The following is a 70,959-nucleotide window of genomic DNA, read 5'->3' on the forward strand; positions in this document are numbered from 1 at the left end:
TAGTAAAGAAGTTACCTCGATTCTCGACCTTCTGCCATGTTTGAACTTCAAGCTAAAGACTGCGAGCCTGATTCTTGACTCAAAGGTGAAATGGGGTTTAACGTCGCGTTCACGATTGTTGCACTTATATAGCGACGTGCATGCACGTTTGTGTGGCAGCTTGTACCAGTCGGCACTAATGCTCATTTTATAGTGCTAACCCATATACTGAGATAACATTTCGCAGTTTAACATGAATACTGACTCCGAGCCGACGCGTTCTTGATGTAGCCCTTTAATGCCGAGCGCCAGGCAGGGTAACGAAAAGTACCATGTTTTGACGTCTTTCAGTATGACGGGGCCGGGGGTCGAACCCCGGACCTTCCGCTCTCCGGGCAAACGCTCTACGGCAGACCACGGAGGCGATCCTGATTCCAAGGATAGTTAGTTGCAGTACAGTACATGTATTGAATTGTTCAGTCCTTACTCAGGCATATACCAAGTTAATCTGGACATTATCACCCATGCAGTTCGTCCACGTTGTCATGGTAACTGATTGACGTCGACGCGGTTGTAGAATTCTAATCGGTATAGTTACAGCTTTCAGCAGACAGAGGGTAAGGATTAATTCCTCAGTCAGGCGTTATCATCAGTCGTATGACTTGGTAGAGTACAGATACACTGTTGATACATGACGCGCTTCACTGCTATATCACACAGACGTCGGTTCCCATTAAAGTTATTAGCCACATATCAATATAAAGACACAGTTAATCTTTGCAGTGGTGATTTTATAATCATGAACATTATTACATATATGTGAATATTACCCATAAGAATAGAATGTGTATAACTTTCCGATATTTGCACATGTGCATTTTAACGATTCTCAATTCTGATAAAAAAAATTATATCAATATTTTATATCACTATTTTATACCTTGAGGCAAGTAACGCCTGATCTATACGCGTGACGTTATGTTTACACTGACAGCTGCATCAAGGAATAAAATAGTTCCCCAAAAAGAGAGGCGACATGGGCCTATGTATTCTCAAGTTGCTTTACGGTAACATCTGTTGTTTGTTTACAAGAGATGTATTCAAATAATATCATCATTGAGTGAGACAGGTTCGTTAAGAACTACCTTAGTGAGTCATTCACAATGACGGCGCGTCGTGATACATTTATATCAAGTACAAGACGTCAAAATCGCCGACACGATATACATGACGGGAGAGGTTTCCGAAGTTGTTAATGAATCTGTGACACATGTGCTAGTCATCATTGATCAGTTGGCCAATCATTGAAAGGTGTGTAATATATATATATATATATAATAAAATAATAAAGTCCACGTCATCTTCTTTATATCAGTTTCATACATAGTACTTTCGCTGTCTCATTATATATTACCATTATATAGTACCGAAATATATATATATATATACCGAGGTAAATTCATAGACTGTAAATGTCAGTCTAGACGCGGATCGAATCGAGACTATATTTAAGATTAGACTTTCACTGGCCAATCACTGAAAGGGGATTATAAAGATGTGTATTATAGTAATGTAAAAATAAGTAAATGTCAGTCTAGACGCGGATCGAGTCGAGACTATATTTAAGAATTGACTTTCACTTTGTGTGAGTTCATTGGAGTATGAACCTTCAGAGAGTGAGGGCCAAACTGTATGAACGTCGGAGCTTGCGAAGATTTTGAAAATGCGACGTCATCACAGTGTGGCACTGAGCGGTATTTGCAAAGCCACCTGACGGCCAGGCCCCTTGAGGGTTGCACTGTTAATTCACTCGGTACAGATGACCCGTAATTCCTCGTAGGTCGTTGGTTATATTCTAATTACCTACAGTACAGTACAATTGTTTGAAGAAGGAGCAAGGCAATACTAGTATACATATCAACGTTATGCTAAGTTCACGAAAAAGAGGGGAGGTCGGGTAGCCTAGTAGTTAAAGCGTTCGCTCGTCACGCCCAAGACCCGGGTTCGATTCCCGACATGTGTACAATGTGTGAAGCCCATTTCTGGTGTCCCCCGCCGTGATATTGCTGGAATATTGCTAAAAGCGGCGTAAAATCATACTCACTCACTCACGAAAAAGAAATTGTTTTAAATGTACAGGTTATAACATATTTTCAAACAGCAAATATCCAGTTGTTTCATCACGGACTCATAAGGCATGGTACCTCTTACAACTGTATTGTATAAATGCCAGACTGGTCGTATACATAGCGTACATCGTTTCCCGATCTTCTTTGTGTGCACGTGGTGTTGACTTGATCTATATAACACCTGCTTACTGTACTCATCGCCACAAAACAATGTGTTACAGACACGCTGACACGAATTAAAATCTGTACGGTCAGCACTGGTTTTTGGTTTGTCGTTTTATGCCGCACTCAGCAATATTCCAGCTATATGACGGCGGACCAGACAGTCCAGAGATTGATATGATGAGCATCGATCCCCGCAATTGGGATTGATGACCTGCATCAACCAAGTCAGCGAGCCTGACCACCCGATTACGTTTGTCGCCTTTTACGACAAGCGTAGTCGCCTTTTATGGCAAGCATGGGTTGATGAAGACCTATTCTACCCCGGATCTTCACGGGTCCGGTCAGCATTGGAAATATGCCCATGGTGCTGACACACGACTGTATTATTCAAGAGAGACGTGTGCACTACCAAAGAACATATCTATGATTTTCCAGCAATATTGGGGACACCAATGATTAGTTTCACTCGTTGTATTTATGTTGGAATCGAACCCTGATCATCGGCGTGACGAACGAACGTTCCACCTACTGGGTTTCCTCACCGCCCTTTATGAAGAAGCAGTAGATTAATCAGCCACCTGATTCGATGCATTATCCCATGAGTGAGTTTGGTGCAACACGTCTTCGAACACTACTTCATTTATAGCACATTGCTTTATTTGTTTGTTTGTTGTTTAACGCCCAATTCAGCAATATTCCAGTTATATGACAGTGGTCTGTAAATAATCGAGTCTGAACCAGACAATCCAGTGATTGACATCATGAGCATCGATCTACGCAGTTAGGATACAATGACATGCATTATCAGATCAGCGAGCCTGATCACCCAATCCAGTTAGTCGCCTCTTACGACAAGCATAGTCGCCTCTTACGACAAGCATGGGTTGCTGAAGACCTATTCTTACATGGATCTTCACGGGTCTCTGCTTAATCTAAGAAATGAAATTGTAATGAACGTTATCAGCTCTGTATTCTCTACCCGGATCCTCACGGGTCAGCAGCCTTGAGTGAAGCAGGCCTAAGTCGATTACCACTTTGATGAAACGCACAAGCGAGGGTATGGAACAGGCACATCAGGGTCCCGTTCCACAAAGCGATCGTAGCGCTAAGGTGGTCCTAACTCCAGTACTTAAAAACAGACTTGCGACAGTCGTAGCACTACGATCGCTTTATTCGAACAGGGCCCTGCAACATATTCGGTGAGAATCAGGGACACGAAGCCCCGGTTTCTGTCACGGCCAGGGGACGCAACTCTGCACAGCTAACTAGGCCACCATCACATGATGAAAGGGCATGCTGTAAACACCGACTTACAGAAACTTGGCATAAACACATTGGACGGCATCCACGTTTTCTGAATAGCAGACCAGAAAATGAGTTCCTGAATGTGGATGCAAACATGGCTTCACGCCAACATGAATGAACTTTATGTCCTCGTGGTAATATGATTTGGATGCAGTTATATACCGAGAAAATATCAACCCTACCCTAAGGGTTGTCATATTTTTGGATGACCCTCCCCATGTCCGTGTTTACCAATAGACGTTAAAAGAGGGGAGACCTGTTGCTACCCTGTCTGGCGCTCGACATTCAGGGGCTAACAAGGACTGGTCGGCTCGGAGTCAGTATACTGTGTGTATGGTATCTCAGTGGCATCAGTCCAGACTAGTACAAGCACACACACACACACACACACACACACACACACACACACACACACACACACACACACACACACACACACACACAAACACACACACACACGTCGCTATATAAGTGCAATAATCTTGGACGCGGCGTTAAACACCATTTCACCTCACCTCGCCCATGTCCATATTCATTTTTCATGACCCTCTCTGAAAAGACAAAATCCAATTTTTTTTAAAGTTTTATTGTAAAATTTCAAAAACATTCTGACCCTCCCCCAATTAACGTGTTATATTTTTTATGACCCTCCCCAGTGCCTATCATATTTTGGGGTGACCCTCCCCTCATTCCCTCTGACAAACCACCCGTATAATAAATGACCGGTCTTTTCATCTCATGTCTTGATGGAAGATAGTTCCCTCATCACGTCATCCGTCTAAACCGTTTTTCACCTACACGCTAACCGCAACACGTTCACAGGTATTTATATACAAGGACGTATCTACAAGTACACTACCTTCACCTCTCGAGTTTTATCACAAGAAAATATTACCAAGCGTCGGTCTTGAGGCTGCAAAGCTGACATGCACGTGGCAAGATAATTAGCACTCATCTTTCAGGAGAAACGATAACTAACTTCAATAAACATGTTCAGGGCCTGTATATATACATATAGCTGCCCTGATCGTGAATATTATAAGATTCCGGGCAGACGATAGAGAGAAATCAACATCCGGTGAGTATTTTTGGAGCGAATGATTGCTCGCTGACGTCACCGACAGGTTTGGAGCAGATGAAAGTGGTTATCATGGCGGCAGGGCTCTGTGATTCATGAAAACCAGACAAACCATACGACATGAGAGGTATTTGTTGTTGTTTAACGCCACACTTAGCAATATTGAACATATATGACGGCGGCCTGTACATAATAGAGTCTGGACCAGTGGCCTTGGTATCGGGCCCGATTACGTTCAAAATATGTAACCTTTTCAGCTAAAATAGTAAAAACGATAAAATACTCCTTTTCTACCTGAGTCAGTTTTGATGATCTTTTTGACATGCCTTATACAATGTTAAGAACTTTTGCCCGCATCCACAGTCCGTTTGACTCCAAATGAGAACGATGAATTGCAAAATAATTCGAAATCCAGAAAGTGTATGAAACATCAATACGGTACTTGACCATGAATACCCTGTACCCAACAAAATCTGAATTTTGTTTATTTTAAGACCCATGACGGATGAAGTTCTTTAAGAAACTATCATGTAATTTTGTATAGAAATGTGTACATGACACGAAGGGGGACAAACCGTGGAAGGAACAGCGCAAGCACGGTCTGCACGTGCTACACAGTGACCGTGTTCATGCAATGACAAGATGCGCTACTCACCAGATGTTAAACAGTTGATGTTGAATGTGTATGATTTCTTTAGAAGTGAAGCAGAAAGAGCAAAGCCTTTTTATGCAAATAATAAATTCTTGAAACGAGCTTCAAAAGCTCTTGGTATGTCCCCTCAGAAACTTAAAAATGTTGTTAGTCGACGAGATACAAATAGTCAGGCCAAGGAGGTAGGGAACATGTCAAAACCACGCAAGGTTGATATATTAGACAGTTTTCAGAGGGATCAAGTCAGACGTGCAATTGTTAAACTGCACTCGGAAAATAAGTACCTGTCCCTAAGAATTTTGAAGAAACACCTTGAAACTGACCATGATTTACGTGTTACAAAGTACAAACTATGGCAGCTGTTGCTTACATTGGGTTACAAATACAAAAAGATAACTGGAGAAAATAGGGCTGTGTTGTGTGAACGGTCTGACATTATTCGTCTCCGAAAGCATTACCTTCGTACCATCAAGCAGAAACGTGAAGGGGATATGAGCCCGTCTTCTTAGATGAGACATGGGTAAATGCGTCACACACAGCCAGCAGTCAGTGGGTACCCAGTGGTGACTGTAAGGAGTCTGGTAGAAACGTACCAATGGGAGAGGGTGAAAGACTCATAGTTCTCCATGCTGGTTCTGCTAGTCAGGGTTTTCTCCCAGACTGTGACCTCGTCTTTAGAGCCAAGGCCAAAGACAACAGGGACTACCACACAGAAATGAACGGCAATGTATTTCTGGAGTGGGTGAAAGATAAACTAGTCCCTGCTTTGCCTACCAAGTCTCTCATTGCCATAGACAATGCACCGTATCATAATGTGCAGGATCCAGAAAGCAAGACTCCAACCTCTAATAACCGTAAAGGAGACATGGTTACTTGGCTGCAACGGAGGAACATTACCTTTCCTTCTCGAGCGACGAAACCACAGCTCCATGAAATCATCAAAACTATGAAACCTGACCCCGTGTATAAAGTTGACAGTTACATCAAGGGTCAGGGTCACGCTGTCTTACGACTGCCACCTTATCACTGCGACCTGAATCCAATCGAGTTGGTATGGGGCATCGTCAAGGGTGACGTTGGACGATCGAACACAACGTTCAAATTACGAGACGTTGAACAACTCGTAAAGGAATCCCTTGGTCGGGTAACAGTAGAAACATCGAGGCGTTGTGTGGCCACAGTCGTTGACGAGATAGAGCCACGTTATTGGTCACGAGATGGACTAAGGCCAGCAACAGTCCAACCTATAATAGTGGCAGTCGGTTCAGGCACCAGCAGTTCCGACGACGAGATCTATGGCATGAGCAAGTCAGATTGCGACTGAAATTATCATGAGACGGCCCCTCTAACGCTCCGTCATTTCCCCTACCACAGAACGTGCAGTGCATGCGTGCTTCCGCTGTGCCTTCCACGGTTTGTCCCCCCTACGTGTCATGTACACAATTCTATACACAATTACAAGATAGTTTCTTAAAGAACGTCATCCGTCATGGGTCTTAAAATAAACAAAATTCAGATTTTGTTGGGTACAGGGTATTCATGGTCAAGTACCGTATTGATGTTTCATACACTTTTCTGGATTTCGAATTATTTTGCAATTCATCGGTCTCATTTGGAGTCAAACGGACTGTAGTCAATCAATAAACTTTTAGAAAACATAGAAATCATGTTATAACTAGACGCACGAACACATTTAGACCAATAACATCTCAGAAAGAAGAGATCTTCTATATCCCCTGTACAAATAACCCATTAGCCTGTCAGTTTTACATGGCATGCATAGATCTAGGTTTCAATTTTGTATTAAATCACTTGAAAAGCGGCAATATAAATGATATATATCATGTGATATTTTAATAGCATGTTCAAGAAATTGGACATTTAGAATAACAATCCACGGTGCTCTGGAGATCGATGTCGCGATCGGGTTCTGTAGAGATCAATACCATGACCCGGTCCCTTGAGTCAAGATAACCTCATCGCTTTTGACACTGCTTGAGTCTTCAATAAAAATACAACCATACACAATCACAGTGAGTGAGTGAGTTGGGTTTAACGCCGCTTTTAACAATATTCCAGTAATATCGCGGCGTATCAGCTTAATGCGGAAGGAAAGCCCGAAGTGATGCAGGCTGCAGACGTTTACCACTTCGGTGAAACCCACGAGCACGGGTGTGGTGCTGACAAACCTAGAAACATTCGATACGAACCGGGATTCGAACCCACAATCATAGGTTTCTGGCGTGCCCAAGGGACGCAACTCTGCACAGCGAATCGCAGGAGACTGGGCCAACTAAGAGTAATAATACCTTTGCTATTCTTCATCTTCCGACAGGGGGCAATGGTGTAGCTTAGTGGTTGAAGTGTTCGTTCCTCACACGAATGCCAGTGCGAATCCCAGCGTGGGAACAATGTGTGAAGCTCATTTCTGGACGGTCCCCCGTGGTTGCATTGCTGGACTGGTGCTAACAGCGGCATAAAATCATACTCACTAATTCTTTCGACCGCATTGAGACGTCAGCGTCTAAAGTTAGTTAAGTAGGATTTGTCGCCGCTTCGCACCTCGTGTCGTTTATATCACCTCAGCTTAATGTGTTAGGAATGGGTGAGTGAGTGAGTTTGGTTAAACGCCGCTTTTAACTGTATTCCAGTCTGTGAGTGAGTGAGTTGGGTTTGACGCCGCTTTTAACAGTATTGCAGTGTCAGCTTAATGTTGGAGGAAAGACCGAAATGATGGAAGTCTCAGACGTTTACCACTTCGGTGAAACCCACGAGCACGGGTATGGTGCTGACAAACCTAGAAACACAATAAGGGCGAACCGGGATTCGAACCCACGATAATTTGTTGATGGCTTGCCCAAGGGACGCAAGTCTGAACAGCGAATTGCGGCGCCTTAGCCGACTGGGCCACCCGTACCCAATAATGGGTCAAATAATCGCAGTTCGTTGACGTTATCCACGGCTGAAATTGATATACACGTATATGGTAATGACGGTCCAAGCATCGTTAACAGGGCGGACATAACCCTTTGGCCAGTGGGTTATGGTGTCTCCTAGAACCTGTAAACACCTGCTAACGTATACGTGTCGATTGATCTGGGTCTAGTATTCCGTAACCATGCCAACATGCACCGTGCACAGTGAGTGAGGTGGAATAAAAAATCTCATTAAAATCTCATTAAAATTCTCGCTACCGCCTTACAAAGATCTGACCGCTTCCGTGGTCTAGTGGAAGAGCGTCCGCCCGGAGAGCGGAAGGTCCGGGGTTCGATCCCCGACCGCGTCATACCAAAAGACATTAAAAGATGGTACTTGTTGTTACCCTGTCTGGCGCTCGGCATTAAGGGGCTAAAACAAGGACTGGTCGGCTCGGAGTCAGTACACTGTGTCTGAGTGCGGTATTCATGTTAAACTGTGGCATGGTATCTCAGTGAGCTAGCACTATAAATCGGCATCGGTCCGGACTAGTACAAGCAGCCACATGCACGACGCGACGTTAAACCCCATTTCACCTCACCTCACCTTAACAAAGATCTGAGGGCATCCCATTACCGGTCACGTCAGAACGACCTTTCATCTGAACAATCACAGTGAGTGAGTGAGTTGGGTTTAACGCCGCTTTTAACGGTATTCCGGTTATATCGCAGCGTGTCAGCTTAATGAGGGAGAAAAGTCCGAAGTGATGCAGGTCTCAGACGATAACCACTTCGGTGAAACCCACGAGCACTGACAAACCTAGAAACATAATCGGGGCGAACCGGAATTCGAACCCACAACCATGGGTTTCTGGCGTGCCCAAGGGACGCAGCGAATTGCGGCGCCTTAGACAATCAAAGCATCGCGTAGCAAGCGTCGTTGATTTTATATGACGTACATTGCTCTAAGTTTCAATTTTCAATTAAATCACTTGAAGAACGGAAATATACATGTAATAAATCATGTGGCAAAAAATTGAAACTAAAAAAGTGTCCTAAACATGGAATAAGGCCTGTCAAAATAATTTTTTTGAAATTGATATATGAACTGACTGTGCTAAAATAATAACCCATAGTGCTGTAGAGATCGATATCACGATCGGGTTGAAGATTTAAAGAAATAATACATATGTGCCAGGATCGGTCAGTCTTGCTGTCTTTGTATAGTTAGTATTGACAGCTGACAATGGATTTTCGGTGATTGGAGCGGGTGTGCGGATCCGATTCTTATGATGATTTGTGTTTATTATAAATTATAAATCATCAATAAAACTTATTAAAAAAACCATTTAATAAATGACAAACACGACTTAAGTTAAGATTTTAAATTAATGTAATTATTATTCCAATACGTTTTTTTCACATTATACATCGTGATGCTCACATACAAAAAGCCATTGTTCTTTGAGGTAAAAAAAAAATATTGCAAAAAAATAGTTTGCAAAGAACAAACACTGAGGTGTGAATGGCAACAGGCTGACTGTTGTACCTGTCTATCAACACGCCGGTGACTTAGATCATTGTATCACCTGTGTTTGTATTAACGAAACCTTGACACGATCAGGTGAAAACGTGTTGATACAACAGGTAGGACTTTGATGAATGACAGAAGGTTCCCGAGTGGACAGGTAGATTGTTTGTACCTTCCCGAAATAGACTTAGCGACAATTTGCGTCTTTGTACAGTCAATAGGGAATTAGTCGGCCACCCTCGAGACCTTTGGGGTTTGGCAATAGTTTGTCGGATGCGGCAACAGTTTTCATTCAAAAGAAAACAACAACAACAACGTTTGTTCACAGGAGGTCGATAATAAGATTGGAGCCCTTGTGGTTTTGTTGGTTGATTGGCTTAGGAAGATCCAGTTGAGGTCAACCTGTCCTATTGCGCTACTTTTCATCTGTCTGTGTCTGTGTCTGTGTCTGTGTGTGTGAGTGTGGGTGTGTGTGTGTGTGTGTGTGTGTGTGGGTGTGTGTGTCCTCAAGAACAAGGTCTTTGTGAGAAACACAGACGGCCAATGAGACGGCTATTATATAAGCTACCCAAAAGGCATTATGCTATCATAGGTGATATCAAGTGTGGTCTAACATCGAGTTCAAGATTATTGCACTGTACGTGTGTGCATGTATGTTTGGCTGCTTGTACTCCGGTTAACGCCTGTTTGATAGTGCTAGTCCACGATGTACTTTATCGCAGTGTATCATGAATACCCTACTCAGACACAGTACATGTATACTGATTCCGAGCCGGGGGGGGGGGGGGGGGGGAATACTAGACGGACCCCCTCCCCCACTCCCATCCTATTTTAAGTGCTCATCAGTTGTAGATTCATATTGGCCTCGTCATAGGTCCAACGTCAGACATATTGGCCCAAGGCAGGCTGTGTTGATCCTAGGCAACGCATTTTATGTCATATCCAGAAATGACTGCTTTGATATGTGTCGAGTGTGTGGACTCCAGCAACTTAGAGATACAATTAGTCTGGACTGCAACTATATCTTATCAGGGGTGAGGTGTGATGAAATAGGCTTTAACGCTTTCAAGATTATTGCACTGTGCGTGTGTGTGGGCGTGTGCGTGTGCATGCGTGTGTGCGTGTACTAGACGAGCCTAACACTGGTTTTCAAGTTCTCGCCCAGAGATACCATCCTGTAATGGATACCCCACTCAGACACTGTATACTGACTCCAAACCGACCAGTCCTTGTTTTATCCCTTTAATGTCAAGCGCCAGGCAGGGTGACAACAAGTACTAACTTTAAGGGGGCACGGGTGGCCCAGTCGTCAAAGGCGCCGCGATTCGCTGTGCGGAGTTGCGTCCCTTGGGCACGCCAGAAACCTATGATTGTGGGTTCGTATCCCGGTTCGCCCCGATTATGTTTCTAGGTTTGTCAGCACAATACCCGTGCTCGTGGGTTTCACCAAAGTGGTAAACGTCTGAGACCTGCATCGCTTCGGGCTTTCCTCCCACATTAAGCTGACACGCCGCGGTATAACTGGAATATTGTTAAAAGCGGCGTAAAACCCAACTCACTCACTCACTAACTTTAAATGTCCTTAAGTATGACGTGGACGGGGATCGAACCACCGACCTTCCGCTCCCGGGTAGACACTCTATCCATTAGACCACGGAGTATCAGAGTATTAGTTTATATCTGATTGAATACAGATATCGAAGAATTTCCCTCTAAAAACTTACCAAGAGAAAGTAGTGGAATACACGTATTTTTTTAGCTTTTTGAGGATTTAAATCCCAAATGGCGTTACAAATCTTTTGATTTTTAAGTTTGAACATAACAAGAGAAATAGGCTCATTCGCTCATGCATATTTGCAGATCAAATATCATTGGCACTTTGAAGAATTCGCGCCAATGTATATGTTTTACCTGTGGTGTGTTTGTTTGTTTGTTTTGTATATTTGTCATTTAACGCTGCACACAGCAATATTCCAGCTTTTTGACGGCGGTCTGTAAATAACCCAGTCTGGACCAGACAATCCAGTGATAGACATCATGAGCATCGATCCACGCAATTGGGATACCATGACATGCATCAACCAAGTCAGCGAGCCTGACCACCCGATCCCGCTAGTCGCCTTCTACGACATGCATAGTCGCCATTTACGGCAAGCATGGGTTGCTGAAGACCTATTCTACCCCGGATCTTCACGGGTCACCTGTGGTTTGAGTCAAACATCAGATCTACATGTTTTGACCAAAGGCTCGCGATAAAGACAAATCTTTATGTAGTCTATGTCTACCATGACTATGAAGAAACCAAGACTTTGCTAGTGCTCATTACAACGTTATACACATGAACATCCAGGTTTGAATACGTCTTCAGCTGCTCATGCTTGTCCCAAGAGCCGACTAACGGGATCTGTTGATGTTATAAATAAATCCTCATCTACACCGAACAGACTGCTTGACTCGCGCCAATGCGTCTGAACCAGCGATGCAACAACACCCGACATTATCCTACTACAACCGATGCTATCCTACCTGTGCCACACTATTCTACATCCGATGCTATCCTACCTGTCCGACACTATCCTACTACATCCGATGTTATCCTACCTGTCCGACATTATCCTACTACATCCGATGCTATCCTACCTGTCAGACACTATCCTACTACATCCGATTCTATCCTACCTGTCAGACACTATCCTACTACATCCGATGCTACCCTACCTGTCCGACACTATCCTACTACATCCGATGCTATCCTACCTGTCCGACACTATTCTTCTACATCCGATACTATCCTACCTGTCAGACATTATCCTACTACATCCGGTGCTACCCTACCTGTCCGACACTTTCCTACTACATCCGATGCTATCCTACCTGTCAGACACTATCCTACTACATCCGATGCTATCCTACCTGTCCGACACTATCATACTACATCCGATGCTATCCTACCTGTCCGACACTATCTTACTACATCCGATGCTATCCTACCTGTCCGACGTTATCCTACTACATCCGGTGCTATGCTTTTTCTAATGTGAAGAGATGTCATGTTTTGTTCATTAACTTCTAGTCACTGTGAATATCGATACAAATCAACCGACTAGCACGTTCAACTCTCTGTTGATGTTATAAATAAATCCCCATCTACACCGAACAGACTGCGCGACTCGCGTCACTGCGTCTGAACCAGCGATGCAACAACATACTCGTGTATAGGTGTCTACTGCTGTCAATATCCGTCCGTACAATGACTTAAATTGTTGTCTGTGTCTGTCGGTACAAGTTTGACGTACAATGGCAGCCTAACCACACCATAAGTACTTACCCAATAAGCCTTAGGCATATCTCTTCATCACAACATATGATTAAGTAACATCAGTGCTTCAATACACCAAAAAACATTCGTTATATATCCGAAACGTTGCAAACTTTGTCAGCCACACCAGCCCGCCCTACCCGTCACTATCCAGTCCCACCCGACATTAACCAGCCCCATCCGACACAATCCAGGCCCGTTCGACACTCCCATAGCCCAGACAAAGAACGCCACATCAGGTACCCCTTACATGGCGCCATACATCAAGGTATTTACATACATCAAGGTACCCGGTACATGACTTCATACATCAAGGTACCCAATACATGGCTCAATCATCCAGGTACCCAATACATGACTCCGCACAACAAGGTACCCGGTATATGGCTCCATACAACAAGATACCCGGTACATGGCTCCATACAACAAGGTACCCGGTACATGGCTCCATACAACAAGGTACCCGGTACATGGCTCCGTACAACAAGGTACCCGGTACATGGCTCCATACAACAAGGTACCCAATACATGGCTCCATACAACAAGGTACCCGGTACATGGCTCCGTACAACAAGGTACCCGGTACACGGCTCCATACAACAAGATACCCGGTACATGGCTCCATACAACAAGGTACCCAATACATGGCTCCATACAACAAGGTACCCGGTACATGGCTCCGTACAACAAGGTACCCGGTACATGGCTCCATACAACAAGGTACCCAATACATGGCTCCATACAACAAGGTACCCGGTACATGGCTCCGTACAACAAGGTACCCGGTACATGGCTCCATACAACAAGGTACCCGGTACATGGCTCCATACAACAAGGTACCCAATACATGGCTCCATACAACAAGGTACCCGGTACATGGCTCCGTACAACAAGGTACCCGGTACATGGCTCCATACAACAAGATACCCGGTACATGGCTCCATACAACAAGATACCCGGTACATGGCTCCATACAACAAGGTACCCGGTGCATGGCTCCATACAACAAGGTACCCGGTACATGGCTCCGTACAACAAGATACCCGGTACATGGCTCCATACAACAAGGTACCCGGTACATGGCTCCATACAACAAGGTACCCGGTACATGGCTCCGTACGACAAGATACCCGGTACATGGCTCCATACAACAAGGTACCCAATACATGGCTCCATACAACAAGGTACCCGGTGTATGACTCCATACATTAAGGTACCCGGTACATGGCTCCATACAACAAGGTACCCAATACATGGTTCCATACAAGGTACCCGGCACATGACTCCATACAACAAGGTACCCGACATATGGCTCCGTACAACATGGTACCACATACATGACTCCATATATTAAGGTAGCCGGTGCATGACTCCATACATCGAGCTACCCCGCACATGACTACTACATCAAGGTAGCCGGTGCATGGCTCCATACATTAAGGTACCCAATACATGGCTCCATACAACAAGGTACCCGGCACATGGCTCCATACATCAAGGTAGCCGGTGCATGACTCCATACAACAAGGTACCCAATACATGGCTCCATACATCAAGGTACCCAATACATGGCACCATACATCAAGGTACCCATGATATGGCTCCATACATCAAGGTACCCGGCACATGACTCCATACATCAGAGTACATGACTCCATACATCAGGGTACATGATTCTATACATCAAGGTACATGACTCCATACATCAGGTTACATGACTCCATACATCAGGGTTCATGACTCCATACATCAGGGTTCATGACTCCATACATCAAGGTTCATGATTCTATACATCAAGGTACCCAATACATGACTCCATACATCAGGGTACATGATTCTATACATCAAGGTACATGACTCCATACATCAGGTTACATGACTCCATACATCAGGGTTCATGACTCCATACATCAGGGTTCATGACTCCATACATCAAGGTTCATGATTCTATACATCAAGGTACCCAATACATGACTCCATACATCAGGGTACATGATTCTATACATCAAGGTACCCAATACATCAAAGTACCCTGCACATGACTCCATACATCAGAGTACATGACTCCATACATCAGGGTACATGATTCTATACATCAGGGTACATGACTCCATACATCAAGGTACATGATTCTATACATCAAGGTACATGACTCCATACATCAGGTTACATGATTCAATACATCAGGGTACATGACTCCATACATCAGGTTACATGACTCCACACATCAAGGTACATGACTCCATACATCAAGGTTCGTGACTCCATACATCAAGGTACATGACTCCATACATCAGGGTACATGACTCCATACATCAGGGTACATGACTCCATACATCAAGGTACATGACTTCATACATCAGGGTACATGACTCCACACATCAGGGTACATGACTTCATACATCAAGGTACATGACTCCATACATCAGGGTACATGACTCCATACATCAAGGTACATGATTCTATACATCAAGGTACATGACTCCATACATCAGGTTACATGACTCAATACATCAGGGTACATGACTCCATACATCAGGTTACATGACTCCATACATCAAAGTACATGACTCCATACATCAGGTTACATGACTCCATACATCAGGGTACATGACTCCATACATCAAGGTACATGACTCCATACATCAAGGTTCGTGACTCCATACATCAGGGTACATGTCAAGTTATCGGGTACATGACTCCACATGTCAAGGTATCGGGTACCTGACTCCATATGTCAAGGTATCGGGTACATGACTCCATACATCAGGATACATGACTCCACATGTCAAGGTATCGGGTACATGACTCCACATGTCAAGGTATCGGGTACATGACTCCATACATCAGGGTACATGACTCCACATGTCAATGTATCGGGTACATGACTCCATACATCAGGGTACATGACTCCACATGTCAAGGTATCGGGTACATGACTCCACATGTCAAGGTATCGGGTACATGTCTCCATACATCAGGGTACATGACTCCATACATCAGGGTACATGACTCCACATATCAAGGTATCGGGTACATGACTCCACATGTCAAGGTATCGGGTACATGACTCCATACATCAGGGTACATGACTCCACATGTCAAGGTATCGGGTACATGACTCCATACATCAGGGTACATGACCCCACATGTCAACAACCGTACACATATATACTACACACATCCTTCTGTTCAAATACGTCCTGTTTGAGGCGACTGTGAACGCGCTATACTGAACCGTCACGAAACTAATTAACAGGAAATAAATGACCGCAAATGCCATTATTAGCATATATGATCGATCACAATTCTAAAGACGGAAAATGTCAAGTTGAAAAGACATACATTACCCAGCCATTTTATTGATGGGTCACAGCGTTTGCACACGCACACGCACTCCCAAAGCTGCAGGCACACATACAAAGGCGCGCGCGCGTGCACACACACACACACACACACACACACACACACACAAACAATCTACAATTCCACATATACGTAAACCATGGTTTAACACCGAATGTAAACAAGCTAGAAAAGCGAGGAAAAGGGCAGAGAAATATTTTCGCCGCCACCCAACTGTCCATAATTTAAATAAATTTAAAATGTTAAATGCAAAAGCTCGCCGTGCATTTAAACAAAATAAACGCCAATCATGGCAAAACTATGTCTCTAAAATAAATACCCGTACACCAGTATCTAAGGTTTGGAATATGGTGCAATGAATAAAGGAAAAGGATCCAAATCTAGAGATCACCATCTTAAGGAGGGTGATACACTCTTAACCAATAAATGTGATATAGCAAAAATAAAATCAGAAACAAAAGCAGTGTACGGCTTATAAGCAATTTTCTCAATTAATCTCTTCAAGGACGGTTACCGCCTGTCATAGCATGTTGACGTGTATTTGCTGATCACAGAAATAGGACTACGCGAGCCTAGGCAGTTCTGTCACGGATTTATGCACACCAGTTATTATGGCGATAGTAAAATACTGCCTACGTGCAGTTTCGACCGTACTCATCAGACAGCTAGCGCGGCCTCTGGCTGAGCGTACGTATAAACACAGCCACACATGGGGTATTTATTCATGCTTAAGGTAAGGAATTTCTGCTTTAAATTTAAATGCAGGTCGCAAAACCGGCCCAGATGATACAAATAGTCTTGTCGGACTGGCTATGTAGCATCGGAAAGATTTGGTTTAATCTGGTCATTTAATGTGTGATAAGAACATTCATAGACAAAATCAAGGTACCAGGTACTTGGCTCCATACATCAAGGAACCCGGCACATGACTCTATATATCAAGGTATCCGGTACCCGGTACATGACTCTATACATCAAGGTACATGACTCCATACATCAAGGTTCGTGACTCCATACATCAGGGTACATGACTCCATACATCAAGGTACATGACTCCATACATCAGGGTACATGACTCTATACATGAAGGTACATGACTCCATACATCAAGGTTCGTGACTCCATACATCAGGGTACATGACTCCATACATCAAGGTACATGACTCCATACATCAAGGTACATGACTCCATACATCAGGGTACATGACTCCATACATCAAGGTACCAGGTTTATGACATACATCAAGGTACCCGGTACATGTCTCAATACATCAAGGTACCCGGCACATTTATAAGACCATTCATAGGCAAACAAAATCTACGCAGTTTTTTGTAATTTTACAGACTATGAAATTTGGGTTTTCATTAATTGAGAAAATCATTTCGACGTTACTGTGGGATAATATTTCGATGTTGACAGCCTTCATGACTTGTAAGGTAAGACCACATAAAAATATCATTGTTGCTTATCTCCTTTCATCCCCCAAAATATATTATTAATCATTAACTGACACACTTCTTTATGAAATGTTCTCAAGATTACGTACATTTGACTGATATTTTCTCCAGGTTATGAATATATTTATTTGTATTTATTTTTACCTGGCATGGGTTCGTATGGCAACACGAAGGTCGTGACCTTGGATTAGGTAAACACAAACACTATGTCGCCCTATTTCTTGGGCAAGTTCACATGCACTATGCCGAAGGTGAACAGGAAAAATACTTAAACATGTTTGTGGGTAGGGATCGTTTTTCCTTGCTAAACACTCCCTGAGTACTATTATCATAGTACACCCAGCACTTCACGCCAACATATTGTTTTTAACGACGACCTGTGCTATTCGTCAGACAGTTGTACTTTAATGAAGAAAAATCAGCAGTGTGTTTCGACCATTCGCATTTGATTGCAATTGGTATGACTCATATGTCCTTGCAATCCAGGGGTCGATATGATCGAAAAATCGACCCACGAGCGACGGAAACTCGATTTTTTTCGAAAAATATAATTCAGCTCGGGACAGACTCAAGGGTTTCTTTGCTAGACGATGAGAAACATAAAATAAATGATTAAAGTGGGTGCCAGACATGTTTGACTCCGGGTGGGTAATAAGTTGCTCGTGTCGAACAGTAATCCGAAATAGCTTCGCTTAAAGAAAACACGGTATGACTGTTAATGGTATCATTGTTTAACGCTGCAGTCAGCAATATTCCAGTTATATGACAGCGGTCTGTATAAAGTCGAGTCTGGACCAGACTGTCCAGTTTTTATTTGTTTGTTTGTTGCTTTAACGCCGCACTCAGCAATATTCCAACTATATGCTTTTCGTAAGAGGCGACTAACGGGATCGGGTGGTCAGGCTCGCTTACTTTGTTGATGCGTGTCATGGTATTCCAATTGCGTGGATCGATGCTCATGATGTCAATCACTGGATTATCTGGTCCAGACTCGAATATTTACAGACCGCTGTCATATAGCTGGAATATTGCTGAGTGTGGCGTTAAACAACAAACAAATAACCAACGTGAAGATCCGGGTTAGAATTGGTCTTTAGCAACCACGCTTGTCACACGCAAGTATATATACACACCGACCCAGAGTTAAACTAATAGAATGCAGACATTAAATAGAGGTGGGTTTTTGTGGCTTTTAAACCGGGGTAAGGAGATAGGTTAGTGGTGTGCAAGGGAGTGTCCTATCTCATTAAAATCAGATGATAGAGCTCTTCTCACTACCGCTAAGCAAAGTAGCGAAAACTTGGATCGGAAATTGTGTTTGCGTGCGTGCGTGCGTGCGTGTGTGTCGAGGGGGGGGGGGGGGGGGCGGTGCGTGAACCAAAAAAGAACTGAATAACACACTCACTGACGGACGCACGGACATGAACATCTAAGCCTCTCTGTTGTATTACTTGTATAAACGCAAGCTCGCGATTGTCTTAAGCGCAGTGTAGCGACTTAACTTAGCACACAAATACTCCATCTGACGAACACATCATAAGGCTTGTAGTAGCCAGGCCCTGGACGGACATGGAATATGTAAGCAGTGGGAATTGGGCCTGCATTCAATGACTGTAAACTGCGTTGTTTGCACCATGGCTAGGATCACGTGGTATAAGGACAGCATCACAAGCTCCACTGTCACTAAACAGAAACATAATTTGTGTTTGTAACGCCGTGGAGGTTATTGGGTGGGAGCATTGTTTAATCCGTGGTTCGTCTGGTCCACACGCGATTAGTTACAAGAAGTGATACAGCTGGGATATTGCTGACTGGCGTTAAACACCACTCACGCACTCACTCATTTGAAGCGAGGGACGGAACACATACGACTGGAGGTAAAAACATCATGTCACACACACGCACATACTCATTCATGCATTCATAAGATACTAATACATGTTAGTGGAACGATAATCACATACTAATACACCGCATACTAATACATCATATACTAATACACCGCATACTAATACATCACATACTAATACACTGCATACTAATATATCACATACTACTACACCGCATACTAATATATCACATACTAATACACAGCATACTAATATATCATATACTAATACGCCGCATACTAATATATCATATACTAATACACCGCATACTAATATATCACATACTAATACGCCGCATATTAATATATCATATACTAATACACCGCATACTAATATATCACATACTAATACACCGCATACTAATATATCACATACTAATACACCGCATACTAATATATCACATACTAATACACCGCATACTAATATATCACATACTAATACACCGCATACTAATATATCACATACTAATACACCGCATACTAATATATCACATATTAATACACCGCATACTAATGATATTATATCATATACCAATACACCGCATACTAATATATCACATACTAATACACCGCATACTAATATATCACATACTAATAAACTGCATACTAATAATATTATATCACATACTAATACACCGCAGACTAATATATCACATACTAATATACCGCATACTAATATATCACATACTAATACACCGCATACTAATAATATTATATCACATACTAATATACCGTATACTAATATATCATATACTAATACACCACATACTAATATATCATATACTTATACACCGCATACTAATATATCATATACTTATACACTGCATACTAATATATCACATACTAATGCACCGCATACTAATATATCACATACTAATACACCGCATGCTAATATATCACATACTAATACACCGCATACTATTATATCACATACTAATACACCGCATACTAATATATCACATACTAATACACCGCATACTAATAATATTATATCATATACTAATACACCGCATACTAATATATCACATACTAATACACCGCATACTAATATATCACATACTAATACACCGCATACTAATAATATTATATCACCTACTAATACACCGCATACTAATATATCACATACTAATATACCACATACTAATATATCACATACTAATACACCGCATACTAATAATATTATATCACATACTAATATACCGTATACTAATATCATATACTAATACACCACATACTAATATATCACATACTAATACACCACATACTAATATATCATATACTTATACACCGCATACTAATATATTACATACTAATACACCGCATACTAATATATCATATACTAATACACCGCATACTAATATATCATATACTAATACACCGCATACTAATATATCATATACTAATACACCGCATACTAATATATCACATACTAATACACTGCATACTAATAATATTATATCACATACTGATACACCGCAAACTAAAACATCACATACTAAAAAATCGCATACTAATATATCACATTCTAATACACCGCATACTAATAATATTATATCACATACTAATACACCGCACACTAAAACATCACATACTAATAAATCGCATACCAATACATGACATACTAAGACATCACATACTAAATAACTTCAAATCAATATTACAAATGCATATATTTTCGGTCACAATGACGTGACTACCGTAATGGTACACGCTTACATGACGCTTCTGAACGACTTCGTGTATAGAAGGAAGTTATTCCATAACAATGAATATGTGGTAATTAGAACAATTTCTCCGGGAAACTGTATCGTCCGTATTCACGAGGTTTTACTATATTCCTTGTAGATAAAAATGGCAGTGGGGTAGCCTAGTGGTTAAAGCGTTCGCTCGTTACGCCGAATGCCCGGTTCGATTCCCCAGATGGGTACAATGTGTAAAGCCCATTTCTGGTGTCACCTGCAGTGATATTACTGGAATATTCCTAAAGTGGCATAAAACCATACTCACTCATCCTTAACAGAAAACAGCACGTTTATGTAGTGTAGAAAACAGGACATGCGTGAATACTTGCACGTACAACCTATTGACAATCAGTCGACCGTGAACATGTTAATGTGTTTACGAAACACAATCCTATCGAGGGGTATATATAGTACTCCGTACACTGAGTTATACAGCAGTGTACGGAGATTATATATATTATACTCCATACACTTCAATTACAGTCTCAGTGAGCGGAAGGAGAATATGCCTGCATTGGTTCTCTTCGCGTGGCGAAATAAACGGATATAACTGGTTGAATACCAATACTGGAGCGGCAAATCGTACCCTTGGATGTTTTCTAGGTCGTAGCGGACTTTTCCTAGGTCATACTACCACTGAGTTCACGCTTCTTCGGATGTAAGGCCGAACGAGGATATCTATTGACCTGTGTGTTGACGCTCCTACACGATGGAGGAAGGTAGGCCCAGTGTTTGTGTGCATGTCAGGTCGATTACCTTGTTGATATCTTTTTATATTGCTTGTCATCTTCTGCCGTTTGAAGAGAGTGCATATGAACTTTTTGGTATGTGGCCCTGGTCAGATTGGTCGAAGAGTGTTAGATTATGTCCAAGAGTATCTGGTGGCCAGTATTTATTTTTCAAGTTTTTCATTTCGTAGACAGAGAAATATCTCAGGTATTATTTGATAGACAGAAATGTGTCCACCACATTATGTGGTAGACAGCAATGTGTCTACCATATTATTTGATAGACAGAAATGTGTCCACCATATTATGTGGTAGACAGAGGAATGTGTCCACAATATTATTTGGTAGACAGAGGAATATTTCCACGATATTATTTGGTCGACACAGAAATGTGTCCACCATATTATGTGGTAGACAGAGGAATGTGTCTACCATATTATTTGATAGACAGAGGAATATGTCCACGATATTATGTGGTAGACAGAGGAATGTGTCTACCATATTATTTGATAGAGAGAAATGTGTCCACGATTTTATTTTTTAGACATAGAAATGTGTCCACGATATTATTTGGTTGACAGAGAAATGTGTCCACGATATTATTTGGTAGACAGGGGCATGTGTCCACCATATTATTTGGTTGACATAGGAATATGTCTAAGGTATTATTTGAAAGACAGAAGTGTGTCCACGATATTATTCTTTAGACAAGGAAATGAGTCCATGATATTATTTGGTTGAAAAACAAATGTGTCCATAATATTATTTGGTAGACAGAGGAATATCTCCACGATATTATTTCGTAGACAGAGGAATGTGTCCATAATATTATGTGGTAGACAGAGGAATGTGTCTACGATATTATTTGATAGACAGAAATGTGTCCACGATTTTATTTTTTAGACAGAGAAATGTGTCCACGATATTATTTGGTTGACAGAGAAATGTGTCCATGATATTATTTGGTAGACAGGGGCATGTGTCCAAGATATTATTTGGTAGACAGAGAAATGTGTCCACGATATTATTTGGTAGACAGAGAAATGTGTCCATGATATTATTTGGTAGACATAGTGATGTGTCCCAGATATTATTTGGTAGACAGAGAAATGTGTCCACGATATTATTTGGTAGACAGGGGAATATCTCCACGATATTATTTGGTAGACAGAGGAATATGTCCAAGGTATTATTTGAAAGACAGAAATATGTCCACGATATTATTCTTTAGACAGAGAAATGTGTCCATAATATTATTTGGTTGAAAAAGAAATGTGTCCACGATATTATTTGGTAGACAGAGGAATGTGTCCACGGTATTATTTGGTAGACAGAGGAATGTGTTCATGATATTATTTGGTTGACAGAGGAATGTGTCCACGATATTATTTGGTAGACAGAGGAATATGTCCAAGGTATTATTTCGTAGACAGAGGAATGTGTCCACGATATTATTTGGTAGACAGAGGAATGTGTCCATGATATTATTTGGTAGACATAGTGATGTGTCCCAGATATTATTTGATAGACAGAGAAATGTGTCCACGATATTATTTGGTAGACCGGGGAATATCTCCACGATATTATTTGGTAGACAGAGGAATATGTCCAAGGTATTATTTGAAAGACAGAAATATGTCCACGATATTATTCTTTAGACAGAGAAATGTGTCCATAATATTATTTGGTTGAAAAAGAAATGTGTCCACGATATTATTTGGTAGACAGAGGAATGTGTCCACGGTATTATTTGGTAGACAGAGGAATGTGTTCATGATACTATTTGGTTGACAGAGGAATGTGTCCACGATATTATTTGGTAGACAGAGGAATATGTCCAAGGTATTATTTCGTAGACAGAGGAATGTGTCCACGATATTATTTGGTAGACAGAGGAATGTGTCCACGATATTATTTGGTAGACAGAGGAATGTGTCCACGATATTATTTGGTTGACAGAGAAATGTGTCCATGATATTATTTGGTAGACAGAAGAATATGTCCACCATATTATTTGGTAGACAGAAGAATATGCCCACGATATTATTTGGTAGAAAGATAAATGTGTCCACGATATTATTTCGTGGACTGCGATATGGGGGGATCATAAGTATACCATCACTTATCTCTATAACTGAATAACATATTTGTTTCTTTAAGCACATGTGTTACATAAAATGATGCTGTTTATTGCATGATATTATAATATACACGTTTACATAGCGATATAACGCCAGGAACCTATGATTGTGGGTTCAAATCCCGGTTCGTTCCGATTATGTTTCTAGGTTTGTCAGCACTATACCCGTGCTCGTGGGTTTCACCGAAGTGGTAAACGTCTAAGACCTGCATCACTTCGGGCTTTCCTCCCACATTAAGGCGACACGCAGCGATATATCTGTAACACAGTTAAAGCATCGTTAAACCCAACTCACTCACACTCTCTCTCCAACCACGGACTGTCACACTGTGTTGCGCCGCATACAAGTCAATGCAATTATGCTGTTATGGTATGAGTACAGTCGCTATACACGTCAGGAATGAAGCCCTCGAATTATTATAAGCATATATGCACAACGGTACGTAAACATCAACATTCCGATGGGTCTCAACTGACGTTTCTCCCCTAGTGCACTATACGGTCGGGTTAGAGTGAATGGTCTTGGTGTATGTTGTATAGAATGTATTGAAGTGTTGCAGAATACCCGTGTAAAGCCGTTTACCTGTAAGTAGTACATGAGGTTTCATATGTAATAGATTCATTCGGTCATTGTGATGAGGCATTGTGTCAACAGTCATGACCAGGAAGTAGCGCTGTTTTTTTCATTCTGGGCAACGACTCAGTGACGAAGCTTCTAGTGTGTCTGGGTACCTTTCCTTCGTGTGTATACCTGTACACGGTGATAGCAACTCGCTATCAGCTACACTCACTCCACCCCTCTCGACCCCTATACAGCTACTACCCTTACTCCAAACTCACCCTACCCCCACCCCGCCCACACACACCCCTCCCTTACCACTAACTCAACCGCCCCTCTTCTCCAAACTCAACCCCGTGTCTACTCCAAAACCAATCTCCCCTCTACTCCCAACTTAACCCCGATCTACTCTAACCTCATCCCCGTTCTACTCTAAACTCATTCCCGTGTCTGTCTACTCTAAACTCATCCCCGATCTACTCTAACCTCATCCCCGTGTCCACTCTAAACTCATCCCCGTGTCTACTCTAAACTCATCCCCGATCTACTCTAAACTCATCCCCCGTATCTACTCTAACCTCAGCCCGTATCTACTCTAAACTCATCCCCGTATCTACTCTAACCTCAACCCCGTGTCTACTCTAAACTCATCCCCGTGTCTACTCTAAACTCATCACGTGTCTACTCTAAAATCATCCCCGTGTCTACTCTAAACTCATTCCCGGAATCTACTCTAAACTCATCCCCGTATCTACTCTGAACTCATCCCCATGTCTACTCTAAACTCATCCCCGTGTCTACTCTAAACTCATCCCCGTGTCTGCTCTAAACTCATTCCCGGAATCTACTCTAATCTCATCCCCGTGTTTGCTCTAAACTCATCTCCGTGTCTACTCTAAACTCATCCCCGTGTCTACTCTAAACTCATTCCCGGAATCTACTCTAAACTCATCCCCGTGTCTACAGTTAACTCATCCCCGTGTCTGTCTACTCTAAACTCTTCCCCGTATCAACTCTGAACCCATTCCCATATCTACTCTAAACTCAACCCCGTATCTACTCTAAACTCATCCCCGTATCTACTCTAAACTCATCCCCATATCTACTCTAAACTCATCCCCGTATCTACTCTAAACTCATCCCCGTATCTACTCTAAACTCATCCCCATATCTTCTCTAAACTCATCCCCGTATCTACTCTAAACTCATCCCCGTGTCTACACACCCAAACCCTGGTGCGTTTTGGGGCTAGCTGGGAACTGACCCTTCCATCCGCCCTCTTCACATCTAATCTCCAACCGATCCACCCATTTTCTCCACTGATCCTGCCGATTCCCCACAAGGGTACAACGCGTGAAGCCCCTTTATGGTGCCCCAGCGTCATCGTTAATGAGAAACGGCTGTCAGCAAACAGAGTGCCCAGATCGCCGTATAACGATGACAAATGGCTATAAAGGTGGCATAAAATTATGAGTCGATTAAGTCAGAGTGACCCATGGGAGTGCGATATTGGAAATTGGATGCTCGATGTTTAAGAGAACCCATTGCTCATACACAAGTAAAGGTTACCTCTCGACATACCAATGGCGTGTTAAAGAGACACTGAGGGTTACGAGAGTGGATTTGAAAGTCCGGTTATTTTCCATTTTGTTTTAATCAGGAATCCAGAAACCCCGTTATGGTTGCACAATGGGAGTATTTAACTTTTAGCATCACTCAAGTCTGTAACATGCAAACAGTAAGCTCAGCCTACCCAAATAACGAGTCTCTCTGATGTTTTGTTTGTTTTGTTTGTTTGTTGTTTTACGCCGCACTCAGCAATATTCAAGCTATATGACGGCGGTCTGTAAATAATCGAGTCTGGACCAGATAATCCAGTGCTTGATGTCATGAGCATCGATCCACGCAATTGGGATTCGAAGACATGCATCAACCAAGTCAGCGAGCCTGACCACCGATCCCGTTAGTCTCCTCTTATAGTTTATTACGCCAAGCTTAGTCGCTTTTTACGGCAAGCATGGGTTGCTGAAGACCTATTCTACCCTGGATCTTCACGGGTCCTCTCTGATGTAAATAACAATCGATTTGTTGAGTAAAAAAATCCTAAAGTAATTAATTCTGAACACGCAGGTTCAATCATTTCGCTTTCTTCTTCGGCGCTGGTCATAGGATTAATGCAACATGCTATTTATGTAGAGAATTACGTAGGTAGCACTAATTATCTGCCTGGCATGAACGTAATGACATGGGCGTTCCCCGCATGTGTTCGGACGGTGGAAACTCGGCTACCTCTGGTTACCTACGTGCTTCTGCCATAGGCTGGCATGATAATAGTGTTTTAAAGGGAAGCACGCGTGGAATGAGTTACCACGGGTTTGTTTTGGTATAATCAGCAACGTGATTCTGACAACATGGAATTGATGAAACGTTGATGTGACGTTTGTGGCGAGTCTCTGCATTGTTTCAGTGGCGAGTATCTGAACCCATTCGTCACCACTCGCCCCTTTCCGTAACCTTCAAGAAGACTCGCCCCACTATCGACGTAACTTATGTGCGAAAATACGACAAACCAATCAGAATGCGTGCATGACATCAAGTACTTCGATCAAAGAATCACTCGGGAATAATCGGAAAATATAAACCCTAGGTACAGTTAAATGTGCTCAGTCATACTGTATATACCGTAAGTCCTGAGGTGTTTTAAATAGCATATGGAATACATATGACATGGGGGAAATATACGTGAATCACTACGCAACGAGTTGACAATTCTTTTACTTATGCCCTTTTGCGCTTAGACGGAACCTAATGGCCACGAGAGGGGCACGAGTAGCTATTCGGCTTGTCCCGGAATAACACGAGTTCGTCACGAATGTATCTGAATCGTGGCTCTTCCGAGTCTTTGCATTGTATATGTGGCGAGTCTCTGAATAGTATAATCTGTGGCGAGTCTCTCAAATGGTGTTTGTTGCGAGTCCCTGCTGGATGATAGTGGGGAATCTGCAGGGTGTGTGTGGCGAGTTTTGGCATGGTATCTATGCCGCCCATCTTCGTGGTGTCTATGAATTTATTTCCCAATCACTGTCCGGTACGTAAGGGTTTTCGCTTCAACAAAGTAATACTGTGTCGCTCTAGAGGTTACTCCCTCCCTTGTGCTGGGCCCGCGCCAAACACATGTTTGTGTGCCAAGAGTGATGTCATATGTTCCCGTGAAGTAAGAACACGGCCCAAACAACCATACCAACTTTACAAAGCCACATTGAATCGGTTTACATTGCAACATCACGTTATAGTTATGGATGGTAGTTTTACGACTCTGGACATCATCAATTTCTATTAAAGAGTTGGGGCGGTGGGGTAGCCTTGTGGTTAAAGCGTTCGCTCGTCACGCCGAAGGCCCGGTTTCGATTCCTCGCATGTGTACAATGTATGAAGCCCATTTCGCCATGATATTGCTGTAATGTTGCTAAACGCGGCGTAAATCCATACTTACTCACTCACTCTTCAAGAGTTAGTGAGTGAGTTTGGTTCTACGCCACTTGAAAGGTGATGGAGGCCTTTGACGTTCACTATTTTGGTGAAACCCGAGAGAATATGGTGCTGGCAAACCTTGAAACCCTATTAGACGTATCTCGGATGCGAACCCACGATCATAGGATTCTGGATCGTCTAAGGGGCGTAACTCTGTACAAACCGTGACTATAAATAGTAATTACGGGAGACTTCGTTGTGCCAGACTCTGCTGAAATCACAATAAAATTATCATTCTTTACGTGATATAAAATATTATAAAAAATGTTTTAATCATTTCTCGAATCTGGCAAATACTAGATTTCCATGTGAACTTTACGTTGTAGTAAACAATATACAACGAACTGCAGTGTGTAGGTACAGATCTAGGCCGACATGACGTCAGCATTGCACAGGGCAATATCCGCACCCAGGACCGCAGCTGGGGAAAATTAGAATGTAAGCACGCATGTTACAGTGCCTTTTATCTTATACGTTTATAACGCTTATCGAACACAGATCGAACACAAGCATGTCAGTACGACAATGTGTACAGAACATATTGTAAGTGTAGAACAGTTTGATCATTTTGATCAAACCCAGATTATGATCAAAGCAACAAGCAATCCAACAACATCAAACCAACTCATAGCCGGGTCACCTGCAAGCTAACCAAATATCATAACATCTGAAGACTATAAAGACGACTGAAGGAACAGACTATAGTGCATTTTGATTAATATATTTTTGTATTTTTATTTTTGGAACTATTTCAAAGTGTAAGCGGGGCGTGGGGAAGCCCATCTTCCCGAGGCAAGGAAGTCAACTGACTCTAAACGTCTAGTTTTTCCAGCCCTGCCGAACTAGGCTGGATGTATGGATGTCTTGAGTTCCATTCCAAATCGCGTAACAAAATCGACATCCGGTACAGGAATTGCCGTGCAGATTTCGGTTGATTGCAGGATTTGCAAATCATGTGTACCGACAACCCAGCGTCAACAGATATTATCCAAATCATATTATTCTTCCCACATCAAGTTGACACGGCGTGTTACAAGACCTAACCCTGGATACGATGACATGCATCAACCAAGTCAGCGAGCCTGACCACCGATCCCGTTATTCTCCTCTTACCACAAGCATAGTTGCTTTTTACGGCAAGCATGGGTTGCTGAAATCCATTTATGAAGACAATATAAATATTATCATTGACCCCAATGACACGAAAAATGTTTACGCAAAATACTGTTTTGTTATGTCAAGTAAACACCGCCTGACATTATCAAGGCAACGATTCAAAATACGACAACACCCACCCCCTCACATTAACACTTCAAACTTTGGATTTCTGGCAAATTTAAAAAGTGACCAACCAAAATGTGGACTTTCCTGAGTGGTCATTCAACCCCCCAATTAACCGCGCTCGGTCACCTAATCTATGTTCCTTAAAATCCAACGCCATGTAAACAAACCTGGCCAATACCAACATTTACGTATGTTTATCGCGCCCGGAGGTGACGCCGGTGTAACATTCATACCAAGTTCAAAGAGAACGGCTTAATCGTTCAGTGATTTCTAGACGTTATATTGATCAGATATCGATTAATCCACTCAATCATCGAAGATCTGATCCGATCATGTGCTTATGCTTAAGTTCAGAAGGATTTTGGTAATAAGTACAACACTGCTTTTGGCAGGTATTTGTAATTCCTCTTAGATGGTTATCAGCGCTGTTGTTTCTGACCGCGGAATGCGAGTTTTTCGTTGCCGTCAATATTTTGTATGTTATGGTACTATATGCCCATCGGGTATCGCATATGAAATCGGATTTGAACATGTCAGCATTGTGTGTGCGTGCGATCGTGCGTGCGCGCGCGCGCGCACTTTGGCACTGTAACAGTTAAAGGGTGATTTTTATATACTGTGAAACCTCGTTAATCCGAACGGTCTGCATTAACAAAACTCCACATCAACGAACGAATCATGTATATCTACCGGAGGGGTGTGTGGTATGAGAGGCGATTAAAGGTTCGCATTTCGGTACAGCAAATTGCTAGATGGTTTTGAAAAATAATTTCTTCCAGAAAATACAACAACAATTGTTTTTTCCTGCATTTTGTTTTCTTCTTCACACAACACATGCTTTTTTTAACCTTAATTTCTTTTATACAAGCTTGACTTTTGTTTACCCCCGTTCCACGATAAACGGTTTTTTTCAGCCAAAGAGATTGTCTGCTTGATATATATATATATATATAACTGTACACGTATACAGACCCATGCGGCCCTAACGTGTTCATAGACTTATGCACGGCCACTGTCCTCGTCACCTTAACCTGACCCGGCTCTATATAGATCAATACTGTAACAGTACAGGCCAGCTCGGTTTGTTGGTAAACACGGGATTCCTACAGCCATTGGCTGACCCCCCAGGTCAGAACTTGCCAATTGTGTTTTTAGTCGTTTTCATAACCACTGTATAAGATGTTCCGCGACCAGAATGGTCAGGTAGGCGCCTTCGATTTTGTATTTTTAAAAGCGCATTTAATTATATGTCTTCTAAGGTTGGATATAGGAGTTCTGCGTTAACTGTCGAGTCATAGTGACTAAGGTTTATACGTGTGTAGCCGATTGAAATTGAAATTATATTTTTTCTAAGATCGGATATAATAGGCATTCTGTGTTAACTGCCAAGTCACGGTGACTAAGGTTTATACTTGTATAGCCGAGTGGAATCTAGCAAACATGCAAGCCTCTGAATTTTAAACTTTTATCGACTCGTGTATAAATTGGATATTACAAGACGCTCAGGAGGATTCTATATTTATTCTTTTCCGAGAGTCGTTAAATACAGAACATAGGTAGAGGTGTGTATATCAATCTCATTGTCAGTCTCTCCATCTCTATTCTAAATTTACGAGACCCGAGAAGACCCGGGTTAGAATTCGTCTTCAGCAACTTATGCTTGTCGTAAAAGGCGGCTAACGGGATCGGGTGGTCGGGCTCGCAGATTTGGTTGATTCATGTCATCGTATCCCAATTGCGTAAATCTATGCTTATGATGCCAATCACTGGATTGTCTGGTCCAGAGTCGAGTTATTTATTGACCGCCATCATATAGCTGGAATATTGCCGAGTGCGGCGTAAACAACAAACAATCCTTTACGCACCGGCTAAATGCGTCTTACTCCCCTGACCATGAACCTCCATTCTACATAGTGTGTTCCACACTTGATCGCGGCTACAATACAAAACATAGGTTTATGCAACAGTTAGACTTAAATAAAAATAGCCACGAACACTAAAAGTAAAATATTCTACACACCGTTAACTCGACGATGTAACCCTGGGGAGATTAGATACGTTTTCACCTACAGCTAAAAAAAAAGAAGATTTAAAAAAAAAAAAAATCTATGAGCCTGAATTTTTTTTAAAGAAATACACCTTGCTACAATGTCATTTTTGTTGCAGGCAATTTCTTTCTTTTTTTCTACAGCCTGAAGCATAGTTATCTTTTTCAAGAAATTTCGGGGATAATTTATTTGTTTCGATAAAATCCCAGCCCTGATCATCTTCCCGAGGCAAAGGAGTTAACCGACTTATAAAAGTCCAGTTTCCACCCTTGCCCAACTAGGCTGGTATTATGGAGTTACATTTTGGCTGGATTAATGAGTCTATGCATAGTCCAATCAAAATCGTGTTCCGTAATCGAAATCCGGTTAGTAAACTGTCGTGCAGAATTCGGTGGATTGTAGGATTTGGAAAGCATGTGCACCGCTAACCCGTTGTCAACAGATATTTGCCAAGTCTTTTTATGTTTTTCCTCAAGGTGCTCACGTAATTTGATGCACTTCGCGATATTAGACCCGTTTTATCACAATATAGATCTTGATTATCGATCAGATCGTCTTGACTGGGCGCCGTGATATCATGTTTCTTGCTATATTTTTCATCAATAATTATTGATGAACATTCACACAATGCAGACGTCCTAAATAAAGATTTAATTTGAAAGAAAAAGCAAGCATAAATCAGCCTGAGAAATGCGTTATTCGCATAACATGCCCTTCCAGGCATAATTAACTACTTTCCCGCCATCTCTATAGCTCAATCTGTCACATTTGATAGACTCACTTGACGGTTGATTGACGTGTTAAGTACACCCATGTTGTCAGCTGTCGCGTGCTGACCATTACAGTGCAAGTGCCCGGGGCAGATCTTCGTATTGTAATTGATTGCAGGTGATGTCGACATAACGGTACAAAGTGAAAGCCAAGTTCATTACCTTACATTATCATTATATTACAGAAATTCCATCATTAATTGGGCATTAAAAGGTGAATGACCGCTTGTCACGAGATGAGAGAAAAACATGAATTTCACGAAAATATTCTGTTAATTATATACTTTTTGTGTTGGTGTCTACAGGAAATTTTTTTTTTTTCATTACAAATGTAAAACCTTTAAACGTAAATTCTCCCTACCTACACACAGGGACGGTTCACCACCCCTTGTATTTGTGACTTAAAAAGTAGTTTCGCGTTTGCAAAATCTTAAACAATATTAACAAAATATCCAAAAATATTTGGGGTCACGTAAACTCTTTATCATACATTTAGGTTTGATTATATACAAAATCAACTTTCACAAAAAACAGTCTTGAAAACTAGGAAACCGCTGTTGGAAGCGAAAGAATGCACGCTGGTCAAGAAACAAAATGGCGCTTTGCGAAACGAACAGTCTTGATTAACGAGTTTAAATGAGAAATTTACAGTTTATAACGAAACATTTTCGAGAGAATAACAAACGGCAAGAAGTGATATTAACTCCATAAATGACCATCATTATTTTACCTTGTCTATGTGGAACTTGCGTTAAAAGGATGTCAACTGTGTGTATACTTTCGATAAAGGGAGACAATTTTAGGGAAGGTCACTCTTGTATGACAATAGTTCCGTCAAAGTGTGAAGTTCACTGTAGTGAAATATCAAGTGTTATGCTCACTGCTGTGAAATATCAAGTGTTATGTTTACTGCAATGAAAATACCACTTTCCTCAACTTCAGAAAACTCAGTCTTTCACTCTGAACTATATAATATATTGAAATAGTTGTGATCACAATCATCGGCCTATTCAACCTGCGGGTAAAGAGGGTGTAAAGTGTCAATGAAATATAAAACTAATTTCCAGATGTTTTTTTATTTTTTGTTTTTCCAATTTATGTAATCTTTGTTACTTTTTATATCAGGGATTGATTACTTTTTATTCCATTAATCAAATGTATCCTGCCAAGCCAACCCGATATGATGATACAATGACCCTGGTAAGAATTGGTCCCTAGCAACCTTGCTATGCCGTTTGTAAGAGACGACTTAATGGATCGGGTGCCAAGGCTCGCTAACTTGGTTGTCAACGTACCACGATGGCGTGGATCGTTACTAACAATATCAGTCACGAGATTGTGTGGTCCAGACTCGATTATCTACAGCCCGCAGTCATATAGTAAGAGAGTACGGTTTTACGCCGCTTTGAGCAATATTCCAGCAATACTACGGCGGGGGACACCAGAAATGGGCTTAACACATTGTACCCATGTCGGGAATCGAATCCGGGTCTTCGGCGTGACGAGCGAACGCTTTAACCACTAGGCTACCCGACCGCCCCCCGCAGTCATATAGCTGGACTACTGCTCAGTGTTGCGTTAAACAGCAAAGCTAATTACACGCCGCCGTGATACAGCTGGTTTTGTGCCGTCGAAAAAATGACAATTCACTCACAGACAACAAACGAATTTAGGCATATACTATAAAAGTGGTCATATGAATTTTAAGCATTTACTGCCCCGTCCGTCATCATACGCCCGCCATAATTATATACCTGTTGTAGAGGGCTCCGTGTGATTTACACTGGAGATCTGTATCGGAATCTCAATAAGCAGCCTCTCCCTGGGGCAGTTGTTTAACATCACAATAAACGCGTAGTTCATCTGTCGAGTGATCATGCGTGCACTACATAAGTCGTCTTGGTTTGATTGGACGAGCGCAGGTGAACAGTATACACTGTGTACTATATACACAATGCAGAAACCCAAGGACCATAATTATTTCAGAACCGCCTATAATATACATACGGCATGATTATACTCGAAATATTTTACCGCAGAGAAAGATAATTGGACAACGATCTGTATCTTGTGATTATTCTTATGAACTAGAGGGGGTTGGGGTAGCCTAGTGGTTAAAGCGTGTGGAGTCCGTTTCTGGTGTTACCGCCGTGGTATTACTAGATTACTAGAATATTACTAAATGCGGCGTAAAAAAAATCTCTCACTCACTGATGAAAATAATATTTTATTTTATTACAGATCGGCAATATATTTTGTTTTATTTGTTTTTTATTTCATTTATTGATTTTATATTTATTTATTGATTTATTTATGTTATTAATTTATTTATTTTTGGGGGGATGCTACATGTATTTTGGGGGCCTGGAATTTTTATTTTTTGTGTGTGTGTGTGTTGGGGGGGGGGGGGGGGAGGTGGGGGGTTGTCAGCAAAATATGATGCAGTCTTAAATATTTAAATGTACAATTTTCGGAAGCATATATGAGGTCCTCTCTTGGGGTGAAATTAAGTTAAAGTCATTTAATGTGACATTGAGTAAACAGTGTGACCTCCTCTGGCACGACATTCTTCCGGATATTGTTGACGTCTCTGTCTACGCCGGCTTAGGGAAGCCCGGAAGTATCGGTGTTGTTATGTAACTTACAAGAACGCTCAAGTCGTCAACTCATTCTCTGTTTATCTGCATGACCTTCTTGCCATACATCTATCTAATTGTGAGCGAGTATGCTTTTACGCCGCGATATATATTTTTGCAATATTCCAGCAATATCACGGCGGGGGACACCAGAAATGGGCTTCTCACATTGTACCCATGTAGGGACATGAACCGGGATTTTCGGCATGATAAGCGAACGCTTTAACCACTAGGCTACCTCACCCTCCGTATCTGACTGTGACTATCTACATGTATAGGCATTGCTGTTTGTTTGTGACATACCAATGGCGTGTTAAAGAGACATTGAGAGTTACGAGAGTGGATTTGAAAGTCGGGTTATTTTCCATTTTATGTTAATCAGGAATCCAGAAACCCCGTTATGGTTGCACAATGGGAGTATTTAACTTTTAGCATCACTCAAGTCTGTAACATGCAAACAGTCAGCTCAGCCTACCCAAATAACGAGTCTCTCTGATGTTTTGTTTGTTTGTTGTTTTACGCCGCACTCAGCAATGTTCCAGCTATATGACGGCGGTCTGTAAATAATCGAGTCTGGACCAGACAATCCAGTGGTTGACAGCATGAGCATCGATCCACGCAATTGGGATCGATGACATGTATCAACCAAGTCAGCGAGCCTGACCACCCGATCCCGTTAGTCGCCTTTTACTACAAGCATAGTCACCTTTTACGGCAAGTAGGGGTTCCTGAAGACCTATTCTACCCCAGATCTTCACGGAATCAAATATAGGCGCTTGATTAGACTGGCATTATTGATCTCAGAAAAATGGAGCCCAGAACAAACCTTAATGTCAAGCTGAGCTGAGACAATCTAGACTTGCCAAATCATTCTTGAGTTAAACTCCTTTTTAATTTCTTTCTCTCGGGCCTGGGAGACAAACCAGTGATTGATGAATGCAAATCTTAGTTACTATAGATTGAGTTCAATAGCTCTTATGCATAATATTTTGACTTCAGTAGCTCTCACATACCATATATAAAATTCAATAGCTCTTATATAAATAACATTTAGTGAATTCAGTAGCTTTTATATGCCATATATTGAGTTTAATAGCTCTTTTATTGTACCGTAAATTATGTTTAATAGCTCTTTTATACCAAATGTTGAATAAGCGAGCTCTTCTCTATTTAAATTCGACAACTAAACTGTCGGGTAAAAGAAAGTATACACTTGAAAATTGGATTTGATCAGAAAACTACAAACGTCATCAAAAGGTTACTAAGCAGGCTTTTGCGCTAACGTCGCCCAAACACTGCAAACTTAAAGGGGCACATATCTCTGGCTTCTTGCAGGCTGTCAATTACTGTCCGCTTGGGCTCACTTGCTCTCTAGCGCGACTGACCGTGAAAAGAGACTTTTAGGCAAAACATTTCTGAACAATGTTACCCGGGATCTATGAAGATTTCGATCTTACAAAGGGTGCATGTTAATTAATTTCTTTAACCTAAACAAACAGAAAAAACGGCGAATGTCGTTATTTGGAAATACCCCTGATGGTTATACATGTAGTTTAATGAATAATAAAATATCCCCGCAGTGAAAGAATTTTCAGATTTCGGATTGCGTGAATTATACGATTGCTTCCCCCTTCTTGGCCATATATCCTGGTATAACCCTACACCTGTGTATTTGTCGTCATTAATGAATTTATTACAGGTATAATTACCTGACAAAGGTTCGCATTTGGCATTTCATAATTATTCAATCACAACCCAGATAAAGACAACAGCCAGTCCCGGGGAATTGCTATAGATCTGTGTCTCTTTAAGGTCTGGACCGCCTCCGTGGTCTAGTGGTAGAGCGTCCGCCCGGAGAGCGGGAAGTCAGGGGTTCGATCCCCGGTCGCGTCATACCAAAAGACGTTAAAATATGGTACTTGTTGTTACCCTGTCTGGCGCTCGGCATTAAGGGGCTAAAACAAGGACTGGTCGGCTCGGAGTCAGTATACTGTGTCTGAGTGGGGTATTCATGTTCAACTGCGGCATGGTATCTCAGTGAGCTAGCACTATAAATCGGCATCAGTCCGGACTAGTACAAGCAGCCACACACACACACACACGTACATGCACGTCGCTATATAAGTGCAATAATCTTGGACGCGACGTTAAACCCAATTTCACCTCACCACGTCACCTTTAAGGTCCAAAACATATCAACGATACCTGTATCAAATATATCACCATCGAATAGCCATGTCTTGTCTGTTTCATGTTAAGCCACCATCAAACATGGGCGTATACCTTCTTTTGCCCGGTATTGACTAGGCCATGTGCCACAGAAAACATGTAGGCGACGATGTCTAGAGACAGGATTATTTTTTAAACGGGAAGTTCGTTCTTTTATGTTCAACAACCCACCTAACTGAGTCTTACCCACTATGTTCAAATGATCTACATCTCCTAACACCTGAAGACAGTCGTTATCAAAGCGCCCTTCGGGTTATATAATGCACTTGACCAGTCATAACCCGTGCCATAAGCCACAAGTTACGTGCTCGCTCAAGAAGATCGCTTCAGCTAATCTCACCTTTGTTACGTGATTCTCATCAAATAAGCATCGCAATGAGGCGTCGCAATCTGATGTGCTCCATATGAAGGGCGATATACAGTGTTTCAGTTTAAAGGGGTGCTTAGGGACCAGCCGAGACCAACATCTAGTCTCTGAAATGAACATATCGTACAGTTGTTAAATTATTTTTAAAAAATAAATAAAAGGAGTCCAGAGACTCTTCTCTTCATTTCCTGATACTGCAGAAATCTAGACTTGCCAAACATTATAGACTTGCATGGGCTGTATTTGTACAGACTAGGACCAGCCATTTGATATTCAGGGGAGTATCACTGGAAATACTTGAAAAAATATGCCTCAGTCCAGTTGAAAAAAAATGTCTGGCACAAAAACACATTATAGCAAGATGCTTTTTTCAGAATATTGAGGCTCATAGTTTAAATTAATCCCCTCATTCCCCCATATGTGCTGCCTAAAACGACTATTAAAAATCTCAGGCCATTGTGATACTGACGTAAAACCCCGATGTAGGTGACCAGAACAGACACGATGCGAGTGAGTGAGTCAGTTTGGTATAACGCCGCTTTTTACAGTATTCCAGTTATTTCATGGCGTGTCAGCTTAATGTTGGAGGAAAGCCACAAGTGATGCAAATCGTTTACCACTTCGGTGAAACCCACGAGCACGGGTATGTTGCAGACAAACCTAGAAACATAATCGGGGCGATACATGATGTGAGCTGGGTGGGGTACTTTATAACCGATGATGTCATGCACGTGTCTGATGCGGAACTATAACCTGAAGCAGCTTCAGCAGCAACAGCTAACCCGCATCACTTATCCCTTTCCGACAGATTCACTTAGTCTTCCGTAACTGATTCCTGAAGTCTCGACCACTTTGGTCATGAAAACAACGCCAGTGTCAACGGTACTGCATACGTTTTTACACGCACGTAATTGGCCTTCATCGACAATGGCCCAGAAGTTACGAAATCGGGAAAATGATGATTAACGATGACACAACGTGATATATTATGTCGGTCATAATATCGCGTTATCACCTGGGATGAGGACAAAGAAAACTTACTGGTATATCATATGATACATCCGCAAACAAGTCGGTTCCGTTTCTAAATCTCATGAGTATGATATGAGATAAACAAAAACATGTCGAGAAAGGTATCCTCTCAGCTTCATTATGAAGGGGTCACGCAGATAACAAGAGATAATGGGCTTCAGACAGTGTATTCGTTCTCGAATTAAATCGTTCTAAAATCTGAGACTGGAATCTTCCCAGACGAATGTTTAGTGAAATATCAAGACATTTGGGTTAAAATATAAAAGGAAAGGTGCCCAGAGAATCTCTTCAATTACGAACAAAATGTTGTTGACTTGACAAGGACTTTTCGAATTTTCGAATTTCTTTTTACTGGAGGGTAATTACTATTACTCTATCAAGTTGCCCTGGTGGTGTGATATAGCCAGTAACAGAAATACGTTGTCACAACTACACCCAGATGGAATGATCCTCTCTCTCTCTCTCTCTCTCTCTCTCTCTCTCTCTCTCTCTCTCTCTCTCTCTCTCTCTCTCTCTCTCTCTCTCTGTTATACGCCGCACTCAACAATATTCCATCTATATGACAGTGGCCTGAACATAATCGAGTCCGGATCAGACAATCCAGTGATTGGCATTTTTAGCAACGATCCCCGCCATCAACCACCCGACTCAATGTGTCGTCTCAAGCAAAGGCTGCTGGGGACCAATTCTTACCCAGAACCCCACGGGGTGCAATTACAGGCCTTACATAATAGCTTTGGCCCAGCCGCGGAATGATATAAGCCTTGCACGACCGGCCGTGTAACGAAGCTTTCAGTGGATTTAATTTCAAGCGTTCTTGATCAGTCAGAACATAATATAATGATCCTGTATATCTCTGATAAAAACACAAAAGAGGACTCTGGCATACCCAACGGTTTACATATTCCAAGGTCAATATGCTTATAGGTGGCGCGGGATAAATACGTCAAGTAATTAATTCCGCGTAGCTACAGTTATCTTTGCCACCACATTTGAGATAACTGGTCTATTTTAATCTTTCTAACGTTTGGAAAAGTAACGACAATCAGTTTAGGATAACAAGGGTTCTCCTTTAAAGCGTTGACATGCTGTTCTTAACATGTAATCATATAATACTGATAAATGCACAAACAGTTGAGCGACTTATCTAAAATTAGCTGTCACCTGTCCCTGACTTCATTGATTTTGAACATCTGCCAACTTGCCGGCACTCACAGAATTAATGGCTGCGCAGATGGATGCGCTGGTGTATAATTATCGGAAGACCACTGACCTTGGTTCGCGTTTCATAACGAACAAAATACAAGATTTACAATTGATGATTTGCGTTGATGAGATACAATTTTCTAACACTGACATGGTTTAGTCCTCTCTGAACAGACAGCTGATACTTAAAATGGTATATAAGTAGGGATGTGCGGTTTTATCGGTATACCGGTATATTGCAATACAAATTCATCACGATACGTATCCCGATAGGTTTTTGGCGTATCGGTTTTTCCCTGATTATTCAAATTGTGACTGACATGTATATTCCATGATGTATAGTCTTACCTTATTAAATCAAAACAAAGACAAAACAAATGCTTCATACTCTTTATTTGATTGTAGATAAAAATAATAGTACAATTTATTAAAATTGGTTCATAATTTTGACCAAATTGTTAACATTGCAGCTTTCATATCAATATTTGTCAAAGGGATATGACAAAAAGCCTTTCTCTTGGTAGAAATTATTTCCCAATATATTGCAATAATATTGCAATATGTTTTTGAATTATCGCAATATATCGCAATACACTTTTTGGTCCAATTCCGAAACCTATATATAAGTGTCTTGAACTGTATTTCCTGGATAATATTTCAGTGTATATAGTGTGCGTCTCGATCTGGTATCCATTTCAGACAGACAGACAGACAGACAGATTTATTCGGTAATGTGGGCCACATGGCCTATATTACAATGTCAGTACTATATAAATTTAGTCACGTTTTTCTAGATTTAAATATCTGATACAGGTATACAGAAGTCAGTTTTATTACATCGACATTATTGCAGTTAAGAATATTTGGAAGTGACAGGTAACCGTCATACATATCCTGTAGTTGGGTAATATAATGTTTCCGTAAAGTCTGGTAATAATCACAAGTGAAAAAGACATGGTCTTCATTTTCAATACAACCCTTGTTACAATATCTACATACACTATTTTCATTATCTGAGGGTTTTTTACGCAGTAACTGAACATTAAAATTATGTAAGCTAATCCTAAATTTACAGAAGGTTCTTCTGAGAGATTTATCCTGCAAAGAATCAATATATTTTTCTACATTCAACAAAGATTTAACATTTGAATAATGAGATAAATATTTGGAAGCAGACAATTTTGCAAACCAATTTTGAAATGCAACATCTTGTAGTCTTTCCTGAAATTGATACAAAAAAATATTTACATCACCAACATTTTGGTAGTCCCAGACATATGAAAAAACATTAACATATAACAATTTTTAAGATCTGTTACCCAACTGTGCTTACCTTTCTCATCTAGCTTTTTAAGGAAGTAATAACATTGTACAAGATATCTATTTGATCCCATGTGCAATAATTTTAGCCAATATTTTATTTCAAGGAGTTGCATTAGCGTCCAATCGTTAAAGGGTCTAGGAATGTACCTCCAGGTACTGAGACATTAAGTCATTTCAAGCTGAGGGACCTAGCCTTTGGAACAAACTCCCACTTTATGTAAGATCAGCTGCAGAACTATGTACTTTTAAATCCAGATCTATTCAATGGTTGGTTGGTTTGTTGTTTAACGCCGCACTCAGCAATATTCCAGCTATATGACGGCGGTCTGTAAATAATCGAGTCTGGACCAGACAATCCAGTGATTAATATCATGAGCATCGATCTACGCAATTGGGATCGATGACATGCATCAACCATGTCAACGAGCCTGACCACCCGATCCCGTTTGTCGCCTTTTACGGCAAGCATGGGTTGCTGAAGACCTATTCTACCCCGGAATCTTCACGGGAATAGGAATTCAATGAAGCCTTCAACATGTCCACATGTCTTTCGGATATGTTCACACTTGAAAGCGCCTTTGGGCAGTTATATTTAACTAGATCCTAGCGCTATATAAATCCATACACGTATGTATGTATTTTCAGCCAATGTACAGACGTTGTAATTAATGCTAAGTGATTGCGTGGGTATAGTTTTACGTCGTTTGTAGCAATATTCCAGCAATATTACAGCGGGAGACACCAGGGCTCCCTTGCACAGACCGATATTAGCGCTAAGATGATCGTAACTCCCACACTTTAGCATAGGCTTACAATAGTCTAAGCGCTAAGATCGTTTTGTTCAAGTGCGGCCTGGGCTTCACAAATGCTAAGTGTGAAATTGACTCATTTTCTCTGTTGTGTTTGTTTGTTTGTTGTTTTTTATAGCAATATTCCAGGTGTATGACGGCGGTCTGTAAATATTCGAGTCTGGACCAGACAATCCAGTTATTGACATCAGGAGCATCAAACCACGCATTTTGGATACGATGACATGCATCAACCAAGTCAGCGAGCCTGACCACCCGATCCCGTTAGTCGCCTCTTACGACAAGCATAGTCGTATTTTACGGCAAACATGTATGGGTTGCTGTTATCTCTGTAATAATGGTAATTATCAAGGGCTTGTGTTACATACTAACATCATAAACCTTGGAGCAGTAGACTGAGAAAGTATTTTTTCTCTCGGACTGACAGTTAGTCCGCGACCCCTTTTGTTGACAAAACCCTTTATAAAACAAACAAATGATTCATTTAAGGAAATCTGTATTGAAAGTATAGATAATCTAAATGTCAGTGCGAACCGGACTTACGTCCTTGAATTTTGACCAAATTGTCCTTCCCTGTCGATGGTTCATGTTTCGCCTCTTCAGGAAGACGTTTTTTTATGTTTACACTTTATATTCTTCCCTTGAACGTGCGCTGCTCGGCGTTCCCGGACACGAGTTAACAGGGTGTATATCGAGGTGACCTACCCCAGCCCCTAGTGTTTGGGACATCGCGATCACATGCTTGTTGGGGGCGGGGACTTAGCTCGAGTGGGCGATTCCTCTGGGTCGGTGCTTATACTGTCACATATTGGTTTGCTTGTACCAGGTCAGACTTTAATATGGCTTGTTGGTTTTAGATTGGAATCGTCCTTGAAAGGATTATAACATCGGATAAAATATCTAGAAATTGCCTTGAATATGACATTTCGGTTAAAAATTTGAATTTGACTTGAAAATGCATTAAAATCCGATAAAATGCTTTGGGTTTCGCAGCCCGGTCTTAGATTTGAGACCGCATCCGTAGTCTAGTGGTAGAGCGTTCGCCCGGAGAGCGGAAGGTCCAGGGTTCGATCCCCGGCCGCGTCATACCGAAAGACGTTAAAAGATGGTACTTGTTGTTACCCTGTCTGGCGCTCAGCAGCAAGGACCCGTCGGCTCGGAGTCAGTATAGTGTGTCTGGGTGGGGTATTCATGTTAAACTGCGGCATGGTATCTAAGTGAGCTAGCACTATAAATCGGCATTAGTCGACGTCCGGACTTGTACAAGCAGCCACACACACACACACGTCGCTATATGGGTGCAATAATTTTGGACGCGACGTTTAACCCAATTTCACCTCACCTCACTTAAATTTGAAACGGACTGAATTAAACACCGATAAAATGCATCGGATAGGCTTTCAATTTGTCTACCACTGTTAACTCTAATGTGAAATTAGTGTGTTACACATATCTTGATTTTGGAAGAAAGGCCGAAATGAATGCCCCTTTAGACGTTAACCACTTTGGTGAAACCCACGAGCAGGGGTATCCTGCTGAAAAAGCTAGAAACATAATTATTACTAATATGGTACTACGCATAATACGTATACGTTTCTGGTAAGCCCAAGGAATACAAATCAGCTCACACAGGCCATTGAGCTGATGGGAGCAGTATACTGGTGAACTAGCTGGTTAATGATTCAGAAAAACGCGGGTTCTCCCTGACAGGTAGAATATACAGTATTAATCAAACCCTCATTGTGAACTATACGATACTTTATTGACAGTCGGAATAATTCACAACAAAATGGGGGTGGGGTGATTAAAAACATTAATTAAATATAAATATTGAAAAAGAAATAAAGATAATAAAAATATACAAATGGTGCACCCCGCGGTGATCCCCCGACATATAGGCAGAATGTCCCCAATAGGACCTACCCCATGCTTGTGGTAGGCACTGACTAAATGAGTATCTAGTGGCCACAATGGGACCTGTCTGATTGACTTCGTATCCCCTGTCAGCGTGGATGGATGCACATGTAACGATATGACTTGCCTGCTCCAAGCTGAAATAGTTACAGTTTACGCTGGAACAGTGTATAGTGCGGCATAAAGCAGCATTCACTCGCTCATATAATAGTGCCCACATTTGTTAGGAAACAAGTTTTAATGACCATCCCCCGCAAAAATTCAAATTCGTAACCCTCAGTTTCAAGAGAATCACACTCTCCTAAAGTATTCAGACATCTTATATCGTTTCGTCTTTCTAAAATGTATTGACATGTCGTGTTATTCAATTAAACGAACTGGTTTTATGTATCCCCGCCTTGCGCAACCAATAAATAGCATTCGAGACGTTTACATGGCATGTCTCTCCTCAAAACACAGCTAGCTCTTTTCTCCAAGACATATTCCCGCATGTGTGCCTGTCAACCGTATTCGTGCATCGTGCAACTGCACTGCATAGGCTGGGTGCAGAGCAGGTCGGTGCAAGCAGCAAATATTGATCACAGCATATTTAAACTAATGCAACATTTGTTTAGACTGCAGACTTGCATATCAGTCAACAGCTCACGTTTGCCCGCGAACGGTGTTTTACGATTCGTCACGTGACACAAGCAAGATTATCAGCTAAGGGGAATTGAAAAATAACACTTTAAAAATACAAAGTTTTTATTTGAACGAGAACATGTAATTAAGAGAGGAAGGTGAAAGAGTTTGCATTGAAAATACATTCACTCACTGAATATAAAGTACACCTGATTCCTGAGTTTTTAAATGAAAGAGTTGGGTTGAGTCCCGTCCGGGATTCGAACCCACAAAGGTACTAGAATCTGTACTTTACTCAGAAAGTGTTATCCCAATTATAACATTTGTTCCATTTGACCACTTTCTAAATGGTATTGTGTGTTCACACAAATGAATAGTTTGTTGGAAGTGGTGAACAAGGGTTTTTTTGTGTGGAAAACGTCAATTTTTGTGTGTGTTAATCGTGAAAATGAATAGATTGTATGGTGCTCAGTACAGTTCTATCCGACGTAAGGGGCGGTCGGGTAGCCTAGTGGTTAAGACGTTAGCTCATCACGCTGAATACCCGGGTTCGATTCCCGACATGGGTACTATGTGTGAAGCCCATTTCTTGTGTCCCCCGCCATGATATTGCTGGAATATTGCTATAAGCGGCGTAAAACCATACTCACTCACTCACTCACTATCCGACATAATCAAAGGAGGGGTTACTTAGAGGCTCCTATTACAAAAAGTCCCCACAGTTGGGTACAGTGTATGTCACTGTGGTCAACAAAAGTATGACGTAAATCATTTAATATCTGCTGACATTGGTCAACTAAACATGAATTTGGTAATACCATGTCAGCGTGGTTCACTGGGGACTTCCAGAGTTGAACGCAAACTCGGTTTGGAATGCCTCTAGGTGCATATGTACGTACATATATTCAAGGGGACGTAACTCATACACCTACGACTGTTGATCCGGGGGTTTTCAACTGGAAATGGTAGGCAGTCTGGGGTTTCCTTGCATGGATAGCTCAGCGACAGAACAAGCATTATGACATCGCTCTATCTCCTAATCATGAATAATGCATCATTGTAACTATGTATCTTATTTCCTTCTCATTTGGCCAATATATAAACTGCCACTGTCATAACAGCTGCAGTACCTGTTTTGTAGCATCCAAAGCGTGAATCGGACGCAGTTAATATAGAGCATTATCCATTACGTAACAACATGCCGGCCCCGCAACACCAGAACGTGTATAGTTTATCTGTTCGGTCGAGCAATGTGGCGTGCTTCAGATAAAACTGTTCGTGTAACAAGCGTGTTTCTGTCTGTTCCATGATTTCAGCCAGGTGATGTGCTCCAATAAAAGGATGACATTTTTAATCTGGAGTTTCTGAATGAGCGAAGAAACGGTATATTCAGATGTCAATCAACTTATTAACTCGTGGACATTCTGGAATGATGGTGCGTAGATTTTAAAATAATTAGAAAAATGTGAAAAGAACTTTTTCTTACATCATTTGTCGATTGTTTACAATATGAATAGTTCATAAAATAATTCATCAAATAGCCTGCCGGGCAAATGAAGATATGCATTTGTGATGGAGGCTAAAAATGAAACAGACAAGAAATGGTTTTTCGATGTAGATGCATTTGATGTAGATGGTATCGTAGGCGATATTACATGCATCATATCAATATGTAAAACAGATGACCTGCACATGACCCCTCCAAAAATATCGCGGGTGGGAAGGGGTGGTACAAAATGCCCGAAAATATATTTTGTTTACGCGCGTTTTAAAAATGTGCACCGTGCATGCATGTAAACACACACTCACAGACACACGCACACGCACACATACACACACACACACACACACATGCGTGGAGTAATCAAATGTTTTGACTCCTCGCTTCGAGCAGTGCATATTATCAATCAATGCCTCGAATCATATCAATGCAATTTGACAACAAGCTCTCGTTTAACATGTTTATGTAAACACGACTTCGTAAAACTACATCGTGATCCTCGACATATGCATATAACTCCCTCAATTAAACGTAGTTTCTTCAGTTAATATTGAGTCACACTTCTTTCTAATGTTAAAGCGCTGTAATTTTACCATTATAATCGACAGACCTGAAATGTATAATATTGACACTGATGATATGTTGTATATCTCTTATAGTGCAGATTTCATGTTACATAACTTGCGGAGTCAGCTAAGTTTGTCAAAGGCTCTATAGTATATACATAGGTCTATACATACGTTGTGTTCGTCTCATTATGTATGCGATGGTCAGTATTATGGCCCATTATGATGAAACATTATGTATCACCTGCCGTTCGTTGAACGCGTGGGGATATAGGTGCGACAATATGTCCCATACCCCCTAAGCGTGATCTCGCACTGAATAGTCAGGAAGCGCAGCTCAGCCTTCCCCAACGAGCGATTATTTACCTCATGTCGTCATGTGGTGGGCAGACCTGTGAGCGTCTCTCTGATTGGGCTACGAATATAAGAGCTGCGTTTTCATTGGATGACCTTAACCCGTGCACGTGAACATGTAGAAATGACATCAGACGGCCTTGACAGTGAATGGTTGGGGTACCGGGTTTCATACATGTTGAATCGTTCGAGCTGTCATTGGGGAGGTAGCGAGCCACTGGCACACACGTAATTTTACATCGGAGGCAAAACAGGTAAGGAAGGTTAACTGATTGTGGTTATTCAAACAATTCTCGATGATGTCGTGGGAGATATGACTCTTATCGCCCGATCGTGGAATCAATACCTCATATATGTTCCGGTTGTTTGTGAAATGTTGCAAATACCAATGCAATCAGCTTCTCATGGTTTAAGATGTATTTGATATATTGGTACATCAGACCTCATTCAAATGTGATTCTGTTGTTTCTTCATTGATGTACTATTCCCTGATGTCCCGTCATATGGATACATGTTCATCGTAATTGTTATATATATATATGATAATGAGATGTGGCGGCGGGCGCGGCCTCTTGTTGGCTCCTCTGACAGCCACAGCTCACCCATGCGTGTATCAGCTGCAGCTCTCATGGTCGGGGGATGTTATTAGCACTTATGGGGGGGGGGGGGGGGGGGGGGGGGGAGAATAGGTATGGGGATATTTACGTAGGCAGATCCAGAGGGGGGAGTTGGGGAGTTCAGAACCCCACCCCCACCCCCCCACCCCCCATTTTTTAAACGTGGGATGTTGTAGGCAGTAAAATTGATTGAGAGAGGATTTTGTGATATTTTGGACCCCTTCCTATCATATATGCTGGATCAACCCTTGATTTAGGTTTCGAGGGGATAATAGTTATTTCACCTTGTCTCGCATAACATATTTTCTTCCTGTTAGTGACACTGTCGACTGTATTACTGTCCAATAAAATCGCTGTATGGCCCAAATAAGGGACTGTGAAATAGATTTGATTGTCTCTGGTCAAATATAGCTCATGTGACGTTACATTCTTACTCACAATGCTTGTTTAAAATGCACTACTGTAGACAGCCATTTTTACACTGGCTCTTTCCTTAACAGACAAACCACAGACCTGAGTTTATGTATTGGATGAGTCTTATCATTTTGAAACTGTCTGCACGGTATGCATATTGGGCGATAACGGTTTCAAACCACATGGAAGCGTATGAATAATACTGATGTATGGAATATATGTTATGAGTAAGAACATGAAGAGAAAACTGCCACATTGAATTATTCTTGGGGAAATTGGTTGACGTCACTGACTGTCAAATTAAGGAAGTCTCAATTCCGCTATCATTGTAAACATCGACACGTTTCCGATATGTTGCCACTCTCCACCTCTACAGTTCATGCAGATCAATAATACACAGAGTTAAATTATTTAGGGATCATTGGGATATTTTTTTTATGTGAAAGTGTGAGATCAGTCCCTACTACAAAAAAATACCCTTATAAATATTCACGATCCCCCACTTCGTGTATTAAGTATGTAAAGCTTGTATTCCATAGAATTTATGTTATATAATGATTTTCAGGTAAACTCATCTCTGTGTGAGAAGTGTTTGATAGATCAAAGTGGAACCAGACTGTCTCAAAGGTTACAGGTCTCAACCAACCCATGCTTGTCGTAAGAGGCTACTACAGGGATGGAGTGGTCAGGCTCGCTGACGTGGTTATGCATGTCATCGCATCCAAATTGCGTAGATCGATGCTCATGGTGTCAGTCACTGGTGTCTTGTCCAGCCTCGATTTTTTACAGACCGCTGTCCATATAGCTGGGATATTTCTGAGTGCAACGTTAGACAACAAACAAAGGTCACAGCCCGTCCCTCTAGGGACCTGCATTGTAACTGCCCTATCAAGTTCCCGATAAGACATTTAATGTATCTAGAATTACGACAGCCCATAACAGACCATAATTGATTACCACGGATGAGCTAAACCCACCTGTCTTATGTAACTGGTAGTATGAGACGTCGAGGATTTAATTATAAAACCCCTTGAATATTAAATATATGCGCTCGTGTCAGTAAGAGAGACAAATCGCCTGTTAACGTTTCCCGAAACAAATATTTTAGCATTAAAAAGGGTGAATTAATTTATTATTTCAGACAACTGCATGCAGCTTTCAGCAGGTTTACGCTGTGATAAGACCATATGTTGCATGTTAAAATAAAGATAACAATGGTACACTGAAATAGTGTATCAGCTGATGGCATTATAACCCGGCTCCATGATCGCATGATTGCAGCGTGGCCGTACGGCCTCGCCATCTGGAGCGTGTAGTTTGGCCTCTCTAAGTGGATACTTATGAAGGACGCCGTGTCCTATATAAGGATGGCATATAGAACATACAACGAGCACCTGTCATGCTAGTTTCATGGCTCAAGTTACATCATGAGTGTGATTTGTTTGGTCTACTAGGCAAACTCCCTCTGCCCCTGGCAGTTGGAAGGCCTAGTCGTGTTGGGGTCAACTAGCGGTCAGCGGGTTCTATGACCTGGTCTCGCATTTCCGTCTGTATTGAACGGACATTTCATAGTGGTGTGAATAAGCGTCAATGACTTGCTGCGATATCCCTCGTAATTCCGTGATATAGTTTGTATGGTTATCTATAAACATGTTTATTGTCTGATGTTTAAAACTACCTCTATAATGACCATGCACTTTTGCTTCATATATTAACATTGGATCTATGTATTGTTTTATTACAATTCTCCGTTGCATATATTTTTATACGGTATTTTTTCATTAGTGCTTATATTTCAAGTGCGGAGTTTATACTCGTTTTGTTTGTTTAAAGCCGCACTCAGCAATATTCCAGCTATGTGACGGCGGTCTGTAAATAATCGAGTCTGGACCAGACAATCCAGAGATTGACATCATGAGCATCGATCTACGCAATTGGGATCGATGACATGCATCAACTAACTCAGCGAGCCTGACTGCCCGATCTTGTTAGTTTTCCCCGATCCCGCTAGTCGCCTCTTACAACTATGCTTGTCGTAAAAGGCGACTAACGGGATTGAGTGGTCAGGCTCGTTGACTTGGTTGATGCATGTCATCGTATCCCAATTGTGTGGATCTATTCTTGATTGTCTGGTCAAGACTCGATTATTTACAGACCACCGTCCTATAGCTGGAAATTGCGGCGTTAAAACAACAAAGAAGAAAACATCTTACTCGTACAATTGTTTCTTTTATGTTTTCATGCGTATTTGTACGCAAGAATCTTAAAATGAAAATGTAATGTAATGAAAATTTCTTATGCGTATTTTACGCCAATACGCCGCTTACCCTGAGTCCTGTTATTAACCTAACCATGTATTTGGACAGTAACCAACCAAGGCGTCACTTGTACCAAAGAAAATCGAATTCGTTTTAAATAATTTTTTTAAATATCCTAAACTGACGATTCTCGTACCCGGATGACAAGAGCGGGAATTGACATTAAAATGAGACTACTTGAAAGCGGAAATATTGACTTGGGATACAACACATAATATTACATATGCAATAACACTTAATAACATGTAATATAACTTAATACCATACAATAACTCCCTGGTCTCCAACTTAAACATTTCCGTTGGTCTGTTTGTACGTGACAGATTCTTCGTTTCCAGAAATTAAATATGTGAAGCTAATGATTGCTGCCCCCTTCCAGGATATTGCTGGAATATTGCTAAAACCGGCGTAATCCTTACCCTCACTCACTCAGTCAGGAAGTTCGAACTCTTCAGTGGTCGTATTAGTTTCAAAATTCACAACAGACACTGACATTCAGTGAAATACAGACCATTCATTCACCGTGTGTCTTGTTTGTTTCAGAAGTGCAGATGTTGGAAATAACGAGCCCTCGTGGCACAGGACACAGGATGCCTGTTGACTTCACTACCTACCTGTTGTCATCCAGCCCCCCAGCTTCCAGCCTGGAGCTGTTGACATACGCCTTCCACCCAGACGACCGGCACTACGGCCACCCACACGACAAACGCATCGGCCACTCAGACGGGGAACTCTATCACCAGTCACGATTACCAAGTTTGAGTCAAAGACGGAACAACGCTCCTCTTAAACCCATTATTATCAAACCGGAAACAAACAGCGATACCTCAGCGTCGACTTCCGGTAGTTCGACTCCGACGAGTCCACGGTCTGCTAGTCCACATTCGCCTGGAAGGTTAAAGAAGAAAGTGTCATTCGCAGATCACCAAGGAAAGGCTCTCGCTACAGTGCGAGTTATGACAGAGGCGTCTGATATGCCTCCAAGGATTCGTCCGGAGGTTCTCGCCTCAGTGACGCAAGGGGCGTCAGCTGCTGTAACGGAACAACCTCCGTTAAAACTTTGTTTTAACCAGCCAGCGTCGGACTATTTGGCGTTCAGAGACAGATTGGAAAAAGAGTTTGTGTCTCTGGAAAATGTGATATTAAGGGACTACCGTGTTGGAGGAACAGTGAAGGTTAAAAATGTTACTTTTCATAAAAACGTTTTTGTTAGAGTTACGTTCGACTCATGGGAGACTTTCGAGGACACCAAAGCTTCGTTCGTCCCGAGCCCAGCAGATCATAGTGTCTATGACACGTTTTCGTTTGAGTTCAATGTCCCTACGAACTTTGACATGGGTAAAGTGATAGAATTCGCCGTGTGTTACGAAGCAGATGAATCACAGTTCTGGGACAGCAACAGTGGAAATAATTATCATATTGTGTCAGCAGATTACAAAAAAGTCCAGCAACCCAAGTTTGTATCTCACAGTATCTGGCCTGAACACAATTCGAACTGGTCCGAGTACGCTTGTTGGAATCATGTCGATACAACAACCCCGTACTGGTGAAAAGTTAACTGTATATACCAGAACTTTCATTTGTGGCGCCGCAGCTGTGATGCTAGAGCATTGAGCCCAGGAGAGTCCATTATTCAAGAACTGCTAGTGAGAAGCTACGACGAACAGCTGCCATAAACACAGCTGTGATCTCATTGTGTAACGTCTCTCGGCTAAGTTTGAAATGGACTTCTCGCATGTCTACTTAAAGTACTAATGTGCTTTGGAATATTTGCGTAACCAAAGAAAGGATTTTACACACAGCTCATTCGCGAGGCAGCTCTGCGAAGAAGGGACATGTGGATCCTTGTTGAAGCATCGTTCTATGTGTATCTAGAATAGAAACATTTCCATGTGTACATTTCCATTGCTGTAGACAGCTCTAACTCATCTGTGATATTACCTTTTGAATGGCACGAACAGAGAGGTTTAGTACTTTTGATACATCGGGAGATATTGGAATAATCATTATGGATTCCAGATGGTGTAATACTTAGTCTTGATACATGACCCAATAAGACACGTCTGCATGTTACGACCCCACATTCACATGAATCGGATATATTTTTCACCATTTGTTATTTTTAGATATTTGGGTGTCTGTTAACGTAAACCAGTGATCTAGCTCAAGAATCCTGTTCCAAATATCTGTGATTGTCGTTCCATTCGGGAATCTTTGTTACAATGAGAACAAATATGTTGTATTTCAAGATGGCGGCTACCCACACGTTTTAACGTAACCATCAGACGTTTCGGTGGTAAGTTAGTTGGGTGTATTAATACTTATGAATGATTGTATGGTGACTGGATGTTAACCTCATATTCGTGTTTTAACAGTTGAAAGAATATCCATGTTCAGGGACAGTTTTGTCTGGGTACAAGAGCGTAGAGATGCGAAGATTACGTCAAAAAACTGCAGAAGTTGCGTTTCATTCCTGACTTTCAGCTAACATACTGAACAAAACAGTTAGGGATCATGAATATGTATGGGGATATTATAATGAAGTGTGCTCAGTCTTCACTTCAAAAAAATATCCCCAAAAATAATTATGTTCCCTAATATATATTGTTCAGTATATTTACGAATTAAACGCGATGTCCTATTGATGGCATGGAGCGAATAACGGATTCATTGAGCTTTATGAACATGGGCAACGAATGTCCATCTCTCTGATCAGAGATTGTGATTGTGGTATGTTTCTGTTAGTATGCGGTTTGAATCCATGTCTCACTATATCTACGGGTAAAACACATGCATGTGCTTGGCATTTAAAGAACGTTGTGTAGTCGCCATTTTGTTATACGGGTTGTCTTTCTAACGGAAGATTACAGTATTGAAACTGTATGTATGTATGTATGTCAATAGTATTTTATACAAAATGTTCAATTCTGTTGTATTTAACTGTACATAGAATTTACCAATTGTTGGACTGAGATCTCGCGTGCACATGGTTGCTTGTGCCGCTAGTGATGATCTAGGTACACCCTGTTTCGATGGTGCTTGAGTGCAAGAGGAAGTGACGTCACAAGGGCCGATGACGTTGTGAAGCGTTAGTCTGGTGCGTGAATGATGTATAATCGTATGTACACTGCGTAACGACATTAAACGTGTGGAAGTGTTTGTTTTCTCTTGATTATTTTTTCGACGATTCTTCAGTTTTAATAGGTACTTTCCTACTTTGTGCTTGTCTGCTGAGGCCAGGGTGGCCAACTGACCAAAGGCGCGTTTTCTCTGTACAGAGTTGCGTCCCTTAGGCCTTACAACCTTTGATCCTGGGTTCGAATCCAGGATCGCTGGCTTCGTTTCCTTGTTTCTCACCCACATACCTGTTGTCATGGGTTTCACCAAGTGGTAATCATCAAACACCTGAACCACGTGGGGTTCATCCCTCAATCAGTTGACAAGCTATGATAAAACTGAAATACTGTTCAAATCGGTTGTTAAACCCAACTCACTCACTCACTCCTTCCATTTAGGGATGAAGCAGCTAAATAAGGATGGTCATATTTTGCGCAGTGATATTGATGATAATCTACACCGAAAAAAAGTTGAAGTTTATGTGCTGAATTAAATTTGGATAAAATTATATAAGCCCATGCCCAAGCCCCCAGGGGCGGTCGGGTAGCCTAGTGGTTAAAGCGTTCGCTCGTCACGCCGAAGACCCGGGTTTGATTCCCGACATGGGTACAATGTGTGAAGCCCATTACTGGTATCCCCCGCGATGATATTGCAGGTGATAGTGCTGATGACATTGTGCGTTGTCATAACGTTTGCTTGCGACGCCCATACCACAGGAACTCGTTATTGGTCAGAAAATACAAATATATACCCCCTATATGTTAGTAGAGAAAAGTTCTCTACTTCCATATAGGTGGTATATATTTATATTTACTGTCCAATAACGAGTTCCCGTGGCTCATACACAAGGGTAAGAAACGTGAAGCCCATCCTTGATGTTGCGGAAAACAGTGAGTGAGTGAGTGAGTTGGGTTTAACGCCGCTTTTAACAGTATTCCAGTTATATCACGGCGTGTCAGCATAATGTGGGAGGAAAGCCCGAAGTGATGCAGGTCTCCGACGTTTACCACTTTGGTGAAACCCACGAGCACGGGTATTGTGCTGACAAACCTAGAAACATAATCGGGGCGAACCGGGATTCGAACCCACAATCATAAGTTTCTGGCTTGTCCAAGGGACGCAACTCTGCACAGCGAATCACGGCGCCTTAGACGACTGGGCCACCCGTGCCCCCGTTGCGGAAAACAATGCTCACGCAACGCATAATGGCCTGGACACACTGCAAGCTGCCGTGCTTTTATACACCTGTGATACAGCTGATGAGGGGCGGTCGGGTAGCCTAGTGGTTAAAGCGTTCGCTCGTCACGCCGAAGACCCGGGTTCGATTCCCGACATGGGTACAATGTGTAAAGCCCATTTCTGGTGCTGGAATATTGCTAAAAGCGGCGTAAAACAATACTCACTCACTCACTACAGCTGATGAAACGCTAAAAGATGTTACTTGTTGCCAACCTGCCTGGCGCGCGACATTAAGAGGCAAAAACAAGGACAGGTAAGCTCGGTTATCTATGTTAAACTACGGCATAGTGCTCTTACACTATAAAACCAGCATTTGTACGAACTAGTACAATACACATGCGCACGCAAACACACACACACACACACACACACGTCGTTATATATGTGCAATAATCTTTAACGCGACGTTAAACCCCATTTCATCTCGCCTCCCCTCATGCTTGTCTTGTGCTAAAAAGGTTGCGATCGGGTTGTCGCAATGTATGACTTAATTTACTATTTGGCAACGTACCCCGACAACACTGACATTATCAATAAGCACTGGGGAAGTCTTTAATATTCATTCTTTGCGATTCTGGGTAAGAATATAGATCCCCAGCAACATCGACTTGTCGTAAGAGGCGACGTATAAATCGGTGCGTCTTCACGAGGCAAGGGAGCTAACTGAGTCCAGTTTCCACCCTTGCCGAACTTGGCTGGAATTTCATGAGCTCGATTGTTATGCCACCAATGGCTATTACGAGTTATGTCCCCCCTGTGCCCCACCGACCAATAATGTTCCACCGCCTCCGTGGTCTGGTGGTAGAGCGTCCGCCCGGAGAGCGGAAGGTACGGGATTCGATCCCCGGCCGCGTCATACCGAAAGACGTTAAAAGATGGTACTTGATGTTACCCTGTCTGGCGCTCGGCATTAGGGGGCTAAAACAAGGACTGGTCGGCTCGGAGTCCGTATACTGTGTCTGAGTGGGGTATTCATGTTAAACTGGGGCATGGTATCTCAGTGGGCTAGCACTATAAATCGGCACTAGTCCGGACTAGTACAAGCAGCCACACACACACATACACGTGCATGCACGTCGCTATATAAGTGCAATAATCTTGGACGCGACGTTAAACCCCATTTCACCTCACCTCACCTGTTTAGCGGTAGCGAAAACTAAGGTCTGATTTTAATAAGATTGCGACACTAGTAACTTAATCACAAATACATAACCGAAAAACAGATGCTCTCTATATGTATTAAGGGATATCATATCGGTCTTTTGGACAAAACATGCACCTTCCCGGACAGTTCGTGATTAATGCATGTCCTGACCGACGGCATTGGTCTCTGATCACAATTTCAAACACTGTATCTTCAAGGTCATATACCTCGTAATACCAGCTGCCACGTGGATTAATGTATGTCCCGACCGACGGCATTGGTCTCTGATCACATCTTTTATACTCAGTTGGCCAGGAGTGAAAAACAAGATTTTCGTTCCGACATTTTCCTGTACATCTTAAACCTTTTCTATTGCATAAAGGAGGTATCTGTTCACAAATTTCATTGGGTAGTAAGTTTGTAAGTGTGTGCGTGAATTTTTATTAAGTCATTAAACTATCCAAATTATGTCTTTTATTACAGGTTATGTGTTCATTGTTGCAATTATCCCACTCATCCACTACATGAACATAATCTACAACCATATCTCAATAAGCAATTTTCGTCAACATTGGTTTTTTGGGGGGTGGGGTAACATTGTATACAATATCTCAGCCCCTATGTAATATATTTTCATTTTGTTTTCTGTATATGATAGTCCAATGGTTCAGGCAGATTTTAATACCCAGAGATAGTGGTTTTATTGTCACAATTCATTGGAATTAGTGTTTTACCTACTCACAAAACATTATTTTTATCAATGTTTCCACTGAGAATTAGAATAACAGTTATATGAAACAAAATGTTTGCCAAATTCAGATAACTGAACACATTACCTGTAATCAAAGACATAATTTGGATACTTTAATGACTTAATAAAAATGTTACAGCCAATTTTGTCAAATCATGCATTTTTCCTTCAATTCATGCAATTTCGACCCCCTGAAAATTCACGCACACACTTGCAAGCTTACTACCCAATGAAAATTGTGTACAGATACCTCCTTTATGCAATGGAAAAGGTTTAAGGTATACAGGAAAATGGGGGAAAGAAAATCGAAACTAAGCCTCTTTTCCGCTGGTGGTCAACTGACTATTAGACCGTCGTTGCTAATCTGAGCATTTGCCGACAACTGCATAAAATGTTATTCCCAGTTGTAGAAAACAACTAAGGGGTCATCTATTTCTTATTCCAAAGGAGGATATTGAACTAAACAATTGCCTGGGGTCTGTCCACTGTTGACCTGGAAATATGCGTTGTGGGCCCGAAAGCACAGTGTTTGGTGAGTGAGTTGGGTTTAACGCCACTTTTAACAGTATTCCAGTTATATCACGGCGTGTCAGCTTAATGTCGAAGGAAAGCCCGTAGCGATGCAGGTCTCAGACGTTTACCACTTTGGTGAATCCCACGAGCACGGGTATGGTACTGACAAACCTAGAAACATTATGGGGGCGAACCGGGATTCGAACACACAATCATAGGTTTCTGGCTTGCCCAAGGGACTCAACTCTGCACAGCGAATCCCGGTGCCTTAGACGAGTGGGCCACCCGTGCCCCCGCAAAGTGTATGGCACCGATAAGGGGAAAGAATATGTCTTTAAGCAGTGACATTCAAGATACACACCCTCTCCCTCCTTCTCTACGGAAACGTATCATTATTCACCAATATATCAGACATGCACAAGAAAGAAGAGGCGCCATTGGTTTGATAGTCAGTCATACAGACCCTTAACGTTATATCCAATACAGCCCATGCAAGTATGGTATAATAGTTATCAAGTCTAGATTACTGTGCTTTCGGGAAAATGAAGAGTGTCTCTGGGCTCCTTTTAATTATATTGTGTGCGGATAATTTAACGTTTGTTTTCTGTAATATAGTTTCATTTCTAGAGACTAGATATTAGTATAGTGGTTTGATATGGTGACAATCCAATCTCATGAAAATCATATCTTAGTTCCTGCTACCTTTAATAAACTTTGCTTCGTGATAGCAAAAACTTACATCTGATTTTATTTGCGATTGAGTGACAATCCAAGCACTAGTAGTGAATTTTACATTGCATATGGTGAAATTCATTGACGTAGCTTTAATATTGATATAGCACGCACTAATACAATACAAGTTGCAAATCCTTGAACCACTTGCTCTTTTCGTTGATTGCCACAAATAAGCTTCAGAACAGTCCTTTTTCTATGAACTACAAAGGTCAAGGTTAGTTTGTTTACGCCGGGCAGCTGAGTATACTAGCACTGCATTGCTATGCACATTGACATATCACTACAGATAAAACCGCACCAGCATTTGGCCACACAGAGAGAAGCATTAACAGCAACATCTTAAAGTTACTCCTACTGCATCGCAGTCCTCTTCAAGTATAATGTGAAATTAAACTGGTTCCAAACTCAATGAATTGCATTGTCATACAACTCTAAATATCGAGCTGTTGATTAGTATTAAACTTTAATGAGGGCTTTTGATTAAATTGCCGGTTGTTGAGAAAGTCTCATACAGTAAAGTACGGTTATAACGAACTCAAAGGGACTACTGATTTTAGTTCGTTATAACCGTAGTTCGTTATAAGCATATATACAGCATAACTACAGCAAATAGTCGGAACCAAAAAAAAAGTAAGTTCGTTATATCCGTAAGTTCGTTATAAGCGTGTTCGTTATAACCGTAGTTTACTGTATTTAGAGTGAGAGTGTTAACGCCAGTCAACAATAATGCAGTGAGGATTCAAAGCAGAGACACAAACTCGGGAAGATGCTCACTCACGGGACAAGGCAATACCTACTAGGCAATATCATATATGGGGTTTAACTTTTGTCCGCGGTGTTTGGGGTATTTCTGAGTGAGTGAGTATGATTTTACGTCGCTTTTAGCAATATACCACCAATCCACGTGAGGCACCAGAACCGGGCTTCAGACAATACATCCATGTGGGGAAGTGCGCCTCGCTGTAAGTCCAACTATATCAATGATGGCTGCTTGTACTAGTTCGGACTATTGCCGGTTTTATGCAGCTAGACCACTGCGATACCATGCAGCAGTTTGACATGTATACCCCACTCAAACATAGTATACTGAGTGAGTGAGTATGGTTTTACGCCGCTTTTAGCAATATTCCAGCAATATCACGGCGGGAGACACCACAAATGGGCTTCACACATTGTACCCATGTGGGGAATTGAACCCGGGTCTTCGGCGTGACGAGCGAACGCTTTAACCACAAGTCTACCCCACCGCTCCTCATAGTATATACTGACTTCGAGCCCACCAGTCCCTTAATGCCGAGCGCCAGGCAGGATAACATCAAATACTATGGTATAGTATGACGCGGCCAGGGGACAGAATCACCGACCATCCGCCCGCTGGGACAGGAACCCAGTGGTTGATAACATGAGCAACGACCCATGCGAAGCACGATGACAAACGGTTAGGTTACATCCAATCCTCATTAATCGTCTTTTTCGAGTGAGTGAGTGAGTGAGTATGGTTTTACACCGCTTTTAGCAATATTCCAGCAATATCATGGCGGGGGACTCCAGAAATCGGCTTCCCACATTGTACCCATGTCGGGAATCGAACCCGGGCCTTCGGCGTGACGAGCCAACGCTTTAACCATTTGCCTTCCCCACCGCCCCCGTTTCTTTCGACAAGTTAGTGAGTGAGTACAGTTTTACGCCGTGTTTAGCAATATTCCAGCAATGTCATCAGACATCAGAAATGGGCTTCAAACATTTATCGAGACGAGCGTACGCTTTAACCACTTGGCTACCCAACCTTCCATATCTCTCCCAGCAAGCATAGCGGACTAACAGGAAAGAAATGGAAAGGTAAAAGCACAGGAAAAAATACACTTGAAAAAGGGATTTGACCAAAGGGATTACAAGCGTTATCAAAACGTTACTTGGCTGAAAACAGTTACTGAAACAAGGCAAACTTAAGGCCCCAAAACCCCCTATGATACCCGTTTCAATTACATCACCATCGATATATCATGTCTTCTTTGTTAATTTGAAGCCCCAAATAAAAAAACATGGGTGTTTGTACGCTTTCTTCCTCCGGCAGTGTATATGGACTTGTTTTGCCCAGGAATCTCTGTAAATGAAAAAACCCATGATATTCTGTCTGCATGACAAACAGCTAGAGACCTTGAAGCCGTCTTTTTTTAAAATGACACTTATCACAGTGACCTGGCTTTGTCCCTGGCCACATTATATACTGTCAGCACAATGTTGTCCTTCACAATGGGTTTTATGTTACGCAGTGGCATGATTTATCATTCTTACATCCCATTGGCTTTCAGCTCAGATTCAAATCATATGAATCATCATATCCCAAAACGCTAGTTATTTATGCTGCATACTATTTTACGTTAATAATACAGCTCATTGATTGATAATATAGCGTTTTATTAATTGCCTTTTTTCACTTTTCAATATCGATGTTAAATTGATCGTAAACCCCGATTGTGACAAATAATACTGAATATTCATTGAAAGCCATCACACTTATAGACGAATATAGACGAAAGCCTAAACAGGATTATCTAAAACGGAAACTGTGCTAAAACTGGATTTGGAATATCGATGTAAAATTGATCGTAAACACCGGCTGTGCCAATATATTACTGAACATTCAATGAAAGCTATTAAGCTCGGTGGAAGACCTTTTATGAAACAGCGAGCGAATTATAATCTGAAGATTCAGGCGGATTATTTAAGAGTGTTGGTTTCCAGTTTTAGTGCTCGGCCCTGAACGTAATGATATTCAGGGTCAACAACTGTTTATTACAACATATTCGCGTTGATGTATATGTCAAGGTGAAGGACGTCCCGTGTCAAGGTTTGCGGTGAGCTTGTGCATTATTGTATGGCAATTATTACACAGGATATAGACTTGCTTAACGGTTGAAGTTCCCCTTGACTGCGCGTGAACGGGATAGCTGCAGCCAGTCTACACAAACGTGCAATACCAAATAATAGCGATTAAGACGAAGGGCGGATCCAGCATTTTTAAAAGGGAGAGGTCCAAAGTATCAAAATCCTCTCTCTGTCAATTTTACGGTCACAACATGCATTTGGTTTTCAAAAAAAGGGTGGGGGTGAGGTTGTGATTCCCCCCCCCCCCACCCCCCCCCCCCCCCCCCCCCCCCCACCCCCCCTGCCCGCACCGCCCCCTTGGATCCGCCCATGAAGAGAACGTACGGTCTTGCTATATAACATGTCATGAGAAAAAAACAGTCCTATAAAATAGTTTTTTTGATATATTAAAATGAGGTTTTATTGCATATAATAAAACAGGGGCGGTCGCGTAGCCTAATGGTTAAAGCGTTCGCTCGTCACGCCGAAGACACGGGTTCGATTCCCGACATAGGTACAATGAAGCCAATTTCTGGTGTCCCCCTCCTTTATTGCTGGAATATTGCTAAAAGCAGCGTAAAACCATACTCACTCACTCACTGTAATAAAACATATTAAAAGTGTGTACATAGTATACTAGTATGTGATTTAAATGTACTCTCCAATAACTCCGTGTTTAGTGGTCATTTTTAATTGGGATGAGATATAAACAATCTGTATGTCTGCCCTTGCAGTTGAAACAGCTTATATCAACTTTGTTTCGAACCTCCTTTAACCACGATATAAGGAAATATATCTTATCTTACTTACCGTACTGTTACATATACCCGTCTCATTGTAAATTCATCTGTTAACAATGGTACCCAAAGTTTCTTTTCTGAGTTCTTAAAAAAAATCACTGTAAGTTTGTTGAGTCATGTAGATATTGGGCCGCACTTTGAACATGGTAACCACACATTGAACATGGCTCTACGATACATACGACAACCTGCTATCCCCGACCCCCCCCCCCCTTTAAAAAACGAAACAAAACCAACAAGTTAGCAATAATGACAGCATTTAAAGTGGCGAGTAGATGTCCGCGAAAACTTTCAATTATTTTAGCATTAGTATCAACCGACAATTGTATAGCTGTTATGTCCTTAGCATCCCAAGCTCGGCGTTAGAGGATGTCATAGCGGGATCGGGTAGTCAGACGCGCTGACTTGGTTGATAATGTCATCGTATCCCGATTGCGTAGATCGATGCTCCTGATGTGAATCACTGGGTTATCTGGGAGTATTGGTTACAAAAAATGTGAACACAGCTTAATAAGAGACTCAGTGTTTGTTTGGTAGTTTGCTGTTTAACCCGACACGCCAGTAGGTCAGAATGTAGGGGAGGGGGAGGTGGTGAAGGAAATGACATTAAATATTACAACCCCTAAAAACAAAACACAACTATGAATACGATGTCCGACAAATTTCATTTGTATCATCAAGGAGAATTATCAAGGATGATCGCTGATGATACGAACGAAGTGATGGATAACGCTTCAGTGTTGTATGTTGTATATTAATTTCAATAAATATATTGGACTATACACACGAATTGCAAGTACTCATGTTTATGTCATATACGTGTATGAGTGCATGCGTGCGTGTGTGCGTATACGATTATTTACACAAATAAACGAACTTGCCATTCGAACGTACTGTCCAAGTGAGTGAGTGAGTGAGTGAGTGTGGTGGCTTAAGCTGTCTTAGGCTCTTTTTCTCTTTTCGCACGGCGTTCCAATTTCATGTGAGTGTAATTCCCACAGTGACGAAGTTCGCATGCATTCACGTCAGGTGAACGCAGAATCAGCGGATCCTGGTGCGGTTGAGGGACGCAACGAACTTCGGTGAATTAGACCACTGAACCATTAATGCTTCGAGTTGCGGCCGAATGATGTCCTCGGTGAAAGACAGTACGTTCACATACGTTTGATAGCGGTTTTATGGCGTTACCTGTTGGAACGAGTTAGTGAGTATGGTTTTACGCGTTTTAATACTATTCCAACAATGTCACGGCGGGGGACATCGGAAAGGGGCTTCACACAGTGTACTCATGTGCGGAATCGACGACCCAGGTCTTCCGCGTTTCGAGAGAACGCTATAACCACAAGGCTAACCCACCACCCATATATCAACACACAACATCTACACACATGCTATGACTGTTCCTAGAAGGCTGAATTCGATAGAGCACGTTCTTTCTCCTGCTCCATCACGTACACACCTGATGCGAGCCAAGGTACGTGGGTGAAGGTGAAGGTCGAATTGTCAGATACAGTGGCGCCGACTGCTGGATGAAAGGTCAGCTTTTATCTCGATAGCCTCCAAGTTCAAATACCTCTGCTGCATTGACGTGTCATTAGTTAGTCAGGATCTGTGTGATTGGAAATGCATGCAACATTGCGTGTTTAGTTGGTAAATAAAGCTATCCATGAACACTGATTGATGTCGATACTGCAAATCAATGGATGAGAAATCATAACATTTATTTGTCTGTTTGTTTGTTTAACGCCACACTCGGCAATATTCCAGCTAAATGACGGCGGTCTGTAAATGATCGAGTCTGGACCACACAATCCAGTGATTGACATCATGATCTACGCAATTGGTATACAATGACATGCATCAACCAAATCAACGAGCCTGACCACCCGATCTCGTTAGTCGCCTCTTACGACAAGCATAGTTGCTTTTTGCGGCAAGCATGGGTTGCTGAAGACCTATTCTACCCCAGATCTTCATGGGTCCAGTTTAAAATCGTTTGTGCATAAGTATTTTGTGCTATAATAACGTGATTTTATATATTTTTTCATGGGAGTAAACGTTTCGCGTTTGTATTAGATTGAAATCTGATTCTTGTGAACCAAAATCAAGAATGTGTATTATACAGAACACCTCATAGCAGAGGGTACAAACTAGCTACATTTTGGAGTAAATTTAATAATAGACAAAGGTAGATATACAAATAATTTACATAATGCAAGAGATATTACATATTACTTCCATTCACGATACGTACAGATTAATATATAGATCAGGTGACTGGCAGCGTACACTTAGTGCAGATACTGTATTGGCAAGACACAATAGTTGCAGTACAGATTTAATGTCATATCTAAATGTTGTCTACAAGATGGGTTCTTTTTATAACCATGTCAGAGATAACAGATGTTGCTAAGTTCAAGATACCTTCAAATTTTTGTTATCTTTTCGACAGTTTAATAAATCTAGTGTTTGACGAAGCAGCTGTTTTCCGTAACTATAATTCGGAGAGTACAAAAGAAAGTTGTTGTTTTTCTTCTACCTTGTTTAAGTTACATGTTTTTTTAGGCGTGTTGGTTTTGTCTGCCTCTTTCAGTCATTAGATTATGGCAGCTGAGACTTAGAGTTGAGTCTGGGTGTACTTAGACACGCACAACGTTAGAATCTCTTGGTTAGCCCACGTTATCTCTTGTGGTTATGGGGGGCGGGTCACGTGGTGTAGGCTGTTGCCTGATGTAACCACAGGTCATCAATGTGCACGGCGTCAACCTCGCTGTAAACTGATACCGTTTGTCTGCGTGATATACAACAGCTAGGCGCCTTGTGGTCGATCCCAGCAACAGACGAGTACGTGGATTGGGTGGTCAGGTTTGGTGACTTCGTTACGTGTCATCGTACCCCGACGGCGTGGATAGTTATTCACAGTTATACAACTACATTGTATTATCAAGCACTAGATTGTCTGGTCCGGACTCTATTATTAACAGGCCGCCGTCACTGAGCTGTAATATTGTCAAGTGTGGCGTCAAACAACAAACAAACGTACAAAATAAATATAGTTCCGCTTCGGAAATGATGATGTCCCATTCCACATAGCGATCCTAGTTTCGTCTGTCCTGACTTCCATTCTTTAACATATAACCGACGGTCATCGAAACACTGAGATCGCTTTGTGGACCGGGTCCCTTGTCTGATTCAGCTCCTACTCTGAGTCTTTGGCGTGATTATCGAGGTTTTTACAGACTTCATTTCCCTCGTCGATAAAGTTACCGGAACCACCACAATGTAAGTGAGTGAGCGAGTTTGGTTTTACGCCGCTTTTAGCAATATTCCAGCAATATCACGGCGAGGGACACCAGAAATGGGCTTCACACATTGTACCCATGTTGGGATTCGAACCCAGGTCTTCGGCGTGACGAGCGAACGCTTTAACCTTTAGGCTACCCGACCGCCCCCCATCGCTATGTAATGTTATGTATCTGTGAATTTGTCGGAGGTGTGGTAGCCAAGTGGTTAAAGCGTTCGCTCCTCACGCCGAAGGCCCGGGTTCGATTCCCCACATGGGTACAATGTGTAAAACTCATTTTTGGTGTCCCCTGCCGGGATATTGCTGGAATATTGCACTAAGCGTACGACTAGTAAAATATGATTTCCACTAGTCCTCTGGGCTCGTCTTAAAAATGAATGTATACCGCTTACTGTACATTCGCATCCTCTACTTTTCTACAGCATGCTTGCCGTAAAAGGTGACTATGCTTGTCGTAAGAGGCGGCTAACGGGATCGGGCGGTCAGGCTCGCTGAATTGCGTGGATCAATGCTCATGTAAATCAATCACTGGATTGTCTTGTCCAGAATCGAGTATTTACTGACCGCCGTCATATAGCTGGAATATTGCTGAGTGTGAAGTTAAACAACAAGAAAACAAACAAATCAATATTGTAAAGGGTATTTTTTCAGCTTATGTACGAAATTGCTGAATTCAAGAGGGAGGCTCATCCCATCGTATTCATTGATGAAGACTCAAAATTAAGATGGCAATAGTAGTTTAGATTTATCATTAAGTACTTTAAGGGGAGGAACGAACCATGAACATTCTTTGGAAGCCAATTTTGTTTCATTTGCCCGGTGACAAATTGCAAGACTCGGTGTTAGAAAAACAATGAATTACGCATTAGGTGTACAAAACAATGCTTGGGCCTAGAGGTGTCTTCATGGACAGTGCAGCGTTCTAACTCAACAAAAAGGGGGTTTTGTTTGTTTTTTGTTTATTTAATATTATGTTGCTTGCAGTGTATGGATCTTTCACAAGCATATGCATGGGAGCCTCGATTTTAAAAACTATATGGCAATTACATGAAGGTGTCTAAGTCCACGTGGTGCTAGGGCTTGTGTTTATTTCAGATCTGTGCTGTGGTAATTTGAGGAAATGTGTCTCGGGCTAAAAATATCATTGTAGGTGTGTATGTGCATTGCGGATAAATGCCACCTTGACCCAAATTCTGAAACCTAGACCGCCTTCGCGCATGGTCTTGTGGGAAGAGAGCACCTGTCCGAGAGCGGAAGGTCGGTGGTTCGATCCTCGACCACGTCATACTGAAAGACGTTAAAAGATGGTACTCGTTGTTTCTGTACCTGGCCATTTAGAGGGGATGAAACAAGAACTGGGCGTCTGGGAGTCAGTATAATGTGTGTGCGTTGGTATCCATGTTAAACTGCGGCATTGTTTTCAGTGGGCTAGCACTATAAAACCGGCATTAATCCGGACTAGCACAAGCACACACATACACATACACACACACACGCACACGCACGCATGCGCGCAGGGGGGTGGTCACTATAAGTTACTGAAAAATATTCAAGATGCTCGCAAGTGTCGATAACAGATCATCACACCATAGCGCACCGTCTCGGTGCAAGGGTACGACACTCTAACTGTCAGCAGCGATAACGCCACAATAAATTGATTATTTGTTTACACGAACTGCCACGACCGTTTGCTCCCACTCCCAACATACTTAATGGGTCACTATATATTTATTGCTGCAATACTGGATCAGTTTAACAACCTGTGAGTGACTGATTGCTTAGTCTACCTCAGTAGTCAGCAAGTGTCATTATCTGACCCTACACCTGAATGTCGGCTGAGACCCATTCTGTCATTTTCAATGTACCCCGCTACAGTGTAAGGCACATCCCGCTCGACATTGCCTAACTGTTGTAAATTTGCAACACACCAACCGCAAATTTGTATCTCGAATTGGTGATCTAAATCGCCATTCTCCGGATATTCACGACATTTTCCGAATGAAATAGATCTAGGGGGAATAACTCTGTTTTCTGTCCTGTCCGTGACCAACTCGTCCCAAACATAGGTTGTGGAAAGATGCGAGTGGTGACGACTGTTTTCTGTCGTCTGTTAGATACATGCCTAACTGTGGTATTCTTACCTAATCGACCGAAAGCATCAGATATACCTGAAATACAATTAAGTGTGCGGTCAGATAGATTCGTTGGACCACTTCTAATGTCCTCTGTAAGCTGTGCATCAGGAACGGTAACGTAACCGGCGTACGATGATGCAAACATCACAACAAGCGATCCCTGTTTTTGTCAGCTTTTCCAACATACAATTGGTACTGGGGACCTTATATTTCGGATGGGGTACGAGTGGCCCAGTCGTCTAAGACGCCGCCATCCCAGAAACCTATGATTGTGGGTTCGAATCCCGGTTCGCCCCGATTATGTTTCTAGGTTTGTCAGCACCATACCCGTGCTCGTGAGTTTCACCGAGGTGGTAAACGTCTGAGACCTGCATCACTACGGGCTTTCCTCCCCCATTAAGCTGACATCCCGCGAAATAACTGCAATAAGAGCTATCCGGTATTGTTTTATGCCGCATTTTAGTAATATTTAAGCACAAACGTACGCCATCACAAACTGGCTTCTCACATTGTAACCATGTGGGGAATCGAACCGGGCCTTCCCTGCGATGAGCCATTAGGCTAACATAGACACACACACGCACGCACATAATCACTGGATTGTCTGGTCCAGACTAGGGTTGCGACGGGTACTCGAGTACCCGATGACGGGTCGGGTAGCTTAGGACTCGAGTACCCGTTCAGGGGAGATAACTCTAATCGCCTTTCGTAACTCGTAAGTCACTTCAAAATGGACGACAAAGCGGACAAACGTTCAAATGTTTTAGGTAAGCCATGCAGGCATTTAATAAAAAAACATAATACCTTAGAAAAGATCAATAGATGTTTGTTGACATTTTATTCGCAAAAGCATTACAAACAAGTGGGACAACATTGAACTACGGGTACTGGAGTCCGGTTCGGGTATTGTCTGCCGGGTACTCGAGTTCAGTTTTCGTACCCAGTCGCAACCCTAGTCCAGACTCGATTATTAACAGACCGTCGTCATATAGCTGAATTATTGCCGAGTGTGGTGTTAAACAATAAACAAAGAAACAAATAAAATAATGTCATGATTGAAAAAAATTAGCAAATAAGAAATGAAATATTTCAGATTTGCATTTTAGGACCATTGTCCTCAATAAAAGCCAATGTGAACGAAGTAGCTCCGTCACCTGTAATCATTGATTGCCAACTGTTGCTTCCGTGAGTCATGATCACAAAGAGACGTGATGGCGACAATAGACACGTGATTTTGAGTCACGAAAGTGGAGGATATTAATCCATATCCTTAGAATAGCATGAATATGTCATTGATACAGTGCGTGCACCATGTACGAGAAGAGAAGGTTTAGACAATAATTGCTGCATTTTTGTACTGTAACATTATCCTGAAAGTAATTAGAGAATAGTCAGTACCCACAAGCAGACAATTGAAGAAACAACTCACTATCCAGGACCTCTCTCACTGTCCAAGTCTGGGTTCGAATCCCAAATCAGACGCTGAGGTTTTTTTCAATAAACAATAGTTCATAATGGTGGTGGATGGCGGAAGGTGCATTTTTTATATTTGCCTACTGTGTATCACGACTGAACACAATGCTAGGCTTTCACACTATTAAACCACTAACGTACTGACGGAATGTGCATGGCATGCTAATGGTATAAATTAACAGTAGTCCAACCACATTCCTACGTAACAAGTACCACTTCTTTACGTTTTATCCGCTGGTTCACTGACTTTATATCCATCTTATTTTCCAACAAGAATTGTGTTACTTCCTAGTCACTGCTGTCACACTTTTACATTGAATGTAATATTGCCAAATTGACGTTAAAAAAAACTATTATATTATAACCAAGGCTCTCTTTTTCATTTCAACAATTTAGCCATTCACTACACTGAAAACCTCCAAGTCCGGATCCCGTTTAACCGTAACCCCCTTTAACCAGACATATATTGGGTGGGTCGTCAAACTTAAGTTAAGGTTTAACAAAGATTCCTTAAACCGGACAATGTTTAATCCGGACGACTCACGATAAAGGGTGATATCCCGATTTACTAGTTGTGTCTATGTGATGTACCTTCAGTTACTGTAAGCGGTGGTCGGGTAGCCTAGTGGTTTAAGCGTTCGCTCGTCACGCCGAAGACCCGGGTTCGATTCCCGACATGGGTACAATGTGTGAAGCCCATTTCTGGTGTCCCCCCGCCGTGATATTGCTGGAATATTGCTAAAAGCGGCGTAAAACCATACTCACTCACTCACTCACTCAGTTACTGTAGTGATGCATGTATCTAGCTGTACAATTTCTATAGACCGATGGGTCCAGCTAGAGCAAAACTGTTGCATCGATTTAGCCGATTATGTGTGTGTGTATTTATTTTAAAACGTCTAAATGAACAAAAAACACGACAGTGTAACTAATGGGATATGTGTCGTTAACTGCCGCCGTGATATATAAGTCGACCATCACTTTGCAACATGCTCAAGTCTGATTGGTAATTTAGAGGTATCACGATAACATTCCTTTGATTCAGACGGCTGATTTGACTGACACACCACAGAAGCTTATAACATGTATATGCCAGTTCTCAGTCACAGCGGTAGACGTTTATAAGATACAGCTGTTAGCATATATAGGTTATTAATCCCGAGTTGTTGTTCCTAGAAGTATGCGTGTTCAAATATTTTGGACAAACAACTCGATGAGTAACGACTGAATTAACGAGTGCATGACATATTACAGGAATACACCCTAGCTTGCAACGTGGCGCTTTTCTGTGTCCTATTATACCTAGTCAAAGTAGAAATAAGATACTAAAGGTTGCAAAAAATTCAAATTCAAATTTATTCAAAAACAAATTGATTAAATCATGTTTATTTTACTTTGGGCTCTTCTCTCTTTTCGATCTTTTTTTAAAAAAAAAGAAATGACTACCAACGATATTTTTTCTCAACACATGTGCATACAGTAAAAGTATATGTCGTGTCATTTATCGCTTTCTATGTCGGTAAAAAGCCTGTTAATTCATAAAATCTGCCTCTAGGCCTCAGTAGAAATCGATTTACAGTTCCTCGCAGGTAATGACCACAATAACAGGTGTCCCGATTTCTCAGGTTACACTGTACAAAACACTCCATCCTCAGAGAGTTTGTGTAAAGCTATTTTCTAACAACATTTAAGTAACACTTACTTAAATTTGCGTCGGACAAGATACTGGCTAACGCTACTTCTCTGAAAATATATAATTTTGAATGAAACAACTTGAACATTCAGCGCCGGGGGAAATCAAAACTTGCTTTATTTAGAACTATAGCATTACGCAGTAAGGGCTGACAGGATGGGAAAACAATATGGTCCATGAACTGTGAGACAGACTAGACAAGATCTCACTTGTCTGTTTTCGGAGCATTAACTTTCCACTTTTATGTCAATTGCGGACATTCTCGTATTGCTTCCGACTGCTAAATCGTTGACATGCGGTTGCTGATGCAGGGGAGGTAACTCTATACCATTGTCGCAACTCTTTATGGATCTGTCCAGCCCAGCTTGCGGTCGGCAACCAATCCGGTTTTCTGAAGTCGTTTACTCAGTGGTCTTGTTTCCATTCCATTATTATAAACACATAAGTGGTATACATTGGTGTGCCACACGCTGGATAATGCCATTATCCTTGTTGCCGCTATTTAGTCTAAAAAACGCGAATATTCATTATATCTACGTACGGAATATATATATATTAGTCATACATTGTCATTCACCCTCTGTCATACAAACCCTGAAATAAATATAGCCAGTACAGCCCATGCAAGTCTATAATTGTCAGCATGTCTTGTTTACTGCAGTCTGAAAATGAAGAGAGTCTCAGGGTTCATTT

At 41.7% G+C, this 70,959-nt stretch overlaps 1 protein-coding gene across 2 annotated transcripts; it reads left to right on the plus strand.

Moving 5' to 3' along the window:
* The first annotated feature begins 21,951 nt into the window (after positions 1-21,951).
* LOC139452290 (protein phosphatase 1 regulatory subunit 3B-like) lies at positions 21,952-53,653 on the plus strand. Of its 2 annotated transcripts, none has more exons than XM_071233706.1 (2): positions 21,952-22,246; positions 51,038-53,653. In XM_071233706.1, the coding sequence occupies exons 1-2, from the start codon at positions 22,237-22,239 to the stop codon at positions 52,042-52,044; spliced, it is 1,017 nt and encodes a 338-aa protein (XP_071089807.1). In that variant the 5' UTR covers positions 21,952-22,236; the 3' UTR covers positions 52,045-53,653. The 2 variants fall into 2 exon arrangements, with proteins under 2 accessions (XP_071089807.1, XP_071089808.1); XM_071233707.1 differs by lacking the exon at positions 21,952-22,246 and adding an exon at positions 47,259-47,399.
* The last annotated feature ends 17,306 nt before the right edge of the window (positions 53,654-70,959 follow it).

Source organism: Haliotis cracherodii, unplaced genomic scaffold, assembly GCF_022045235.1.
Source record: "Haliotis cracherodii isolate W230 unplaced genomic scaffold, xgHalCrac1.p SCAF_9, whole genome shotgun sequence".
In the NCBI taxonomy this organism is placed as follows: Eukaryota; Metazoa; Mollusca; class Gastropoda; order Lepetellida; family Haliotidae; genus Haliotis; species Haliotis cracherodii.